Source organism: Buteo buteo, chromosome 17 (genome assembly GCF_964188355.1).
Source record: "Buteo buteo chromosome 17, bButBut1.hap1.1, whole genome shotgun sequence".
NCBI lineage: Eukaryota > Metazoa > Chordata > Aves > Accipitriformes > Accipitridae > Buteo > Buteo buteo.
This window is the reverse complement of record NC_134187.1, coordinates 15,906,749-15,978,837: the sequence shown is the minus strand read 5'-3', so window position 1 is coordinate 15,978,837 and position 72,089 is coordinate 15,906,749. Positions and strand designations below refer to the sequence as shown.

Below are 72,089 nucleotides of genomic sequence, written 5' to 3'. Positions count from 1 at the left end.
CTGGATGCTAGGTGCCCACCAAAGCTGCTCTATCACTCCTCTCCTCAGCTGGACAGGGTAGAGAAAATACAATGAAAGGCTTGTGGGTCAAGATAAGGACAGGGAGAGATCACTCAACCAATTACCGTCACGGGCAAAACAGACTTGACTTGGGGAAAATTAACTTAATTTAGTGCCAATCAACCAGAATAGGGTAATGAGAATTAAAAACAAATCTCAAAACACCTTCCCCCCACCCCTCCCTTCTTCCTGGGCACAGCTTCACTCCAGGATTCTCTACCTACCCCCTGCCCAGTGGCGCAGGGGGACAGGGATGGGGGTTATGACCAGTTCATCACACATTGTCTCTGCCACTCCTTCTTCCTCAGGGGCAGGACTCCTCACTCTTCCCCTGCTCCAGCGTGGGGTCCCTCCCATGGGAAACAGTCCTGCACGAACTGCTCCAGCGTGGGTCCCTTGCATGGGCTGCAGTCCTTCAGGCACAGACTGCTCCGGTGTGGGTCCCTGCGGGGTCACAAGTCCTGCCAGCAAACCTGCTCCAGTGTGGGCTCCTCTCTCCACAGGACCACAGGTCCTGCCAGGAGCCTGCTCCAGCGCGGGCTTCCCACGGGGTCACAGCCTCCTTTAGGCATCCCCCTGCTCCGGTGTGGGGTCCTCCCCAGGCTGCAGGTGGAGATCTGCTCCCCCGTGGACCTCCCTGGGCTGCAGGGGGACAGCCTGCCTCACCATGGTCTTCCCCACCATGGGCTGCAGGGGAATCTCTGCTCCGGCGCCTGGAGCACCTCCTCCCCCTCCTTCTGCATTGACCTGGGGGTCTGCAGGGCTGGGGCTCTCACATGTTCTCACTCCTCTCTCCAGCTGCCATTTCTGTGCTGCAGCAACTTTTCCCCCTTCTTAAATCTGTTCTCCCAGAGGCACTACCACCGTCACTAATGGGCTCAGCTTTGGCCGGCGGCGGGTCCGTCTTAGAGCTGGCTGGTATTGGCTCTGTCGGACATAGAGGAAGCTTCTAACAGCTTCTTACAGAAGCCACCCCTGTAACCTCCCTGCCCCCTCGCTACCAAAACCTTGCCACACAAAGCCAATACACCCCAGTCACAGGCTGCAGGCCACTTTCTGATGGAGACAGGATCTTCTGTGGCTGTAGAGCTCCAGCTGAGATTTTTGCCCTTAAAGATGACCAAGGTTATCCCTATGACAACATCTGAAGAAGTCAACATCAGACTGAATGGCTCACAGTCTGTTACTGGGTGCAGCTCCATCCTCTGTTCCCTCTCCAAAACCATCTGGGTGGATCTTACCTCACCCAGCCTTGGTTAGCTATCAGTGTACACCAATCATGCTGGATATGTTGGTGGAGAGAAGCAGGCATCTCCAGAGGTTGACTCATCCCAAGGCACAGGGCTGGATCTCCCTTTGGAGATGCTGTTTCTCTCCATTGACTAGAGAGGAGCTGGAGTTTCAACATTCACAAAATCCCTGGGGTTTGGGTGGATGTATTAAGGGATGCCCTTCTTTTGCATGGCCCACATCTGTGAGGGGACATCACCCCAAAAGGTACTTCCGAAGAACTAGATAGTTTCGGAGATCTGACTTATAGTGTGATCACACAAATGTTGAGTTGGTGTAACCGAGGGGGCAGCCTCTGACAGAGACGGTGGATGGGATGCTGCAGTTGGGATTTGGGCAGGACTTGCCTGAACTGAAGGACTCATCACATGGCACTGCACCCTCGAGGGAGAAGTCCCAATACAGCAAATCCTTAAGCATCTGTGCAACTTTAAGCATATGATTCAGGTATGTAACTCTTGTCCTCTGCATTGACCACAGCTGGTGCCAGTCAGCAGCACTGGTGGTGGCCGGGCACAGAAATGACACTGGGGTGCCTCTGACAGCTCTGGTGACAAAGCACTTCACTTCTCCCTGCTGCCTGCAATCTTTCGGGGACTCCAGCAAACTTCCGTTACGCTTCAGGAAAAAATAAAAAGACAAAAAGTTGCAGCTGTGATTTATCAAACATCCTCTTCTGAGGAGATGACACAGGAACATAATGTTCACAATCCCTAAAAATCTGTAACCAGAAACTTTGCAAAGTGTCTTGAGGAGATTTCAATACCACTTTATTAAAGGGAAACACCTGCTATGATTTAAGTCACCTATGAGAGAGGAACACATAGTATAAAGCACACATTAAAAATAACAAAATAAATGATCCTCAAGGCCCCAAAACAAGGACAAAAGATAATTGTCAGGTTTCCCAAGTTGTTAGCTGGCTGTATCATAAATTCTATATTTGGTTCATTAGATCTCATTCTTCTTCCGTTGTAATAAATGTCCAAGGCAGTTCCTTAGTGCCACATGACTGCGGCAAGCACAGCTCTGGAGAGACACTGGCCCTGTGGAGCAGGGAGGGGTGGTCCTTATGTTGGCGATCAGTGTTGCAGATGGAGCAGGTCACCTCTGCGAGGCTGCTTTGGGGCGAGACCGTGCCCCACATCCCCATGACAGAGAAGAAGAGGATGCCCTACACAAGCACTGTTGCCAGCCCCACAGTGGGGGCCACTGCCCCACAGTGCAGCAGAGGCAGCGGAGCTGCCTCCATGTGCCGTGCTGAGAGGGACTTATGTCACCCAGCCCTCCTTTGGCCCTGGGTGTTGTCAAGTCCTGCCTTTTATTCCTGGTGAGAGTTACCAGAGGTACCTGGAGACGTGAGCTGCTTTTTCTCCTATTGCTGCTGAACTCTTTCTGGAATTAACTGTTCCAGTGGAGAAGCTACAGCGGGAGGTTTTGGGGAGCTTGAGTCCCTACAAAACATCAGGGTTTATTAATCACATGCCCTTTACTGTTGTACCAAAACCTGTAGGATCATTCACCCAGTGTGCAAGCCAATAACACACAGAGTCAAGGTGCTAGCTATTTATTGCTGGTTCTGCGCAGAAAAGGGTGCTAGGAGGTATCCCCGCAAAGCTAGCACACCCAGCACTAAAAAGGTAATTCATTTATACATTGTAAATTAGCGTAATTACTATACTTATTGTTTATCAACCTTTTACTGGTGCCCATAATTCCGTATCTTAAAGCTGATTGGTGTATAGTGCCTTGTCTTCATTTAAAGGTGCAGTGTCTTATAATTTTACTGCGCAAGCTCAGTGGGTGAAGGTCTTCAGGTGGAGGTGGGAATCCTAACTTCCAGACATGTGGTCTTCATATTATAATTAGTTAGTTCACCCAGAGGGAATGTTTTCATGCGGTATAGCCAAGCTTCTTGGGCAACCAGCCCACTAAAGTTTCTGGTTTCTAGTTTTAGGTCGATTTGTTCCTTCTTTTCCATTGCCTTGTCAGGAGTTACTTATCCAAATGATTTACATCAATTACTTATCTTTTTCTCCCTAAGTTTATAAAAAAATTACAACCATAAAGATTTGGATATCATTACCACTGTTGTCAAGCTTTTATGTGACAATGGCAAGAAAATTTACGGCTGCATTTCTCTATCAATGAACACAGTATCTTCATACAAAAGCAAATGGGGATTATCACTCCTTCCTAGCCATCCACTCCTCTGCTTCACCAGACCCAGCTTCTCCCTTCACTTTATGCAGCCCCATAGCTCTGGTTTCCTCCCATAGATGTAGAGAGGCAGGATTTCCCTTAACCTCCTGCCCCCTTCCACCTACTCTTCCTCCCAGTTACAGACATGGCTCATTTCTTTTGCATGCACCCTGTGAGTCACCAGTGACTGCATGCCCTTCACAGGGGGAAGCAACTGGAGATAGCTAGCTTGAGGCTCTTGCAGCCCTTCCACTTCTGACACCAGCAAATTACACTATGTGTTAAAGCAACATCTTTTTTTCCCTCGCTCCAGGCTGGGTTTGAGGAGAACGTAGTTCAGTTCCTGATTTTATTCTGTTGTTTAATAAACTGTTTTCTTTAAAAAGTATAAAATAGGATGCTTTTCCCAAGATCTCATGAAATATTTATTTACTGTTTAGAACTCTTCAGTAGAGGCTCAATTTGGGAAAACACAAAAGTTTCTGTAAAACCAATCTGAGCTTGCTAGCTGAATATTAAAATGCAGGATGGGTGAATTAGTAACTAATTAATGCATAATAAAAGGCATATGCTTCTAAAAGTAATTAGCCTATTGTTTTGATTTAGGGAACATTTGCTTAATAGCCTCAATAACTGCTCACTTTCCTAACCAGATCAAAATTAATATGCAGGGAAGTGACATTCAGATAAAATCAATCATTTCAATAATAAGGTATTCAGATTTTGTTGATGTTTCTGTGGATGGCCTGAAATCACTGAATTTTAGCTTTTCTGCGTCTGGGAAATCTGCAGTTATTTGATTAGGGCTAAATAAGCTCCTTAGCTCACTTAAAACAGAAAGATGGTATTAAAACATTTGGCAGTGGCAAGAAATAAACACTGAAGACATCTGCTTATTTTAGTAAGGCAAAACTTTGCTGAAATGTTTAAGTGGATGAAATTTCTGAGAGACAGGTGAGGGGTGAAGTATTGGCCCACTGAGTGTACCTCCTATGTCCTTGCATGCCAGCCAGAGCCCATGCTTCGCCCCAGCTTGCCCCTTGCACCCACACATCCACTGGACTTGAGGAGAGGAGGGGTCGTCCAGGTACAAGCAAGGGGCCCTCTGCAGTACGGGTATGTGGGACATGCTGGACCTTGTCTAACACCATTTGTGTGACAATGTCAGGTGTTGGATGGGCAAGCTGGCTGCTGGTCCCAGCATCGTGTGCTGAGCCGCAGTGGGAATTTCTAGGGAATCAAAGCTTGCATTGCCTCAAACCACCTATCAAACACTATTGCCAGGCTTTCCTTAGCCCTTCTGCAATGAAAGCTGAGAGCCCCGTACCTCTGTTTCTCCAAAAATGCACACAAATAGTACCTCTGTTTCTGCTCAGCAACTGCCACCATTTCAGTGGCTGCAGAGTTCCTCATGTAAACCCCTCATAACCTGCAGGGCAGGTCATGGACCCTGTGGTTTAGTTCTTCACTAAGCTGTGGCACATGTCATGCTATGTCCCAGCAGACAGTAGGGTCAATATGATGTAATGTGGCATAGCAGGGTATAATACAGTGGTCCACAATGGTTTTGCCAAGGTAGACCCTGCTTTGAGAGGAGTAAATCTAGATTCAATAATAAGCTAGATGCAGGAGCATTTAACATTGAATTGCCTGGCCCGGGGAATGCCACAGAGAACCCAAAATGGGATTAGTAAGAAATCTGCATAGCATATGGGGTCTTTAGCCAATCCCACCTTCAGTAATTAGTAACATGTGTCAGGGAATCACCTAAGCTAATAACTACCTAAGCTGCAGCCCTGTCTACTCTAAACTTGCATCTAGAAAACACACCATTTCAATTCAGTTTTCTGAAGTTCCTCATTTGATCATAAGAAGAGGTAAAAGAGCTGAAACTAAACTAAATTTGTGTTTCCTTTAAAAACTCTCAACAGTAGACTTTTATTTTTATATCAGTGCCAGAAATGTAAGTTACTCAGGTGTGGAGTAGTCAATAATAATAATTTACTTAGAAGTGAACAGAGATGGGATGGGTTTCAGATCAAGGCTGAGATAACTACGTTAATGTCTCTGCATATCGGTAGCTACAGGAGTCTGAAGTGCCTGAGCAGCCTTTATAGTTGAAGTAGATCTAGAGGGGGTTCAGTTATCTAAACCTATGGGAATTTGAAGCTTCCTAGGACAGCTAAGACTCTTGCACAGTAACAGCTGTGGACATACAATACAGGATAAAAACTTCACTCATTTCCCTAGATATAGGTGTCTGCTGACCAGTTTGATGCCTGCAGATCCAAAATTCCCAGTGGACACTAGGAATAAGTCCACTCATCATAAAAAACTCCATCACAGCTGTCACTGTGGTTCCAGTGGGTCTGAACAGCCTTTTGGAAGCAGAAGTTGTCTTTTGACCCCAGGGCCAATATATGCTTCTCTAGAATGAGCTATCTCCATGTCACTGTGAGGGTGACCCAGCACTGGCACAGGTTGCCCAGGGCAGCTGTAGAGTCTCCATCCTTGGAGATAATCAAAAGGCGTCTGGACATGGTCCTGGGCATTTGTGTCTGGGTGATCCTGCTTGAGCAGAGGGGCTGAACCAGGTGACCACCCACGGTCCCTTTCAACCTCAGCCATGCAGTGATTCTGTGATATAGTGCTCATCTTGAACCGGTCATGTGGATAACAAGAGGACTTCTTTTTCTAACATTGCTATGCTCTGGAATTAAATCTAGTCAATATTATGTATAATTATATATAATTACATCTATTAAGTTACTTTCTCTAGGCCTGGGTATGAAAGCCTTTTCGTCATGTTTGTTTACAGAGTTACAGCATAGGTGCTGGAAAAGTGATGGGGTGTGAAGAAAAAAGAACAGAAAGAATAAATGAGATTTAACTGGCAAGATAGTGCATTTCCTGCATCTTTTTTAGGGCTGTGAGCAGTTGCTCCATGCTGGAGAAGATAGGACAAAAACTGTACAAATATGAACTTGCCACAAAACCCCCACTTCATCCCTAGCCTGCAGGCCAAGTTTGTGTTCTGAAGTATCTCCTTGGTAAATCCTGAGCCTATAAAAAATTATGTAGGTGGGTATTCTGCTTGAATGCTTAAAAGCACTCGGTCTCATAGCTATTCTTATGGAAAAGCAAAATGTTCTTTGACATCAAGATAGCTACGTTAACACGCAGCCTTTGCAGAAACAAGGCACTGCGGTTTTTCTCTCACTGTAACTTGTGAGATAAAGATATAAAGCTTGCCTTGACTAGCTGTACCAGGGACCTGTGCCTTGTCTCCACTAAGATTTTGTGCTGTGACAGATCCTTTGAAATGCCTCTCAGTCACAAAACCTTCTTTTTTCTTGCAGTGAAGACACAGAAAATTTACTTGTCATTCAAACAAAATATCACAGTTCCCTTCTTTTCATTTTTCCCTCATTCTGTGTTGTATTCCTCCCTCTCTCCTCATTGCCTAACATCTTTCTTTTTTTAAAACTTCTGAAACAGGCTACTTATCAGTGGCAAATGTATTTGGATGATATGCCAACTTGTGCCAAAAACTTATGAAATGGCAATGCCCTGTTAGAAGTATGACATTTGCTACATTCTTTGCTCCTGAGAGAAGAGGGTCTTTCTCCCACAGAGTCCAAGTATAAATGCATGTTTTCCCATTGGTAAATTCACTTTAAGCCCCCTTTGAATGTTGTCAGGGGCTTCTGTGGAAGAAGGGAGGGCTTTGGGAGGGCAGGTTCAAAAAAGCCCTCCCAAAACATAAAAATCATCCAAACCGTGTATGCAATTCCTTTGGCTTCAATGGAACTAGTCCTTCTTTAGAGCAAGGGAGAAAGGATCAGAGTTAAGCTCACAAATATTAATTTAATCATAGCAGATTTACATGTGAAAGCCCATTTGTACAATAGAGCGGGATGATGATCCTACACTGTTTGAAGTAGTCCTGACACTAAGTACTTTTTTATCTCCCAGGGGCTCTCTTCACTGCGATGTGATTTCATGCTTTGCATAATACCAAGGTGATAGCTTGCCTTTGGTTTGCCTTTGATTTGGGGATATACTCTGTTTCCAAAATCAGAGCTAAGTTAGAAGAAAACCCCATATTGTCTAAAAGTCAGAGCGAGTTTTTCTTCTCTCAGGTTAACATAACCTGCTAGATTTAAAAATTGATAGACTTGAAAAATGCTGAACACTCTCATTACAGCTGCAGATCAACATTAAAAACAAGGGGTTATTTTTAGCAGCAAGGCGCCCTTGTCTTTATTCATATGTCGCTTCACTGGAATATTAAACAGTCATTCACAATTCATGCATTTTGACATCTTGCTACTTTTATCTTCATTTTCTTGTCAAAGAAAATGTCTTAAAATCTCAACATTAATACTGTGCTGGTATCTTTGAAAGTCACTCCCAGTCTTAAATGGATTGGTCAGTTTGACTAAATGGTAACTGGCAGTACATTATTTACTCATTTTCTATCCCTTGGGCACCACAAATGTATGTTGACTGGAGTGAGGCTTTTGAGTATGAAAAGTTCCTGCATGTAAAGCAGACCATTTGAGAAGGAGTCCAAATTGTGTTGAACATCTCAAAATGCAGAGGTGACGGGCAGTAACAAAAAGCTTTAGAAGTCACATATGTGGCAATCACTCGCGCTGCTATGTTCTAAACGCTATGCAAACTCATCTAATGCTATTTCCACATCAGAAGAAGAGCTGCTTGTTAACAAAACATGGCTATTAGGTTAAATTCTGACCTTGTATAGATATGTGTGAAATACTGCCAAGCTGCAGTTTTCACATAGTTTTAAAAGATTGTCTCTTAGCTGAACACATCACTGCACTCTTTAGCCAAAATGCTGCTCTGTGAAATTTTTCAGGAAAGGAGGAATACAACATGGGATTGGTTTTCTGTATTTTCACAAACTAGATGTTGACTTCATGTCGGCCTTACGTTGCATGGTAAAAATTCAATTTCTCAGAAACACTTTAACACTGGTGTAAACCTCACTCTGTGTCAGACAACACTTCTGGGCAATTAATCAAGATTTTTGTGTTTTTTCTTAATTCTGGTAATATAAAACAGTTAATGAAGCTGAAAGTTGTTATTAAACCTCTTCATAATTTAGGAATAAAGTATTTTAGAAGGAGGTTTAAATGAGATAATTAGATATTTGAAAACCTTCTCCAGGGCTAGACCTTACCAGTAGGTTTCAAGCAGTTCTTTGCACAGAATCATGGTGTAAACAAGCTTGCAAACAGGGATGAGGTACTGGCTGTAGGTTTTGACTACCTATTCTTAGTCTGCAGGTTAGTCTGCAGCCCAAGCAATGCCCCAGGTGAGGGAAGAGAGGGAGATTTGTTTTCCCAGGTGTAGCTTTGCACGAGGACTGTGTGGAGGAGTACCACAGTGTTGTGGTGCATGCTGGAGGGGGTCTGACTGCTCATGCCCCCATCTGGTCCAAGAGCTACAGCCATCAAAAAGCTCAGCAGGAAGGAGATGAAAACAGCTGTACTAAGGTGTCAGCTTCAAAGGGAGCAGGCTTTGTTGTCCAGGACTTTCTGTCCAGTCAGCTGTCCTGCCATAGCTAAATGCAGCATGTAACACAAACCCTTGGATTACTACTTTTAGCACACGTTATCACATCTGCATATTTGCCAGGGAGGAAGAACATGAATATATGAGTGTTTAACAAAAAGCCAATGCTACTGACAAGCAGATGCTATGAATATTGTATTTGCATGCCCATGATTTACAAGCGTCAAAAATCACACCTGTGGCTCCAAAATCAAGAGATTTTATTTTAAAAAGCATGAGATCATTTTTAGATAGTCCATGCTATTTGTTTTGTTTAACTTATAGGTTTCTACTTCTATGCTTAAACTTTATTTGTATTTTTAAAGTTCTTTTCCAACCTTTTCTTTATAAGTGCAAGCTGACACTCCTATGTAGTCTCTCTATTTCATCAGCTGGGTCCTTCTGAGAGACACTAAATTACAAGGTACATGACAGACTCATAAGAGTCATCATGGAGTGATGACTTTTTTCCCTGAATTGATCAAACAGTTCATCTGGAAAGAAAACAATGTATTTCTTTCCTCAAGATTTAGCTGGGTAGATGAAGCTGATTTTATAAGAAAAATAGCATGAAATAACCAGAAAATGCACTGTAAATCTTGCCGTCTCTTGCAATTTGAAAGAAACGTCCTCCATATCCTAGGACTGCTGGTAAGAGGAGTCCTTTATATACCTTCTCGCTACACACCCAGACTTTGAGCTGACCTTGGGCCCACCTCCTTCACCGCGTAACCCAAACTGCCTGCAGCCTGGATGTGCCACTGTCAGCTTATCGGCATTTCTGTGGTGGTAGCCAAGCAATCCAAGTCACAGAAGGGTTTGGGGGGAAGGCACAGACCTGCAGGGGTGGCATCTGCAGAGATCATCATTATTTTTCACTAATCACAACAAAGAAAGAAACTCAGCTCTGCGTTAGGAGGAGCATTTAATTTTGAATGCAATGGTTCTGTCACTCATGGAGCTACTTTTAGCTTTAGGGCTCAGTACTATGCCAATGAAACTAATGGGAATTTTGTCACTGCCAGAAAAGAGAGCAGGATTTGGCCTTTCAGAGCAACACACTTAATTCTAGTGTGCAGCCTGGCTTCAATTTTTAATGAGAAAATGGGAATAAACAGAACAAAAAGTGTTCCACAAGTCCCGGCTCCTCAATAAATGCAGCATAAGGGTAGAGCTAAAATTAATACTATTTTTTAAAGTCTGGATAGGGGGGGTGATATAGACTGAGGAGCATTTGCTACATCATGCACTACAGCCCAACTAATTTCTTCCTCCTGGTGCTTTGGACTTACTGGATATCTGAGTTTTCCACTGGTGAAGCACTGTTACTCCAAGATGAAGATGGACAGATGTTGGATAGGCATGCTGGGCTGATGTTGGTCTGCTAGAAATGCCGTGACCTGCATGTCTGGTTCAATGCAGCTTCGAAGATGCCTTGTTCACCCTGAGACCTCATCCACCTTTTGTGCCTGGCAGAGCAGATACACCAGGCTCTCTGTGGAAAATGGGGCTGCTAAACTGCCAAATTTCCACTGGGTAGCACCTAAGCAGGAGGATGAACTGTGACACCAGCTGCACCCAAAATCACATCTCAGTACTGTAGTTAAAGGTCTAGCTTCAGCTATAACATGAACTCCAGATCTGCCACACCCTGGAGGAAGAGAAGGAGATTCAACTTAGCCACCTGAAGACCTGCAAATTAACAAAGAACCTCCAAGTCAAAGATTAAGTTAACCTGCATCAGGGAAAAGCGTTAGATCACACTATATTTGACATTCAGCCACCACTGCACATGGAAACCAAAACAACCCACTACTGTTTTTAGAACTGCTTTATATCTAGTACCTTTAAGGTGTCCTAAGACTTTGAGGGAAAACTCAGCTCTTGATTGTTGTGAGTGAGGAATACAGGGCTAGGCTGCCTGCAGACAAGTGCCTGGCCCTGGAATGTGCCTCCTAAATGTAGTGGCTGAGGCTTGTTCCTGCTTGGCAGCAGACTTAGTCCTTGGCCTAATTATGAAAAGGATTTCTAGAGGGTTTAACCTATATCACAAAAAGCGATGAAGGTTTTTCCACCTCTGATGGTTATAGTCTTGGCCACTGCTTCTGCTGGTGATCAGGGATGGTGCCTATATCCTGTAGGGTTGCCCAGAAAAGAGGAGTGAGGGCTGCCCATGGCTGGGGCTTCTGTTGTATGCAGAAGTGAAAAGGGAAATTACTAAAGGTTGGGGCACTTTGGGTGTAATTCACAGCAGCAGCAAAACTCTCAGCAGAGCATTGCCTATTTGTTGCCCTTTTGGGCTCCCTGTCCCATCACCTCTGAAAGTGTAATTTTCTCAATCCTGCGGAGATCTGCAATGTAACACCTCCTGGAGGCAACTGGAGAAAAACAGGGACTTTCAGGGTAAGATTCAGCTGAACTTATTGACCTCCCATGCAAGTGTGCTGACTGGAGGGGTGTTACCCTGAGGCAGCCAGCAGTGCTGTTGCCGAGTGCCTCCATGCCGTAGGCACGGGGAGACACCAAGCGTGCGGCTCTGAATCAGTAGGACCAGGCAGGAATTTGCATGTCTTGGACCTGGTTCACGTATCCCCTGGCTCCCTCCTTCACTGTCAGCTTGGCAGCAGCTTGTTTGGCTCCTTCTGAGCTCTTTCATCAGGCAACCCCCCTGTCCTGTTTCCACCACCACACTGGAGCCAGGTATCTGTGTTAAGACACCAAAATTAGTCAGCCCAAAGTAGTTAGCCTGATTCGTGGTTTTAGTCACAAGAGGGAATTTGCTTCTGATTTTTTCCTGGTGGTTTGGTTTTAATCAGATTAAGGATCTGCTGCCTTCATCACTGTGGTAACTGCAGTAGTAAAAGCCACGGCTTGATCCCATTGAAAACATCAGTGGTGACAGCTTGTGGTGACGGGTTTGGGGCAAGGAGGGGCATTCACAGCATCCAAGCACAGAAGCAACAGGAAGATGTCTCTTGTGGAGATCGGCAGAAATGTTCCTGCTGAGGGCTTCCCCAGCACCCCCAGCTTCTCCTGCGATGCTGAGGGAGAGATGGCAGCTGGAGAAAAGACCAAAAAGGGCATTGTCAGAGGAGGGAGACAAAATCTGAGTGTGGCATGATGGAAGGGCTACAGACAACCTGTGTCATGGGGACGGCGTGAGCTGGTCCCTGGGCTGTGGCACAGCATCATGGCACAGAGAAGCCACTGGGAGAGCAGATGCAGCTGTCTGTCCCACTGTGACTTTTTTTTCTTCTTTTTTTAAATGACCTCAGTGTGTGCTGGGCACAGTGGCCTTAGACACCTCCCCAGCTGAGCCCAGCGGCCCCGCTTACCCCTGCTGAGCTCCAATGGACTCCTCTAAATTCCTAGAGCTGCCTCAGGAGTGCAGCAAGCAGCAGCGTTACAGCATTTCAAGAGCCAGGAGCGTTGGCTCTGGGAAATTGGAGTGGCTCTTGAGTATTAAGCTGAGGCTGGGATCATGTATGTGTAACAGAGAAGCCCTAAAGGTGATTCCAATAATTTATTACTTTCTCCTCTAGAGGATAAATTATGAGATGCTTTCCATTTGCTTATAAATTCTTCTTAATGGGCTTAAACTGCAGCAAGGGAGATACAGGCTAAACACTAGGAAAGACTTCCCAGGGATAAGAAGAGCTAAGCGAGGTAGCAGTTTGGCTAGGGAGGTTGCAGTTTCCCCTCACTGGAGCTTAGAAACCTGTTGGACTAGCATCTGTCAGAAAGCATTTGGGGATATCTGCTGCTCCTGCAGACAGGGACTTGGATTTGATGCTCTCAAGAGCTCTTCCAGCACTGTTTTGTAGCAATGTACTAAGATGGTGCAGTTGCTGCAATCACCAGTTACCTGAGCTGCTCTAAGATTTTGTGTCCTCAGCACATGGCCTCCAGGAGAGAGAAGGTTGGGAATGACTGGAAGATCCTAATGATGGGAACAAGGATGCCAGGAAGGGGGGGCAGAACCTATGTAAACATTAAAACAAGTGAAATTGGCTTTCTCTGAAGTTCCATCAAATAGTGCAAGCGCAGTTTCCAAACTACTGCTGGTATTCTGTTCCAGTAAATTTGTATTAAATATTTCCACTCTCTTATAGCATCCCCATGAAACTTAGTGGAAAATATTTAGCATTTAAAGCAGTAGCCCTGCTTTAAACAGGCATCCTGATGGATAAAGTTAGGCAAATGTTTATGTGACTTATAATGGGGCTTTCATATTGAGGCTGTCCGTCTGACAGCAGACATGAAGAACGACAGTTATTAATCAATAAACATGGGAAAGCTGCTTTTGGAAACCAGCAAGTATATTGGAATTTAGAAAAACCCCAAGCAGACAATGATATTTAAAAGGTATTTTATCCTAAGATTTTAGTTCACCTTCTAAAAGGTGCATTTTCATGTTTACTACTTTTATCATCCATCCCTGAATGGGTAATGACACCTACATCTGTGTAATGTGCAAAGAAGAGACAGGAAAACCATGTAGGAAAAGCTTCTCTGGCTTTAGGGCACCCCCCTTCCAGGGCTGTTTCTCAGCAGTAACACCCTGATGCTGTAGGTGGGCTCTTTATGGTGCCCAAATACAGTGGGTTTCCCGACCCTCCACTCTGTCACATAGAAATGTCACGTTGATAAAAGTGAATGACCCTCACGCTGGCTGGAAACATTTTTCCAAGGTATTTGTTAATTGCAGCAGAGCACAGATACTTGTCTTATCTCTGAGAAAATTCCTTTCTTATCTGTAGATTCAATGTTTTTCAAGGAACACTGAAATTTCCTGAGATCACTGGCTTAGATATCTAAAGAGGCAGCTGTGAAAGAAGTTGGAAGCATAGGATGACTTTATGGTTTGTGTGCTTATCAGTACCAATTCTACAGGAATAAGAGAAATATTTAGGGTAAAACAAGCTGGTAGTAATGCAGAATTTATTGCCAGAGAAAACCAAGGTTTATATAATCCCTTTCCTGCTTTATAACTGACTCACATGGTGGGTCTGAACCCATTATTTTCAGTGTAAAGTGCATTGCTGCTAGCACACACCTGAATCTGAAACGTAAGTCTTGTCAGTGGAGGCAATTGTACGTGTACAGCACAGTCTGGAGGAGAAAGGATAAATTAAGTCTCTAAGGGATCTCTTTCTTCCACTTACTGAAGCTTTGCAGTTTATGTTATGTGTACAGCATCCTCCTGATTCTCTCCTGACGTGGTGTATGCTGTTTATAAATTACTGTAAATCATGTGCCCGTGCTCCTCTATTTTAGGGAGTTGCAAGGAACAGTTAAACTCTGGTAGCTCCCACCCTGACCCCAGGGGTCTGGCACTGCGGACACAAAGCCACGGGCAGGCAGGGGCTGGTTTTATGATTTGCACATGCTGGGGCGGGGAGAGGCAGAACAGACCAGAGGAGACAGCCAAGCCGCTCCAGACCGCAGCACAGGCTGTTGGGGAGAGAGCCCTTGAGAAAAATCCTGGAGTGCTTTTCAGACTGAGCACTGGCTGAAGGGCACTTAAAAGGAGGAGCAGGCAGTTGCCGTATGGTCGCTGCTGTGCCTAGGAAAGAGGAGCCCACACGTTCCTTAAATGCAAGCAGGAGGCAAAGAAACACTAGACATCATCAGCTGTTTCTCCTCCTAACAGCCACAAATTTTTTACCAACTGCTTGTCTTAAAGGGGAGGACTTATTGGTAGAAAACAATTTTGGTAGTGGGTGTCAGCCCCTCTTTTCCTGAAGAACTGATCCCCACAGTTATTCCTTGGAGATGTTTCCCTTCTGCAGCCAGTACCCAGCACTTAATACATTCACAAAAATCGGGCTCCTCTTCCCAGAATGAAAAGGTCCTGATTTTTACCGTGATGCTTTTGGGTCATCATGGCAACAACAGCCTGGTTTGTAGCTTTTAAAGTTTTCTGCGTTTTCACTCCATAACTCTCCGCTTGGATGGGATGCTGGAGCTGCACTGCTCCCCAGCCCCAAACTCCAGCGGTGGTCATGCTCACCCAGGGACATTGCACTGGTAGTGGGCCAGGCAATGGGAGCTTAAGATTTATCATCTGGCACTTGCCAATTTTCTGTCCTTCCCAAGAGCTTCCGCTCAGGCTTGGACGGCCTCCAGGAGTGACTCCGTAATGGCGAACAGACAAAATTGACCACACAGCATGAGTTCAGCCCCCTCTTTCATGGTCTATAAAACAAATCTGACTCACCTTGACTCTGTCAAATATTTCACACATAGCCCTCTCACATGTGCTCCATGTATCTGCTGTGCTACATGCTTCAGAAATAGCTTTGGTCAAAGATAGTACAAAATGTTAATAGCAATAGGGTGCCCTGAAGCCTGCAGGCTTTAAAAGAAACATTCCCATGTACTTTTCCAAGCATTAGAAGAGATGTTTTCTGTGCCATTATGATATTATTGTATCAGAAGAAAAGGCTAATATTATTGTATCAGAAGAAATGGCAAGAAAACAAGGGCTGGGAAAACTGGCTGTGGACAGATGGGCAGGGGCCAGATGCTCCCAGCAGCTCTCAGTTTGTCTCTGTTAATGGGGGGCACTGATGCCACATCCCTGGCAGCTCAGAGCCAGGGAGTGCCAGGTTGACTGGCACGAGCCATACGTGGACAAACTAAGATGTGTATTAATAACTCTTTGCGATAAGCACAAATATCACTCCAGACTTGAATTGTGTAGTGCCTAAGGAGTATAAAAAACAGATGCTGGGCTCGTAGAAAAGTACTTCTGTGATGCTCCTTATCATAACACCCTTATCCATGATGAACTCAGATTTATTTCAGAAGCCATTTCAGTATGGTGTTGAGATGATTTCTGGCATGACTAGACAAGTAGGATTATCAGCACTGAGTGCTTGTCACACGTTCATCTCCCCTTGCTGAGCTAGCTGTCCCTGGAGGGGCTTCCTCACAATGGGCAGAGAGGGACCAGCAGCACCAGGTGGTCCAAGTTGCTGAAATCAGTGCTGTCCCCAGGGCACCCACCTCCTTCCACTGACCACAGAGGCACCAGAGGTTACCGTGCTCCTCACTGAAGTACCTGGGCTTAGCACCTATGTCCAGGGAGGATGAATCTGACCCTGAATATGTGAGAAGCACTCCATGAGACTGAACAAAACCCATGGGACAAAGCTGCAGCAAGTCCTGAATGTCTTGTGTCCCTCTTTTCTGCAGAGTGGAATTTGCCACTTGCTGCCTGAGGCAGATTTGCAGGGCTTCCCAGCAAAGCCCTTCCAACAGCTGCTGAATTTGTCAGAGATGGCAAAGCCCCACCAATGTGACCTTGCTATAAAAACAGAGGGCTTATTTATGATCCTGTTTGGATGATCATCATTCCAGGTAGGACTAAATATACAGCGCTGGCGAATAACCTCTTGCACATGAGATATTGCATCGGGCACAAGGACAGCAGTAAAATAATTGGGTCCTCTTCTCTTTTCTCATATCTATCTTGTCCAAAACCCCAAGTTATTGCTCAGAAATTATGTTGAAGGTGAATGATTTAATTGCTGCTAAGATACCCCTAAGCCAGCTAGGTTTCTGACGTCCAGTCCTTCATGTGATGGTCAGGGAGAGGACTCCCTAAGCCAGCAAATGCTTATGGATTAGTCAGATTCCACATTAACATGGGAATACACAAGTGGAGGGATTTCCTTAAGTCATTAAATCACATCACCAACCACTGCAGACACTGCAGCATGTCAGCCCATCTCTGCATAAAATGAGCATGCTCCACCTTGGCATGAGACAGAGTCACTCCAGATGTGTGAGACACTGCTAGGTGCCACCTCAACATTCTGCACTGCCTGAGGGCCTGGGGCCCCTCTGAGAGCTGATGTGGAGGCACAGGAGAGAAAAAACCATCACAGCAGCAGGAATGCATGTACCCTGTCATGCGGCCATGTGCCTTCATCAGCTGTGGGGCAGATGATCTGCAGAGGTGGTAGAGAAGTATCTGTGAAGAAACTCCCCAGCAGCATCTCAACACCTGGTATGTACAAACATGTATGTGTATGCATGTATATAAATGTATTTCCAAATTGTCAAGAAAGGTGATTGATAACTGGGAAGCGCATGGGATAATACAAAATAAAGTCTTTGTAAAAGTGACATGAATGCAGAACAGTACCTTGGATGATGCCTGCGGTCAGGCAGGGAGTGCACAGTGGTCTGTGGCTGTACTGTGTCAGCCTGTGTGTCACCTGAGCAGGTATGGGCCACCTCTACCAAGCAGACAGCTGCTTTTCAGCCAGTGAGATGCTGGCAGGGGCAGCCACCAGGATCAGAGCCCAAGGAAGGCACAGAGGGTACCACTGCAGTGAGTGGCTTGAAACCCAGGAGTTACCTGTACCAGCAACTAAAGGCAAGCAGCTGTGCCCAAACATGAACCACACCCACCACAGTGCAGCAAAACCAAAGCCTCTACTAGACCACACATCTATAACATTATAGGCTGCAAGCAGCAATCTGCTGCATAGTCTGTTCTCGTTTTCTTCCCCATAAACTTTCCGCCCATGTCTGGACGCTGCAAGAACACAGTGGTGGTGGTGGGGATGGACTTCTGCACTCGTCCCAAACTGCCCAGCAATTATCAGCTGAGCTGAGTATCTTCAGGACTTTACACATGAAGAGATGCATACATATATGTGTGTGTGCATATCTGAAGGCCAGAGCTTCCCAAACCATAATACCAGTAACGCCTGAAAACGGGGTGCTGCGAAGTTGAGAGGAAGGCGCAGCTTTTCCTGCTTATCCCTATTGTCTCAGATGGCAGAAATTCAATGTACCAGCTATTCTTCTCTCCCTCCCTCCCAGTCTGGCAGCTGGGAACACGTGCTATCAGCACGGATAAGGAGACATACAGGAGCTGTTGCTGGCTCAAGAATGTACAAGAAAAATGTTGTGCATTGCTCACTAGCAGGCTTCGTCTTATGCTGTTTCTGATGGGGCAGCCTATATTCCTCCCTTCATTCCTCCCCTCTGGACGTTTCCTATAGTACATTCTTCACTGGTTCAAAGCATCTGAAAGTACCTTTCATCTGCTACCTAATAACAGAAGGGTGAATATTTCAGCCTCAACAGCAAAAAGCAAACAGTCTTCAGATTTCCTGAAGGGTGTCAAAATATCTCTGTGACCACATAAACTAATAAAGTTGTAAGGGCTAACCAGTTTAGTGCAGAACCACACAGCTTTATTTAGCAGGAGACGTGGAGGCTGTGCATGAAGGAAGGCATGTTTTTGAAAAGGGTAGGAAGATCCAATTTTATGATCAAGTAGTACCTGCCATGGCATAGTGTTACTGTCTAGACACCACAGAAAATAAAAATCCTGTTTATTCTTACAGAAATATGTCAAAATCTGACACCCTAATTTGAAGACACCGCTGCAATCCAGAAAAAGGTGGATGCAAAGCCATGGAAAATAGAAAGGAGCCTGCACAGTAATAGAGGCTGGAAAAGCACATTTAGTCACTTGATGTCTTTAGGGAAAGGAGATGGGCAGCAAAAAATAGAATAAGTTATTACCCAGCTAAGGGAAATAGGAAAACTCGTACTTACAAATGTACTGAAAATAAAAATTATACATGGACAGTCCCCTCCAACTGTGAAGCAGATGATAAAATTTGAGGCCTTAAAATTCTTAATTCCACCATTAGTTTAAAAATGAAAGAGAATGCCTGGGAAGCTACAAAGATAAAGCTAGCTGATCCCTACGTTGCAATTTATAAGACATTTGCTAATGAGGTTGCTGACGACTGATAAATAGTTTTGAAAGTCAGAACAGAAAAAGAGAAATCCAAAAGATCAGAAATGAAATTCACCTGGAATTTTCAAAGACAGAAGAAAGAGATGCATATCTGTGATTTAGTGCCCTAAACTGCATTAAAAAAAAACACCACAAATTGTTTTGATCAACCTGATTGCTATGCTGTAAGTACAAAGGCAGAGACATACACAATTAGCAGTTCATGACAGCCCCGATAAAATGCATTCAGAAATGTTACTAGAAAATATAACCCATATTGGCACATATTACTCCTGGGCAAAGCTATGAATGCTTAACCACTGAAGCCAGTAGGAGCGGCTTTGCTCTGAATATACTCCACTGAATATGCTCTGCTCTGCATCTTCATTTCACTACGCCTTTCTGTGCTTTTAAAAGATCATATAGTGATTCTTCAAACTGGTTTTGTGCATTTTTTACAGGGCCATTAACTTCGCTGTGATTTTTTTTGTAATCCTGGAGACTTTCTTTTTCCCCAGCTAGTTTTTTTTTTAATGTCTCCAGCTTTGAGGAAATGTTTTCAAGGCAAATCTGCCACATTGCTGCACAGCAGCTCAGGCAGCAAACTACCTGACACATGCGAAGTGATGGCAAACTCTTTCTCCAAACTTCATCTCTAGCTTCTGAACCTTTCAGGCAGTTCCAAACTGCCTTTCCTTTTATTAGGAAGGCTGTAATTACTATCTGAGGGCCACCTTTGTTACAACATGAAAAGAAGCACTAAACTACTGTGCTAAACATTAGATGTTCGGCTGACTGATAAAACACTATAATCAAGCCCCACATGTGACTATCTCCTTCAACCAACCTTCGCATGCATAAGTGCTAAAATTTCAAATCACACAGCATTTATTAAGGCAAAGAATAGGCTTGTGAAATGACTGTCTTATTTCGCACATGTTTAGAAAAAGAGAAAGCTGAATAACCACTGTTGTCCGCTGTGTTTCTCCTGACCTGGCCTGCTCTCCCATTAAAAAAAATAGTGGTGGTAATGGCACTCCAGAAACTGAGTGTTTCTCTGTGTGTGATGGGCAGGTGCAAATGTTTAAGCAATATTTTTGTTTTTAAGCAAAAGTAAAAAAAATCACATGTTAATATTGCACAAAGGTGCAGCATTTACCTGGTCTCACTGTTTGTGTAAACTCCGAGAATATTTTTATTTTCTAGTGAAATTGGAGTTGGGATTCCTCCAACCCAGCTTTGTCCTTCTAAAACATAGGGGTCTAGCCCAGGTAGCTACTGAGCAGTTTGTAAAGTTAGTGGACATACTTTTAGGAGGAGATCTCATCTGTCTACCTTGGACAATTATTTTAGGATGGATCAATAGCTCTCCAGAGCTGCTTTGGCATGGCTACTGCTTTTCCATGTGACCCTCAGAAGTGGCATTTTTCAATCCTGGTTTCAGGAGCTAGGGGATTGTGAGAGCTGTTTGCTTTTATATGAAATAAAGAGGGGGAGGAAGTTGATTTCAGAGAAAAGTTCAAAATATGAGTCCTAAGGGCCAAAATACTGTAAAACCCATAAAAAGACCCATCATCCTTAAATCAGTCTCAGTAGTTTTTGGTACATTCCACTATAGTCCCTGGCTATATTTCACAATGTCACCGGTCAATATTTCCTTCATGCCTTTGGAGGGATCATTCCCATCAGGGTTGTTTTGACCAAAACTCTGTTGTGGGAAATTTTCCTTCCCCTGGGTGCATGGGTGAGCCAGCACACTGAGGAGCAGTGGGCAGGACAGTGCAATGCTGCTGGGTGGGGATCCACAGCAGGTCCGAGAAGAAACATGGACGTGGGAGTTTGCCTTGGGACTGGGAGGGTGGTCACTGATTTTAGCCCTATCTCTGCACAGCTATTTCACGGAAGCTCCCTTACCAGCACCCTCCTTTTTCCATCAGACTGATACTGGCATGACAGTAGAGAAGACTATGACTGAAACCCACTCTCTGGTGGTCCCACAGGCTGAGATCGGGAGGGGTCTGATCTGTGAATTATGGTGTCATCCCATTAAGTGATTTAATAAAAGTCAAACTGTTTTCCTCATTTGTTAATTCCAGGAAATCATGTCTTCCCCATGTCTTTGTGTCTTTGTGTCAGATGTTGTAATCTTTCTGGAACAGAACTATGTCTTTGTTGTAGTTTGTGTAGCTGAAACACATCTTCAGCGATAGCAAAGCAAATCATAATAATAATATGGTAACTGTGGGAAGCTGCACCGTTGCTGTTTGACTCATTTAAAAAGAGAAGAGTTCAGGCTCATGGAATTCTAGTTCCATATATTTCATTCACATTTTCAGATTAACTGATATATTTTTGTATCCTAAAGATTAGGCTACTGTCTCCAGTGCTGAACTTTTTGTTATAATTCAAAATATATCATTCTCTGTATTGATTTGCTAAACAAATGGACAAATTAATTGATTCAGAGATCTAAATACAGAAATATTGATTGCTGTGAGGTAGATAATTTTGATAGTCTTAGTTTGCTTGCAGAAGCCTTTCCTAGCATCACTGCTAAAGAAGAGAGTTTTTTCTCTAGGTTGTGTTATAGTGTGCATTTGGTTGTCACAGTCTGTGTAACATGTATGTATGATGCATCCAATACATGGCAGTCATTGGCTCAGATATGTGCTAGCAGTGGGTCAATGCTTATTTGGGACTAGTTTAATCATACAGAATATGGAAATAAAAACAACTAATTTTAAAAACTTTTTTAAACTTAAAATTTCTTAGGACATGGTGTTCATATTTTTTAGTAAACTTACATTGCATTTTTTTTGCTATCTATCAGCATTGTTTTCATGCAGAATATGATATAAAATGCAACTCCATATTTTAGTGTTGTATATTAATTACACATTTACTCTGTGTGTTCAGTTCCACCACCTCTTTTCTCCCACCCCCACCCCTCCCCTGAATATGAATCTATCATTCTCTGTCCGATCATCATCCTGGAGATAGGAAAGCATTTTGTACTCACGGGTAATTTGCTCTACATCTGTATCTATATGTGAATGTAAATATATGTCTAAAATTTAGGTAGCTTAGGTCAACTCATAGGCTTGTCCCTCTCAAAAATCTTGTAAATTCTTTTATTCTAGTTTCAAAAGTCTCACAGTTACAATATCCTGAATATATCTGTATTTTTTTCTTGGGGATATTAATGCAATTCCACAACTGGGTTAGTGCAATCAATCATTTTCCAATTGAGATAAAAAGTTACTGACAGCATGTGACACCCAGCATTCATATGTACGTATATTAACCTTTAAGTTATTGGGATAAATTGTTTCCTCTTAATATTTTTGTTGCTTAAACTTGGCTCGTAAAAGTGGAGAGTAGAGGGAGACACTGCACAGTCAGTGTTTCTGACAACGGCAAACCCATCAGGATGAGCTAGATTCAGACTTCAGACGTAGCACAGATCAGGGGCAAAACATCAGATCTATGGCCCTGGAGCTATTGTCATTCCCTTTCATGCATGAAATCATAGTTCCTCCTTGTTACAGGAAGCAGAGGGAATAAATATATTGTACAGAAAATAAATCTGGCTTTTGCTGGTGCATGTCTTAGGGTGAGGAGTCAAAGCATGGATTCAGTGCTCTGTCTGTTCTGTATTGCACCCTCTTTCCTGTTCTGAGAATGGATAAGCAATACGTAACCTTGCAAATTTTTGTGTTTCACTGCCCAGGAGCTTGATCACTGGTACAGAAAATACAGGGGAGTAGCATTTTGGTTTTACTTACTTCCCTATAGAAGTGAGCACAAAATCTAGCCTTCTGTTACATTTTCAGCAAGCAGTCAAGAAAGAAAGTGTTTTCTTTTTTTAATTTCAAAACACATTGTCATTGCCCAGAAAAAGCAACAACCCCATACTAGAAAGTGGATATATAGCAAAGACTTATAACTCCATTAGTATCTGCAGTAATGACGCAAGGAGCAGGAATGTTTTGTACTCTCAGATGAGTTATTCCGTAGTGAAGTGGATGGCTACAGACTCCAGAGAATTGTTTCTAAGTGGGTTTTTCTCTCCTCTTTCTTTGGCATGCCACTGGCTGTTCTGCCAGTGAACAGCAATAACAAGCAAAAACAGGTATTACTTATGCAGTGGTATAAACCATCTCCCATATCAGTCAGCACTAGACATTTGTAAAGATGTCCTTACCGCTTATTCTTCTGTTTGCTGATGAAGCATCTTCTTAATTATTATTGACAATTCTTTTCCTGAATGACATGTAATATTTTACTAAACATATGGATATCTAAACCAAACTAACCCATTTTTTTTAACTGTCTTTTGCAAAGGGTGTCTGCAGGATGTAATCCACTTTCCAAACGGATGGGAAGCCACCTCTATATTGAGGACCAGACATATAATAGAGATACCATGGAAAAAAACATGTAAAGAGCATCTTTCAGCAATTACGTAGAAACTAGAGGAGAAAACAGCTCTAGCCAGTTTTAAATTTTCTGCCTCTCAATTTTTTCACTTTTCTCCTGACTTCATTTTTTTCTGAGTGGAGAGGTCTCCGTAGCTGTCTTTATATGATTTACTTCATTCCTTTCTTTCATGTTCCTTTTCTGTCTTCTCTCTGCTTTCTGGTCATACTGGTATTTTCTAACGACACCTGTTCCTGAAAGCACACAATCTACTCATTATAAGCAAATGAGCCAAATGTCCCTGTAAATGACAGACAAATCTGACTGAGATTTGAGGCTGAGATACTCTAAAGGATGTTGTCAAAATATTTATGACGTGAAAAGAGTGCAGCTGAAGCATCAGAGAAGTATTACTAAAGATTGCGAAGAAAGACTGGAATGATTTTACCAAGATATGTAGGGTATGGAGAATACATGTTGCCACTCAGACTGCTTGTTTGTAAACAACAGATTGCAGAGTCATTGAGGTCCAACTAATTGCAGCTGCCAAACCTTCTGAGAATACAGACTTTCTTGGGCACTCCATCAAGTTTTTAACATCCAGATAAAAATAGTCTTAGTTGGTCAGGTCTATGAGAGAGTGAATGCACTATGTGGGGAGTAATTCAAGTCAAGATGTCAGATAACAGACCTTCCAGGTTTTCCTGATTATCTTCAGTGGTGAAAATCACATGAAGAAGACTACTCTTCTGGAGGTATTTCATAATAACAAAAAGTCTGGTAATAGCTATATTATGATCAAAAGAAAGTTTGATTACACACCTATGTTTTGCCTAGCACAATAGAACCATGATTATTATAGAATAATATCTAGAAAATCAACCTACTACTAACAAATATATTAACGGCATTTGGACACATTTTTTTCCCAGTGTTATCTCTAAACCAAAAATTCAGACTCCTGGTACCAGCAGAGACATGAGGGTTGAATCAAATTCTGGATTTTTGAACCAAGCTTGCTCTGGTACAAGACAATTTTTCCATTATATTTTCACTAGAGTATAACAATGTTATTATTTCTCTTTTCTACATGAAGTGTGCCTGATATAATGGATAGTTATGTTAAACTGGAAAGTATATGGCAAGCTTAGATTGTGGGGTTTGACTACTGTATTGGCTGTTCATGTATCAGGTATCCAGTTTAAGCGAATGAGGTAAGCTTTCTTTGTATTTAGAAGAAAGAAATATGGACTAATTTAACTGACTTCAGATGCATACATGTAGGCATCTTTAATATAGATATCTTCCTATATGCTAGGTGTGTAAGATCCCACTATAATCAGCAGAGATCTACTCAAAACCTTCAAAGGAATCTAGAGGGTGACTCATCCCATCCAAAAGTGGCCACGTGCATCTGCTCAGTCAAGCATCACTGACTCTGTTGACTAAGAAACAATATTCATTTGCCTAAACATAGGTTTTGAGAGCTGTTTGAGATGCTTGGGGATACCCTCCTGGCCTCAGCAGCTCTAAACAGAAAGGAGCAGATCTTTCTTAGCTCATTTTTTGTACCTGCTTGGGCCATGGGCATGATGCAGCTATCCTGGATCTCTACTGACTACAGTGTTTAGCCACCTGCCCTCCCTATGAACACCTGCCCTTACGGTGGAGGTGTCTAAATGTGGAGCTGAATCCCAGCCTCTGGGCCAAATTCATTCCTCAGATAGCCAAGTGAGGGCACTGAGCTGAGTTTGTTGTGTTACCTAATATTGCTTTTAAGTCTTGTATGCAGCAATATGGATCATTGAAATTTTTTTACTTCAGAAGCACCACTTACAAAAAGCACCTGCTAAAATCTATTGCCTTGTGTCTACCTGTTAGCAGTAATTTTTGTGCTTCAATTACTTTGATTAATATAACATGTATCAAAAAGCTCCTGTTTCATGTACAAGGTTGTTATCGACAGAATATTTGCTATTAAAATGGAAAACAGCCCTCAGCTAGTGCAGCATATTTGTTCAAATGGGAATCTGGATAAAACAGAGAGCTGGCTTTGCCTTGACAGCTATATAAAGAGGAAAACTATGTAGTCCATTTCAGAGCTTTTCATTTTGGGGAGAGATATAAGCCCAATCTTCATCTCTACTTCATATTCCTGCGAAAGCATTACTCCTTACACTTTTTATGGGATAGAACAAAAATGCATTTAAGCAGAAATGGCTCTTCACCAGGCCCTTGGTTTGATGGAAACTTCACAAAATGAGACAACAGGCATAGCAAAATATATCTGAGTTTGGACTAAAACTTTCATATTCATATCTTCGTAGTTTTATTGGTGCTGTGGCTGTAATTCTAAGTGAGAAATCCAACTGAGTGGTTATAACATAGCAAACTTTAGTTTTTTTAAAAAAGTCTCCATTTTTTATCTTTTTAATGTGAAAATAGTGTAAAAGGTAAGTGTGAAATAATATAATATTTTCCAAGAAAGTATAAAGATTCTCTGAAGTTCTGCAGCTGAGTGGTGATGCATATAAGATCTTTTCTGGGATAGCAAGGAGTCTCTGACCCTGGCACCCGAAGCCCATTGTGCGAGATGAACATATGCAGGTTTCCAGATGCTATGCTTTAATATGTCCATATTTTCAATAGACTGCAGTTTCTAAGTTCAGGGTATGTTAATTGCAAGCTGCTCTGAACATATGGAGACTGTTCACTTTTACAGCAAGTCAAAGAATAACAGGAACTTGTAATTGGGGGTCATAAAATAGACCATTTAGAAGATAAGATGGAAAGAAGATAGGTGGAATGGCATTTATCACTGATAGTTGTACTTTATGTATCAGAAAAACTAAGTTTTTGTATGTTTTGGCTGAAAAAGAATGAAAAGCACAGGGACAACGTTTTCCTTGCTGATATGGTCAAGTGTTTCTTTGCTGTTCCTTGGGCTGGGCTTATTACTGGAAGGGACTCAGTTCCCCTGACTGCGGTTGCAGTATCCATTTTTCACACCAGGCCGTGCATTCAACAGCTACAGGCAGAAAAGCTAGAACTACAGCACTGACAGTCAATGCAAATACATGCCTTGGTTTGTAAAACTCAATCATATTTGCCCATTTCTCACAAAAAGGACATAGTCTGGTAAAGATAGGAGCAGAGCTGCTGCTTAGAAACAAATCAGTCAGCAACAGGACACTAGTGCTGCTTACTTGTAGCCTAAGAATATTCTTAGTTATGCAATTTCTGGGTTTTCCGGTTTTTTCGCATGGACAGTAAGCTATTCTTTAGCCTCATTCCCATCCAGAAAAGGATTTGATTAGGATCTGTTGCCATTTCAACTGTTTTTAGCCACAGGAGAGCCTACACTCAGTACTTCTGCCATGCTTAGTTCTCCCTCAGTCCCAGCTATGGAGCATCACCCATCTCCCCCACCTTCCACACACAGAGGTGGGTACAGCATGTAGCAGCTGTAGGAACATGGTCAGCCCTTCTCTTCTATTCAGAATATTCCTCTGTAGTGTGTACCTGAAGAACAGAAAAATGCAAAACTCACGCATGAAAAAGCTTAAGCAGAATATCCCTAGTTCTCCTTTTATTTAGATGTGTTTAACATAGGAGCAACTTGGGGGCAAAATTGGGCCAGTGTAATTAGACTGAAGAATTTAAAAAGATCTATGGGAAAGTTGTAAAGCAAGGTCCTGAAGGGCTTTGATTATGCCCTTTGTTCTCCCGTTCAGCTGATGCCTCATCTGAAATGCCTGTCGCTGACACCGATGCAGAAAGAGGGCAAAATTGCTCCCAGCAGTCCTGGGAGCTCAGAGAGCTATCGTGTGGTGATGGAGGGAGCTTCTCTGATGACTGAGAAGCCTTTGCATAAACTAATCCCATCCAAGGGCTCTTCAGGTGGAATTCCCTTTTCTGTCAGTGTGATGCTAAATACCAGCTTATCTTTTGATCCAGACAGGTTCAAAGTTGCCTTTAGTCTTCTGAAGTTGTTCCAGCCCCCTTAAGATTTCTTTCTTTTTATTTCTTTTCAACTTTATTTTTCTCCCTTTTTACACAGCATAAAATCAAGTCTGTGAGCATTAAGATTCAGAGTTTCTAAAGCAGTGTTCACTGAGAAAAAATAAGATGCAGAAATTTCGCATCTGAGCTCCCATTACAGTCGATGGAGAGACGTAGACAATTCTGAAATGTGATTCATCTTCACCTAAAATTAGGCCTCCTAAATAGGACAGCTGAATTGCACCCTAGATTACCTATGGCTCTTCTTTGAGTACAAAGTGAGCCAAAGGCGATGGGCTCAGATGTAGCTGTCGAGATTGCAAATGTCTAAAGCTACATGAGATGAATCCCTCTCACAAATTTTGAAGAGTAGTGTATTTGCATAGGCTGAACAACCACTTTTAATATGAGAACGGAAATTAAAATGTCCAAATCTTTCATCTATATTTACTGCAGTGTTGGTGAACATTTTGGTGAGGTAGTATTGCTTAGACTTTAGTCTTTTTTGAACTTTCAAGTACAGTTAGGAGACCAGTTCACACTGGGAAATTTATTTGTTGAATTCCATCTCGTTTCTGTATGTTCCAGGAAGAAGATCATGGTTCTCTCAGATGTATTTGTTATTTGGTCTAACTCACTGAATCATTTCTGCTGCACTTAGTCTGCTTTTTGCTCATGAACAGATCATTTTACACACTGAAAATTTCATGTTGCTTCCATCAGACAGAGACATATCTAATTTTTCTGAATTAGGATGATAGAAGAAAAAAAATTAATTATTTTGGTGAACACAGATGGTACTTTTGAATTACAGTAGTAGTTTGCAGTTAATAGCTCACTGTCTATCTTAAGATGTGTCTTTTTCCTAAACATTGGTTTATCTTGCAATTAAATCATGTGAATATTATATCAGTTAAACAGATGATGTAACTTAATGTCAACAGCTTCAATGGTCTGCCATAAATTCCACTCCCTGCCCTTTTTCCTATAATCTGGGTATCTGCACAGCCAAAAGATTGCATTTTCTCAAGTGGACATTTGGACATACAGCTTCCATAGTTAGGTACATCCTGCTCGGAAACGCATGTACAAGTTAACCACAAAGTCTGTGCATCTTGTTTTTTAAAAACTTAAATTATACAGTTCATATCCACGTACCAAAACTATGAAATCCAGTCTATCTAACTGCAGACATCTAATGTGCTACATTTTAAATACCAAAGCAAACCAGTCATCCTAAAAAAAGATCTGATATTTCCTATAGAGTCAGTGGTGAGATGTCTTCAAAGGAAGATCCTGTCTGCCTGGATTTCTGGAGGACTGATTCACTAGGCATCTAAAATGCAGGCCCAGATAAGGTATGTAAATTAGGCTGGCTGAATCCCATAATAGGCACCTCTTCTTCTTTAAGAATCAATGTTCCCACAGAAGTTAATAGAAACTGAGTGTCTTTATAGGAATTAGCTTAGGAGTTTAACCCAAGTGCCGGAGGAAATTTGTAGCGGAGCTGGAAGAAGTATCTGCCAGGTCCATTCTTAGGGCTGCACTCCGTTGCCAGACATTGGCATTGAGTGCCCTTTGAGGTGCCTGGGGATGTCTGAGACCTACACATGGGCTGTAGGTGTGACAGAGACTCAAGACCTAGGTCCTTCTGGACTGAACCAAGAGGAGTACCCTTGGTCATCTCAAAGATCACTAGATGCCTTTATGCAAGAAACTGCACTAAGCTCCTAGTTTTAACTGCAGAATTTGAGAAGCTACGTAAAAGCTGTTACTAGGCTGAGGTGTCTAATGGCTTTATTAGCTGAAAAATACTGCAGGGCATTTTCCTTTCCCTCTTGACCAAGTTCTATTCACAGTTAATATTTTTACTCCGTGCCCCCACTTCCTCAGACCTGTGGTATTCTCATTTTAATAATGCAATACAGGAAACTATTTTTACCTGTTTGATAATTCTTTTGTCATAAAACACCAACAAAGGCAATTTCTTTCATACCAGCCTTACTGGCAAATTTGTGATTTCTTCACTCTTCACTAATACATCTGATAACTAGGTGTCTTCTATATCTTTATTAATGAATAGTAATAAGAACATGTTAGAAATAGGGCTACCTCTTGGTTAAGCCAGAGGCCCAGGGGATTGGGATCTAGTTCTTCTCATTACTTTCTTTTATGATCGTGACTACTGTCCTTTGTGATCATGGGTGAACCACTTCTATCTGTATTTCCATTACTGGCAGTAGATCAATGTGAGAGGAGAATGTCACAGAGAACCACAAACCGAAAGGTGAGTCCATGCTGCGTTGGGCCGTGCGGATGTACTAGCTCATGCAAAAGCTGCTCAGTGCTCAGGCTGACGTAGCTGGGCTGGTCTCAGTCCATGCAACCAGCTGAGTTGCTCCGTACCTGCCCTTGCGGAGATGTGGATCTGTGGGGAGAGCCATCTCCAACCTGTCTGCACCCAGCGTGTTTCCCTTACTTTCCTTGTATAGATAAAGCCTAGGTTTCTGAGACTGCTAACCCAGGGCCATTCCCTAGACTTGTTGCAGCCAGCCATGTCTTAGTGATCAGGTACCAGTAATTGAAATTTATGCTCATTTACCACAGCCAGTCTAGGCTGCAAGGTGCTGAGCTCTTTCCACTACTGAAAAAGGGCTGGGATAGCTCAGTGCATTACAGGATTAGGCTCAGTTGCCTAAACCAGAACCATTTTTCTTCCACCTTCCCAGCCCTCTCTAGCTCTGTAGGTAACAGCTATTATCTTTTGATAGCTTTAATCGCACTATTGTTGTTCTTTTTTAGCTAGGTAAGAAAATTCGTAATCCAAGCTGTCTGAAATTTGCCTGATGAAATGTTTGGAGAAAATTGCCACCCACATGCTGTATTCCTCTGCAATGTATGGGAGCATTTCCAGCACTTCTACAAGATGAGAGAACATGTGTATTTACAAATGCAGATACTTAAGTTTAAACATAAATATACTAATGCAGACAGGAAAACTGGATGGGGAAGTGTTTATATGTGATTTTAAAAAGCCATCAGGATAGACATGCTAGTCATCTAGCTCTTTAAACATGAGTTTTGCGCCTTTATTTTCCTTGTACCTCTTAATACTTACATAAAGTTACAAAAAGAGGTAAAGCTATTTACTTGCATAGAAAGAAATCAGACTTGCAGAAGCCAAAGTCTTGATACCCAAGTATGTGAAACTGCACATTTAACTTTGTATTTTGGCAGTCTGCTAAAAGCAGACTGATGTCCTAATTAGTATAGGAACTGTCAATGGCAGACTACTTGGAATTGGATTGTTGCTCTGTCTGTCTAGATAGGGATTTTAGATATCTGCTTTTAAGTACATGTATTTGAAAACACTAGCTGCCATGTTTGTGTCCAACACAATGGTGCTACACCATACAGTTAAGGGTCACTACTATGCAAATGGATGTGAGTTCACATGCCCATTCTAGTACTAGTATGGGTGATAATAGATAGCCAGATGCTAGTAATTGCTAGAACAATTCATAGCTCTGGCCAATAGGACTGACTTGTAACATTAGTTCAGATAAAAATAGTTATTATTGCAGAATTACCGACTTTCAAAAGAAAACATTAACTCCACAAAAATCACACTTCAAAAAGCACAGCTTTTTTTAGTTCTAACTACCACTAAAAACCAGTCTCTAATAAATAACCCAAACAATTTTAGCCTGTGTCCCAAGGACCCTGTCTCTGATACATCCCAAGGCAGCAGCTGAGATGAAGAAAATGTCATTTACTTAATTCTTCAGATGGGGAGAAAGCAGCCTGTGAAAAATGTATTATGTGCTGTCAAATATTGTTCCGAAATGATGGGTACATATCCCCTGTATGAAGTGGGTCTCTTGAGTTCCAGTCCTGCCCTTCATCCCTGCCTGGTTGCTTAAATTATAACTAAATTGTCAATGGACAGCAACAATCCATTCTGCATTCATTTCAGTTACTGCGTGTATTCCAAATCTTGCTTATATCCATTATCACTTGGTTACCACAAATACAGATCCAAAATTTCAGTGCGTGGGGAATTCTCTTCTTCATTACAAGTTTGAGGATCTTAGCAGTAGTCTTCCCCACCAGGCCAAATCTTGCACCTTGTAGGGCAATAGCATCCTTGAAAGAAGGAAATACACCACTCGATTTTTTTTTTTCACAGACCACTGAGACATGACCTGTGATTCTGTTCCTCTTCTACACTTTTCTTTCTGAGTACTCTTCTTTCCAAGGCATCAGGAAATGAATGACTCACTCTGCTTGTAAACTGCTCCTAAATAGGTTCATTTCATAGAGTTTTTATGAATTTGAAATAATCTAATAAATACTTTGGGCAAATCCATTTATACTTTAGCTCCTGAGCTTTCAACAGTGGGTTAGCTTGAATGCTGTTTAATGCTTCTAATATCTAGAATTTGGAACTGCAGCTTTATAAAAGATCACTTAAGTTACTCAGTAGGGTTTCTGACCTCTTACGGAATACCTAAACTTTCTAAACTGGGGGCCACTTCTACTGCCAGCATAGAGGAGCCCAAGGATATCTGAGATACTGGCACGGGGTTGGCTAGGATGACACAGGGCCATTGGGAGATCTGTGCCTTTCTGACAACTGGAAGTCAAGCAGAATACAACGGAGAATCTAAAATGGCTCCAGGTGCCTATGTGTGGACAAGTGAACCAAGTCCTTCTGCCTGAAACTCAATACAAGTGAGAGATGGTCAGTTGAGTTGGCAATGCTTTACCCAACTTCCACTCAGAGTGTGACATCAGATTTGGAAAAGAAGGCCACTGTGCTTTGCTGTGGACATAAATCAACACAGAATCCATCCCCTCATCCTGCCAGCAGAGAAACAGGGTATGAATATTGCTTTCCCAGTCTACTTTGGGATCATGAGGCCTCTATGCCATCTTCTCAAGGCAGCATGAGAAGGCCCTGCCTAGCCCCAAATGAATTTCATTTTGTGAAGGAGGCCTGGTTCCACCCATGGCTGAGGGCTCATTCAGTTCTGCCATCCTATTGACACCTGCATGAATGACACTGGAAGAAGGCAACTCTTCCCGCTGGTCTAGGTTCGCACAGGAGCTGAATGGATAAGCCATCACACATGCAAACATCCCAGGAAACGGGATCAAAAGTCACGTTATCAAAGGTAAAAGGGTAAAGTTCCTGAGTTGAGTAGTTGCTTTCAGTAGTTACCCAACTCTATCTCATGGTAGACTTAGCCAAAGACTGCTCATGAATAGATATTTCATTTCAGTTAGCATACTGTAGGTAACATTTGCTTTACATTTTCCAAGAGATCCTCCTTCTAACACCTACTTATGGCAGTTGTTAGAAGTTTTGTTTGTTCAGTTGAGTTTTCTGATGGTAACACTCGTAGCTGTTCTTCACAGTCAGCTGTGCCTCACACGGTTCTCTGGCTTCTGTGCTTTGGGATGTAAATATTCCCCCCAGTCCCTGGCCAATTGCACAGGAAAGTTCTGCAGTCCCTCTTGACACTAACAAAGGTGGTGGGATTCAGTCTGAGACAAAACATCCCAAACTGAGATGTCTACATGTCTTGGATCTAGCAGGGTCATTGCTATAATCCTGGGGCAGGATCTTTCCCAGCTGCAACACAGTCAAATGGAGAATACTTCCTAAGGCAGGTACTTCCAGCTTTTATGCCACAGGGACATCAGGCACCAGATAAACAGTAACTTGCTGAATTTGTTACTCTGACAAGCTAGCTCTGAATTAACCATCTACTCCTGCTGTATCGTCATAAAGATCGGTCCTGCATGTAATAGCATAGGTTGTTCTAAATTAACAGCAAGAATTTAGGTAACCTGCCAGTGAATGCTTTGATATAAATGTAGGGGAACAGTTATCTCCAGAAGGTTTTTTTTTTTTAATTTATCTTCCATTTACAGGTCTTTAACTTTTCGTGTTTACTCTCTCATTGTAATTACAATGTCTGCTGGGATTTACCTTTAATTAAACTGGACAGAGCCTAGAGAATTTATACCAGTTACATATAGTTCTAAATAATTCAATAGCTTTTGTGTAGTACCTTTACTGAAATGAGAAATTTGGAATGAAAGTTCTCATACAGACCAAAGGAGTGTTAAGATTGGAGAATAAGGTTTTTATAGAGGCATTTGTGTAAATGTAAATAACAGAAAATGGCAATATGCCTGGGAACCCAAAAAGTCTAGCAAAAAAAATCTATACTGTAACTGAAGCCCAGGAGGTAAAGCATAGGTATTACAACTGAGGCAGTCTGAGAGCCATCTGGGAGGACAAACAAAACAACTTTTCATTTTAATGGAAATACCTGTTTCAAATACTCCTTGTCTTTGGTGTTCAGCCAGCCCACAATATCACAGTGACTGATGCCCTATAAACACACAGGCACAAAACACAGCTATAAGAGACAGCTGAATAAAATAGGTCCAGCAGTTTGGGTGATCATCTCAAATGGTTTCATCAAATGTTGTTGTCCATAACTTGACTGTGAAGCTGAGTTGACTATGTCCGCTTGCCATTTTGGTTAGAATCAAAGTTTTTAGAGTACAGGGGAGATGAGGAAGGTTCATTAAGGGACTGGTTTAAAGACTTGAGATAGTTTTTATTTTTTCTGCTCATTCTTGCTTGGGACCTCATCTCTTTATCACAAATGTAGCCAGATGCTTTGGACACACGTAACCAACAATTTTCTCTGGCTAAGGTTTTCTTTTAGTTATTAGCAGTTTCCTCCTGATGTAGGACTGATGGAAATTTGCTGTGTACTTGCCCCTAAAGAGAACCAAATGAACAGAGCATAGGCGTGAATTCATTGGCTTTTGGATACTGCTTTACCATAAACTTCTTAAAACTACTGGTATTTCTACACAGTAACTTCAACATCCAGGCTCCAAGTGGTGTTTACAAACACACAATTCATCATGCATTGGCTACTAGCTTTAGAAGGTACTTTATGTCCTTAAAAGCTTATTTGTTTTCTTTACACATGTAATTCGTGCTAATAAATGACATCACCTCTCTTTACAAGCCTACATGCAGAATAAATTTCTTTTAGCCAGTTATGTCTGGGTCACCAGGGTGGACTTTGCCAGTGGAAACTGGAAGTCTGCTATGAAGCAAGCAGTATTTCTGCTATTTAAACCATAAGTCCTGTAAAGGGCTAGCTTGCCTTCTCTTACTTTATGATTTCAGACCTGTATGAAATCATCTGCTGCCAAAATATAGACATTTGTTGGTGGATTAAAACAAAATCTCAGTTGTCATCAAACGTCTATTGATCCCTTCCTCTGGCTTCTAGAGACTATAAAGCTGGGGCTGGCAGATAAGACAAAATGAATGGGTGCTTTTTCGTATGCTAATGGCATGGTGAGGTTGCAGACAGCTGGCAGCTCCTCACTCTTCTTGTTCCTTCCATCCTCTGTCCCCAACTATTGTCTTTGGAGACTTTGCTATCACTTGCAATGTTTGGTCCTCAAGCCAAAGCATGCAAATTTGGCACCTTCACACAATATGGAGTAGCATGCTGAAGCCAGAGTTGCAGGCCTGCCTAGGTAATTCATGTCCTTGGCATGCAGGAGGGCAGTGACAGCACGCCTGAGTGCAGAACTGGTACATCCACCTCTATTTGCGTCCACCTGGAATGAGAGCTAGGAAAGTACCAAAAGGAGATTCTGCCATGAGTGAGCCAGAAAAACTCAGTGTATTTAACCCATGTGCTACTTTCAGTAGCTTTTACTGTGCTTGACTCTGAGCAAGTGCTGTGGTGGTAGGGAGGGTGATCTGGCAGATGCTCTACCCAAGTGCTGAGTTTGCGATCTAAGTAGCTGCACTTACGAGCAAATCCCAATTCATGTCAAAAAATAAGGTGCCATCATATTAGTTTTTCTTTATTACAGAGAGATTTAATAACTGGTCATCAAGCAGCATTTTCCAAGATTAAAATTGATACTACCAATTACCCTGCTGCTCGCCTTCTGCAGTTGTATTAGTATAAAAGAATATTTGCTGTGTGAGAAGGTCAAGTCATCCTGGTAATAAGCAGCTTTATATTGGAGTATCTCTGCTCAAACTTGGAGTGGTGGTAGTATATCAATGTGGCTAAAAATTCCTAACTGCAGTTGATAGTGGTAAAACTATGTCGTGTAGTCCAGCCCATTATCTGGATTCTTCTGCAGTGCATCCTCTCAGCTTTAAATCAGTGTAAGTTCATTCAACAAGGGGAAGCAGGTCGAGGGGGCCAAAACTAGAGACCATGAAACAGGAAAAGGGAAATATTTTCACTACTCAGTTCCTACTTTGGCAGGATTTTGAGTCCCTGCAGAAAGATAGATGGGTGTGAAACTCTGTGGTGCTCTTGGGGCATTTATAATGCCATAGAAATGCTGAGACTATAACACCTGAATTTTCAGAGAGGATTTAGGAAATAAAGCTACATTATTATGCTAATGTCTGCATACCACCAGATTTCCTTCCAAAATACTGCTATAATTAGAGCATATAACTTGAGAAAAATAAATAAAGCAATTACCAAATAAATGGATTTCTATTTTTAGGGGAGAAAAACTTTTCAAGCTTAATCTGGAAAAATAAATCTCTTCTAACTAACTTTTATTTTCTATCTTTCTACACCAGAGACCACACACACAATAGGAAATGCTGTGCTAATTCCAGATAGGATAAAGTTGTTCACCTAATGTTAAGAAGTGTACATATTTGGGGAAGGATAAGCTTCATGTTTTTCACTTAATCGGCAAGGTAATTTATAAAGCCCCAAGAAAAACCCTATTTTGTTCAACTGAAACATCCCACAGCTGATAGTAAATATCAAGCCTTACATTTTAAATAGTAAAAAACTTTCCAAATACAACAAAAGAAGAATCCTTTCCCTAGTGCGCACTGCACGTGGGAAGACAGATGAGAGAAGTGTGGGAGCAGTGTTTGTTTTGCTGATTTTTCCTTCCCCAGGCAGCTGTGATGACTTTTGCTGAGAACCTTCAGGGAAGGTTGGGGAGAAAGGAGATGCTCACCTGAGTGATGGATAGGGAGGGGAATGGTGAGTTCAGCAGCAGACCTGGTTTGGGCTCTAGGTGGGGTCAAAGGACCTGCACAATATTGGGCTGAGTCTCCTTTCTGCTTCCAGCCTTCCTATTTATAAGAGGAAAACAGTGATTTCTGTTTCCTTCTGGGGCAGAGGCGGACTTGTTCCATGAGTGTGCAGAGCAGCTGTGGCAATCTGAGACAGAGCATCATTGTGCCACAGAATATATGCCGTGATGCTAATTTCTGCCCATCATAGTGACATGAGACATCTCTTTTAAATGGGGAACAGTAGTAAAACACGAGTCCTTGCAGAGCTGGACCCTGCAGAACTGGATCATGAGCCCAGCAACAAGTGAGAGGCAGGCTGCATCCTCAAGGGTACTGTGCTGTCCCAGGGGCAACATCAGATGGGTGTTTTCACATTCATCCTCATGACCTGGAATTTCTAATGACTCAACAACTCTAAAGTATGTAGTGTCAGTGCTGGGCTTAGGGATATTTATTCATCCACATTTATTTGACTCCAAAGAGCCACTGGAATCACCCATACATCTCCCCTTTGCTTTACTACTTGCAGACACACACTCACATGGGTTTTGTTTACAAGATGAAGAAATGGTTGTAATTAATTCATGCAAAAAATATTACAGGTAACAATGTGGATAAAAGGTATCAGCATATGAATGCTCTGTCCCTGCTCTTGATCACTATTCATTCTTGGCCGCTTCTTGCTCATTGTTGGAATAATTTCCCAACTACCTGAAAAAAAGGATTCAGTGGTACCTGTGTGCATAATAGTAATACCGAGAGATAATAAGTAGAGATAGTGAATATATTTGAAGAAGACCAGGATCAGCTTGCAAGCAATTTGTAAGCAGGAAAAAGAACAAAATGACTACAATGATTTTCTGCATTTAAATTAAGTTGAGAAAAGTCTTTGTAATGAGTTTATGGTAAGCATACAAGGGAAAATCACTTTCTCAGTTATTTGAAATATGCAGCAAGTCAAGGTGAATCACTGTCCACACCCATTTGTGTTTATATTCTGCACTCACAGTCTACAGAATGTTTACCTGCTTTTTGAAATGCCGATTTGGAAGCTTTGGCATCCTTTGAAAACCAACTTACTATCATCAGCGAGTAATCCAATACAGAATTCTTGTGGAATAGAGCAAGATTGTTGCTAGCTTAAAAAATAACTCAGTTAAAGAACAAAATTTTCCACTATGTGTCTGCAACAATTACATATTTTATAAGTTTATCAAAAATCATCCATTTTGATGGAATATTGGATTTTAGTCCAAAAACAAGCAAGTGCCAATTTCTTCACAGTCAAATTTGGAAAAGAAAAAACCTGAGGAATTAACAGCAGTATTCAAATTGCTAATAGTCAAAGTGTGCATTGAGGAATGAATGCAGAGGGAGTTTTAAATACAATCCAAGCCTGATACACATTATTAAACTGATATGCAGGGGTGGTGGACCATTCTGCTATGGTGCTGCAGAAGGAATCGGTTTCCAGAAGATGAAATTCAGATGTTCCCATAAAAAATAAATTAATGTACAAGGTGTTTTAACATATAGAGATGTGTCATGTGCAAGGTATCTCATTTTTTGTTCTGGGCTTACAATTGTATCATTTGCATACTGTAAATATTAGGTATTGATATTGCAGTGCTGCAGTGAGAAACTAGTTTTGGTTGGAACAGCGAAAGATTTTTTTATACGTTCCTAATTCTGCTTTTCATTACATTCATATACTGACACGAAATAAATTCTTTTCATCAGTGTTTTACAGACTTTCGGCTGCTTTTGAGATCTGAGTCCCTGCGTGGTGGATGGATCAGCTTTGTTACTGTTTGATTAATGTAAAGAGCACTTTCATCACACCCCTGGGCTTCCCAAAGGTTTTATTAAGGATATTCTTTCCTTTTGAAAAATGCACGCATGGAGAGCAATTGAAGAGGATTCAGGCTTAATAAGATGAAAGAGGCTACAGAGAAAACAAAGGCAATAGCTAGTAAAAATCCATGCAGAGGATGTTGACTTTTTCTCTTGCCCTTGGGCTGTATGTACAGAAAGTATCCTTTTCTCTCACAAATCCCATCTGTCATTTCTAATTTCTAAGAAAGGGTCTGGCAAAGAAATGTGAAGAATCTCGTGAGTGTTAGAATTGCTGGTGTTGTACACTGGAAATAGAACCAATAATTTTTTTTGACAGAAGAGATTGATGTCAGATAAATGCAGTTCAGTTATATTTAAAGTTGCCAAAATGTGAAATAAAAACACTTAACTGAGATATATCCTCATGTTGAAACAAACTGTTTTCATAGTGTCAAAATATATTTATCTGTGTAGCTAAAGTGTTTAATTGTGGTTTGTCATTTTAATCCTTTTTATTTTGGCTTTTTATTGCACTAACAGCATTGTATTTATAACACAATATTAGGATGTAATATTTAGTATACAGTGTATAAACGTTTACACAATGTAAAATTTCAGTGTTGCTAAACTAAAGATTTGGATGTCCTATATTTAGATTTGTTTGACATGCTGTTGCAAGCAAAATTTTAAAATACAGATTACTTTTTTCTTCCTCCTGCACCTCAACAAAATGTTGGGATATCAGAAGTTCCTAGAAAATATTCTGTATTCTGTACAGGTCTAGTTAAAATTAATTAATATTAATCAATCCTATCAAGAAAAAAGTAGACTTCAAGAGATGAGTGAAGAACAAACAGTAAATGGTTGATTAGTAAATGATTTGTCACAAGCTCTGAAACAGAAATCTCAAGCAGACCATGAAGCTGGGGAGCAGGGTTGTAGCTCCCCAGTTATGCAGTGTGATCATTTATTTCTTCATGCATATATATTAGGAATTTATTGCAAAATATACAAAACATGCAGTACCTGATTTTGCCTTTGGTGTACTACCAGTTTAAGACCAATATGAGGGAAGAATTTAGTCATGTATTGTTTATTGATAGATTATTTAGAATATTCATGGTGCTACTGTTCCTGTACCCAGCTCTGTTCTCAAATAAGCCAAAGGTAAACCTCCTATGATAAGACATTGTCAGCTGCTTTTAAAACCTCACCCATAAGCTGCAAAGCCCATTCCCAAATATAGGTAATTAATTCCCCTACCATTTGGATGCATATGAACTGATAACTATGTATCCTGGTCACATTTATGGGGATGTTTGCAACTAGCACCTGACTCCAAATGTATGATAGTATCTATGCTTGCTGCAAACTAAAGGAAATCTGGAGAAATTGCTTAGAGATTTCAGCTCTTTTTTATAAGACTAGCTATTTTTCATAAGACTAGCTAAATCCTAGAGTATTTAGCATAACTGGGCAAGATTTTAGATTTTAAGAGCAGGAGGTACCGTGGTTTCTACCCTGACCTTTAGTGTACTCACAAACTTTTGGTCAGGATAGGAGTTTTTATGCTCATTCGTGGCACATGTCCCAGTGATTTGTGACAAAACGTCACTGTGGATATCCTGACCAGGTGGGTGGTTAGTCTTTCAGCTGTACGCTCTGCTACTGCACAGCCTCACTAACTGTGCACAGAAGCCTAAAGAAAAGATTAGAGAGGATTGATGAGTTAGAAGTGGGGCTAGCGCACGTGAGAGATGTTTTCCATCAAGGGTAGTTCTAACATTATTGCTGGCATAGGCAGGGACGCCTTTCTCAAGGTCACCCAAGAGAATCCCTTGTAACTACAGAGGATGGTTGAAATCCTCCCATTGCAGAACTGGGAGCCCCTGCCTGTCCTGGGATTAACCTGTGTTCATCACAGCAGCGATTTGCAGTGAAGCTTAGCAAAAGCGATGAAGTCCTCATTACTCATTAGGACAGAACAATTGCAAATGCCACAGAATGGTAACAAAGAAAGATCTCAGCAGCGGCATTTCCCATTCATCATTGAACTTCCTTTCATCTTCTTAGCCTTTTTCTTTGCTGAATGGGATATCTTGGATTCTGTAATCTCATTTCAAGGACACTACTAGTACATACAATGAATCTGTGTTTTACATATTGTGTTGTTTGAATGGGCTTACGACTCTACCCTGAGCAAAGTAAATTAGTATGCAAAATGTCAACACAATGTTAAATTAAACAGCACATAGTAATGAAAGGCATTCAATTTGGTAAAGTAAAATGAAATCTTGACTGAGCAGAACCTATTATTGTATAAAACAGAATGAATAAAAGGCTTGACTCACCCATTGTCTAGACAAATCACTTAGAAATGTGTGGGTTAGCTTTAGAGCCATTTAGATGATGTAAAAGCTTATTTGTAATCTGTTTGCCAAATTAAAAATGTTTTTTGATTTGACTTGTTTGTAATCTGTTAAGAAATATGATGTGTTGCCAGACAGCTTAAGAAAAATAGCAAGAAGGTAAACAACTTGCCCAATGGTGGACAACAGAACCAGAGTAGGGCCAGGAAATTATTTCTGACACATCATTTGTCCTCCAGAGAATGTAGTTTTGATTGACTTAAAACTCTTCGTCAATGCCACTTGAATTCAGCAAACATTTTTGCTAAGCAAAGCTAAAGAACACAGGAAAAAATGGAGGTACTGAAATCAGTTTTTCAAGGTAGGATCACGCAGAGATTTGGACTTCTTTTTCAAAGGCAGCAAGGGTAAGAATATGGTCCTCATCACTTCTCAAAGCCGTGACTAGGGCACTGCAGGAAAGCAAGTCTGATTTTCCTGTCTGCCTGATCTACAATACAAAGGTTCCCTGATAAAAAATTACTTTCATCACCCCAAATTTGTATGCCTTAATGCTTCGACTCAATGCTGGCTGTGCAAGCAGGATGCTGGCCAGCGAACACCACCTCCTCCAGCCCCTAACTGCCTTCCTGGCCAGAGGCAGGACTGCGACCATCACCTCTCCACAGGGGATGGAGGGAGAAAGCCCCAAGAGCCCGCAGGCTGTGGGAGGCAGGCGTCAGTGAGGTGCCCGGGGCATCATCCCACAACCCTCAGTCCTGCAGGATTTAATGAAGTCAAGTGTCCACAGGACTCCTCTGTGGGTACGGCATGGGTAATTTCATATTTGTGAAGATATGAACTCTGCCTCTGCTACACACCTTCCTTTCTTTTGTCCTGTACTACTCACTGAAAGAAGAAAAATTATATTTACAAGAGCCTGTGAGAATTGCAGGCTCTGCTGAAGCCTGTATTTTCCTCAGTGTTACAATATTTTCTAGGATCAATGAAAGCATTTTATTTTTTATTACTGTTTCAGCACACTGATGAAATGTTTTCTGTGGTTTTTTTCAGCTGGTTTTCTTTACAGCTTTTTCGCATTAGAAAATACTTCATACTTTCTCAGCTTCTTTCAGCACCCATATAGGAGTGCTTTTGACCATGTTTACTGTGAATTATTTGATTATATTCCTTATTTTGATTGCCCACAGTAAAAATATTAGTTCATATAGAAATCTCTTCTATTGTGAAATGGTACATGCTAAATTGCTACACATGCTCTCCTTTCAAAGAACTAGGAACAATAGTTTGTACAGAGTATTATTAAGCATTATTCCAACTCCAAACACAGTAGAGGGCTGCAGTGTTGGGGTTTTTTTAAAGGAAACACATTAAGACACATTATAACACATTAAAAATCTCTCCCCAAGCAGGCTTAGAAAGTGTCTTCATGTCTTGGCTGCCAAAACTTAGCAAACAGTCTGCTCATTGCCATCTCCCTCTCTGCTGGTGTCGTCTTGGTCTTTCCTTCAAGTTAATTATTGGGAAAGATACAATTCAGTAGCGATGGGAATGTCCACCCTTAGGAAGGCCAGCCCGATCACTTCACCAGTGCCACTACCAGGACCCCTCTTGCACTCACCCTAGTACCATCTACATCTCTTTGTCAATGTCCGGGACTCCCTCGCTCGACTTGGCGAGGCTGCTCTAGGGATGTTACTGGGCAGCAGCATCAGTGCGACAGGGGTCCTGAGAGAAAGTATATAGGGCAAGTCATGATAAAAGTCACCAGTGGGTTTGCAGAGCCAGACACTCAGAAGCTGAGAAATGCCAGAGCTGAGGTCACCCATGCAAACTGCATTCAATCACCTTGTGCATATTCATCATGATACAGCCCCTAATTACATGCACACATGCAATTTTTTGGACTGTTGCCATACTCAATGCCAGCAAAAGATTAGCTGTGCAATTCTTAATTTTTAAGTCATTGTCTGAACTTTTGTCACCAAGTTTTTCTCTTTTCTTTGTACGTGCAAAAATATTCAAAGGTAGAAATATTAACTGAAAGCTTTTGATGACAGTGTTTAAGAGCAGGAAGCAGACTTCCAGTCCTTCCTCAAAACACAGTGACTGTAAACAAGACAAGGTCCTTAAAACTTTCACAGCATCTCCAACTCCCGTCTTCTTCATGACTCACTGATATGCTTAATTTGAACTCAGCTGTTAGCTGCTTGCAGTGGAGGGTGCGTCTTATTTATTTAAAACCATTTACATTAAATCAGAGATTTGGCTGGTCCCCTGAGTGGTCACTTAAGGCAGGCTTAATTGTATGGGAAAATAGACTCATTAATGTCAAATGGAAAGTAAGGCCTATTAAAATTTACAGCAAGCTATTACCAGTCTCTTAATAAGGAATTAATTAAAAGATCTGCTAAAATAAAGTGTCTGAGTATGTATAAATTTTGAACTTGAAAAAGGAACCGAAGTAACTAAGAGAGGGGAAAATAAACTGGGAAAGGACTTGTTTGATCTGAAATAATAGTCATGGAGAAATACATAAATATGCTGGAGATAGAGACACATAAAACCAGATTCACAAGGTGAAGTTATCTGGTACAGTCCAGATACCCATCTCAGTTCAGATAACTTCTTGCTTTTGACATAGCAATCCGAAGCCTAACATATTGAGAAAATATCACACAGAACATGAAGATGTATTAAAAAATGTAGAGATTTTGTTTCACTCACTTTGCATTTGATGAACCCTTCTTTTCCCACATCAAAGGATTTGAAAGACTCACCCATTGCCAGAAATAAGCTGTGAGCGATGAACATGTTTCATGCTGAGGCTCATACTCTCTCCATTAGCTCATGGCTACATACACAAGACATACATCAGTGCTGAGACCATGAGCTGCTACCATGCGCATCTGGAAGGTTTCCTTTTGACAGTGAGTGCCCACAACACACACCTCCCCCCCACACCCTCGTGCTACAGTCCACGAGAGCAAGTCAACATGCACTGTTCGCCTTCAGATGCACTGGGGAGGTGCGTTAGGTTGGTGCTGGTGCTACAGCAGTGGCCCCACATCCATGCTGGGAGTGTCAAAACAGCCAGCTTTATTGCAGAGCAAGTTATAGGGATAAAAGAAGGTATGATTTGAAAATGGATTTGCAATATTGAGCTACAAAGGGTAAAACAGCACAGTAGCTGGATTAATTTGCCAAAGCGAGTGTGCTGGATCTTCCAGTGGGATTGTGAGGTTGTCTCGCTAAATACTAGAAGCTGCCTTAGATTTGGAAACCCTGAAGGATTCTTACAGCAAAGTCTTTCCTGCTCCTTTTACTAAATCTGGCTGTGGTAAAGTAATCAGAGTAGCTGCTCTGGATGACGTGCTCTTTCTGAAGCCCACAATGTCATCATTCATTGCTTCTCTTTCTTCCAGATTATCTGCCTCCCATTTCTTGTGATCGGCATGAAGTAATTATATGGCATTTCTTCCACACAGAACCTTGTGCTATCAGCTGCTGATGCAGTCCCCATGCAGCTGGCTGCAAGCTTTATCCCCACAATGCCCCGAGGAAAGGAGGAGGAATAAGATATTTCCATTCCCCATCCTCCTTTAGGTCTCTGATTGACTTTTCTACAGTGCATTTTCATCACATGTTCTTGTCTTGAGTGGCTCTCCATAGTCTGCATCTACCTGAAAATAAGTTGTGTGTTAGATGCTGAGATCTCTTGCTGGATCCATCACAGTTCCGGTCTTGCGAGAGTCATTTAAAAAACAGATACAACATAGCAGAAGAAGTGTGTGAGGGGGTTACACTGAGTCGGAACCACCATCCCTCCAAGCCTGCTGTTAGTTCTGAGGGCCACACAACAGTGTACAACAGAGAAATCATAGTATCTAAAAAGCAGGTGCCCCGTGGCAGCAGGTGACACAGCACAACTCAGTACAGCCTAGACCAGTTTTACATGTGTCCCAGGATGTTTCTGGGCACTGAGGCCAACTGGCAACTGGTCTCCAAGGTCTAGGAAGTCCTTTTAGTCTCCAGTACAGGTGGCTGCCTGCAAACTGGTTGTTGGGAATGGTCTCTGATGGCCACGTGATGGCTGGGAAATGTCCGTGTTAGCTGGTCAGTGTGGGCCGGATCTGTGCCAGACATACTCTAACTGTTTCTTGCTTGGACAGTCATAGTCAGGTCCCTAAACTTTCTTGGGCTTGCACATGTAGACACAGCACTAACCACTTTGTAGGGCCCAGGAGGAGAGAGAGGCCAAAGGTGCCTCCATGGTACCCGGCACTGAGAGCAAGGCTGTGCTCAGCGCAGGGGGCTGACTACACCGCAGCCTGGTTACGGAGAGGCTGCCTGCCTCCTGCCTCTGCATTAAACACCCCTCTCCACATGGAGTCCAATCTTATCTCCCTAGGGCTGGCTCCTAACCCATTCATGCCCCTTCACGCACCACTACTGCCCACAGCTCTGTGGGGAGCAGCTGGGTGCATTAGCCAGGAGGGCAGAGGTGCTGGCTGGGCTTCGGGAGTGCAGTATGATCCAGACTACAGCTCGAGAGGAGCAATCTCTCTTCCCAGACTGGCACAAAGCCACCCAGTGGTGAAGGTCCTTTCCCAAAACCTGGCAAACAAGGGAGCCAAACCTACAGCTCCAGCATCCTCCAAGCACTGCTGTCACTGCAGGTGCCCAGGCAGTGAGCTGTGGGCGCTCTGTGCCACCCACATCCCTCATGTGGGGCCTGATGCCACTGGGGGGCCATGTTCAAACTCCACTTATACCTTGTGGACCAAGCCCCATGGGGTCCTGAGCCCCATCGGGAGATCCTGGGCATCCGTGTGGGGACTGGGGCTGCCCTTGGCAGGCGGGTGCCCAGCAACCCGGGAGTCCTTCCCTCCGGCTGTGGGGCATGAGGTCTGGCTGAGCATCCTCCTCCTCCCCGAAGGAGCCAGTCTGAACCACAAACCAAAATTTAACACACCTGTCAGCTCAAATCCACATGTAGTTCTCTGAGCCAAGGCACTGGCACAGAAAGAAACCCCCTCCCTCTTTCTTGTTTGGTCTGTAGGAATTCAGTTGCCAGCACGCATCACTTCCAGCAGACACAGAGCACGGCTTGACCTGTTTGCCCAGTCCAGATAAATCAACAGAAGCTGAATTTAGAAGGCCTATAATTGCAGCAAACTACTCATAAATGAGTTACAGGGCAACAATTATCTATTGAAATTTTTAGATTACAGAAGCTTTCTTTTCATGGATGAAAAATTAAATTAGTGAAATAAATTATTTGCTGCAAATTATTCATTCCGCTCCTGTTGTTTGCTGCTCTGCAATATGTCTGATAAAAACCATTCATCAAGTGAGCCTGTCTCACTCTTTTCAGCTAAACCCCAAGGTTTTAATTCATTATGATTTTCCCTGACCCTTCTTTGGATCATTTACATTTGTCAAAGTGGATTTAAAATGCTACCAGATCTCTAACATTTGACAGGCACACTGAAAGGTGTAAAGAACTCTGAAAAGATGCAAGACAAGGGAGCATAAAGCACAAGGATTTTAGCAGCGGCACTAAGTAAAGTCTTTATAAGGACCGATCTGCCATTTCAAAAATAGTTTCTTCCCAACCTTCCGAGAATGTGCTGAGATTTATCATTTGAGAGGAGTTGATTTCACCTTTCAGACTAAACAATGTACATACTAAACCCATGTGCCTATTTTGTAGGTGTTTGTTCTGTAAAATTATGGAGGGAGAAAAGCCTTTTTGGAAATGAAGGTGGTGATGTCTGTATCCATCATGCTGGACCATACATTGATTTCTTATCATTACCTGGAGAAAAGCCAAAAGTTCACTGCAATGAATCATTGATCAAAGAGAGTAGGTGTCTGAGATGGTTAAATCTGAGGATTTAAACCCAAAGAACTCATTTCCCTATGCTGATGCAAGCCTGACAACATGTTAAACCTAACTTTCCCACTTTGTTTTGCAAGAACTGGTAGTCAGTAATCCCATCTCCATTTTCCCCTGTGCAAGCATGTCACTGCTATTGACATCTTAAAATTTATTGTGCTAGAATCAAGTTAAACCATTAATGTTAGTGGGCAAAGAAGTCCCAAGGTGGGTAAATATTTATTGCTGAACCCATGAAACCTAGGGTTTTTCCAGATCTCCAAGGTATGTTGCTTGTCCCAAGAAGTTTGCAAGTCTCAGTAACCTTATATGTGCCTGCAAAAAAATTCAAGGGACATCTTGTATTACACCCACATTGTGCAGTACCCTCGGGAACATGTGAAGGTGACACTGGCCTCCAGAGATTAACAGTGTGACTCAGGTGTAGACTAATAGATATTACTCTTTTCCTGGGACTGTCACTTGAATAAGGCAACCAGCCCCTGCAGTTACTGTTCCTTGCCCTCCATACTGTTCTGCATCGAGGATATGAGTGACACAGCCCAGGCATTTGAAGAAGATTATGAAGCTATGGTTCATGCACAGCTTATTCCTCTCTGTAAGACTAGGTGTTACATTTACTCAGTGACTATAACAGAGGAGCAAGAACCCACTTCCCTTGGCTTCAGCTTTTGCATTACAAATTTGTGCATGGATATATGTGACACACAAAGAGAAAGGACTGTGTTCCTCTGTTTCATGGCTTTCATGCAAGTCTTCCTCTATTACGAATTCACCTCTTTCCTCTCATATTTTCACTCTGCTCAATCATGCAAGAGCTCAGGGACAAGGAAGGTCATTGGAAGGTCTGGGAAGGTGCTGGATCAGTGATTTTAACTCATGGCTTGTGCACCCCCAAGTGTCATGAGCTATCTCCAAGGGGTATTCATAAGGTATGTGAGCCTATGTGCATGCTCCATGTCAAGTTGAGGTCTGGTGCACAACCTTTTACTAATCCCCCATAGGTTTCCATCAAGGGAGTGGAAATGGAGCACAGTGTACTTGCCAGGGTCCCCCTTGCTGGGTGACACAAACACGAGGACAGCGGGCACATCGCAGCTCTCACCTTTCTTCCAGGATGGACACAAGCCTAGAGAAGAAAATTGCCAGTTGGATTTGCCCCTCTCTATTCCCCTCCACTTAGAAGCTTTTCAGAAGCCAGTAAATTGGAAAAGATCAAACCCTGCTGGTATAGATCATTCTGCTGTGGCCAGAAAAAACTAACTTATTAACTGTGGGGTTTGCTGGATCAGAGCCCTCAGGACCCATTAAAATGAACTGTATAGTCAGATTTAAGAATTTAAGAGCACAGTGGTAGGCCTTCCTGCATGTAAGGGTCCAGGGAACAAATGCCCATCACATCCTGGAATTTGAAGAAAACAAAAGTTAAACAGAAATGCTTGTTATTCTACTTGTTAAGTGCTGGATGTAGTACAAAGCACTACTGCTGGTAAGTAGCATTCACTGAGAAATCATCCTAGATGTAAACTACTGAAACTGTCATCAGGGTCAGTTGACTGCAGATCAAGAAAACATGGCTAAAACTGAGGACGCAGAGCTTTGGGAAATGTGCACAGAGTGCAGGGAAAGTTTTGCTCCACAGCTGCAACAAAAAATTCATTGTCTCTGCTTGGTTCTCAATGACACCAGTACAAATCTACAGTAACTCAATGTCGTGAAAGAGAATTACTCTAGACTTACTCCAGTCCCACTGAGAGCATGATTACTGTTGTGCATTTATTCCAAACCACAGTAGTTTTTCCTCTGGCTTCTGACTCAGAGGGATGTTTGGGTGTCTTTCTGCAGCTCTGAATGACTTTATACACGATTATGTTTTGTATTTGATTTAAAAAAAATGTTTTTAAAAATCGTTAAAGTGCATGGCGGTATAAGAAACACGTTACTTTACAGCTAGGCAGGTGTATAAATAGCTGAGCTGTGTTTTCTGCGTAGCTGGTGCTTTGCTGGGTTTCACCAGAAGAGGGTAGAGTTTGGAAAGGACTCCTCGCAGCCTGGGCTCCCTATTGTGTTGGGAAACAGCAAAGGGAAAACAAGCACAAGTTTCTCCTCTGCACGCTTGCACCGACTGACTGTGTGCAAGAGTCAGCAGATAAACTCTGGAAGACCTTAAAGTAAAAAGAAAACGGAAAGAGAAACAAAATTCAAAAGCAGCTTTCTAGGGAAATCTGTGGAATCGAAGAGAGAAACCGCAACAGTTTTCTGTGGGCTCACCCTGCTGATTGTCTCTCTGAGAACTGTCACTCACTGCACATTGCATTAATCAGAGCACAGGATTTATTTCTCTGCCGTGACTTCCAACCTGTGAATAAATATCACTTTTAGAGAGAGAATGGGACCTGAAAAGACTCTCGAGCACTGAAAAGAGGGGTGAGTTTTATTAAATGGTTTCTTCTCTTTCATATCTGCTGGAGCTTTCTAACATCCTGCTTGCAGGCACAGCAGCCCGATGACTTGTCTTTTCCCTGCAGCTTGTTGCATACCTCACGAGGCTTTCCTGACTGCAGGTTTATTTCTGTAACCTTTCCCACCACGACTCTGGTCAGTTTGGTAACATTTGTAATAGAGCTGACTCGGTGCTGATTTGCTTTCATGAGAAATTAAAACCACAAGGCTTTGTAACCAAACAACAGGCTAAAAATCAAATAAAATCCAATACAATTAAAATGGCAGGTGACTCTAGGTTTCCAGATGTGGACACTGACGGATCAGAAAAAAATGAAGAAGCGGAGATTGTAGTCAATGTCGGTGGGGTAAGGCAGGTGTTCTATGGAGGTAACCTGAATCAATACCCAGAAACACGGCTGGCAGAGCTGATCAACTGTTTATCGGGGGGATACGATAGCATATTCTCCCTCTGTGATGACTACGACCCTGGAAAGAGAGAGTTTTACTTTGACAGAGATCCAGATGCTTTCAAATGCATTATTGACGTGTACTACTTTGGAGAAATTCACATGAAGAGAGGAATATGCCCCATATGTTTCAAGAATGAAATGGAATTTTGGAAAGTGGATCTGAAATTTTTGGATGACTGCTGCAAAACTCATCTAAGTGAAAAGAAGGAAGAACTGGAAGAAATAGCCCGAAGGGTGCAACTGATTCTGGATGACTTGGGAGTGGATGCCTCAGAAAGTCGCTGGAAAAAGTGCCAAAAATACATCTGGAAATTCCTGGAGAAGCCAGAGTCGTCTTACCCAGCTCGAGTTATCGCTGTTCTGTCCTTTCTGTTTATTTTGATCTCCTCCATCGTGATGTGTGTGGGGACCATCCCAGACCTGCAGGTTGTAGATGCGGAGGGGAACCGTATGGAGCACCCGACCCTGGACAGCATAGAGACAGCCTGTATAGGCTGGTTTACCGTGGAGTATGTGCTGAGGCTCATCTCCTCTCCCAACAAACTCCACTTTGCTCTGTCTTTCATGAACATTGTCGATGTGCTAGCAATACTTCCTTTCTATGTCAGCCTGACCTTGACCCACTTGGGAGCCAAGCTCATGGAGCTGAGCAATGTCCAGCAGGCTGTCCAGGCGCTGCGCATCATGAGGATCGTGAGGATTTTCAAGCTTGCACGGCACTCCTCGGGGCTCCAGACTCTAACGTATGCCCTGAAACGCAGCTTTAAGGAGCTTGGGCTGCTCCTCATGTACTTAGCTGTTGGAATCTTTGTCTTTTCTGCCCTGGGTTATACCATGGAGCAAAGTCACCCTGAAACTTTATTTAAAAGCATCCCTCAGTCATTTTGGTGGGCAATCATTACCATGACCACGGTTGGATACGGAGACATATACCCTAAAACAACTCTAGGAAAATTGAATGCTGCCATCAGTTTTCTTTGTGGGGTGATAGCAATTGCCCTTCCCATCCATCCCATCATTAACAACTTTGTCAGGTATTATAACAAACAGAGAGTTTTAGAAACAGCTGCCAAGCATGAATTGGAGCTGATGGAGCTAAACTCAGCCGAGGGGAAAGCCGCAAGCTCCAAAAGTGAACTAGAGGATCTTGCGAGGGAAGGCAAGGAGGGTCCTTTTTACAGCAGCCGGCTAAAAGTCTCCCACAGTGACACCTTTATTCATCTCCTGTCAGAAGAGAAACACTATAGGACCAGGCTTCAAAGCTGCAAATAAACTGTGAGCTGTTGTCAGCGCTGAGCTATAGATCAGGACAACCTGACAATCAACTATTGAAAAGACTCATGGGATCTGTCAGAGTTGGGAGGGAGCACTGCTTTGCTTTTCCAGTGTGAATATAAATTAACCCCATGGTATCTCCATCAACAGTTGGTAAGACTTTGCCATTATTACCCAAAATAAAATAGTAGGACTCCAGTGAGATCAGACTGCTTATAATGAGTGCATTCCGACAAAAACCATTTGTAACCATTTTAGAGACTGAAAAGTCTTTCCTGATCGGTAAACGTTCGATAACTTGAATGTGCAGCATTGCCACATCAGAATTCTGTACCTGTGACAATAAAGAGCAGCATCGCACAGATTTGTGTCTTCCAGGCTGTCTTCAATGCCTTTGCAGCTAGGAGAACTGCTCCTTAAAAAAATTAAAGCAGCCTTTCACTCATATTAGATTCAGGTTTATAGCAAAACATTATGAGCAGTTTTAGCCTAGAGATACTGGAAGTATGAGCATATACCATATGCAGAGTATTAAAGTCAATGAATGGTTTTGGTTTTGTAAAATGTAAACTGGGGCCAACTATTTGGATAGGTATCTGTTCCTCTTTCCAGAAAAAATATAATTTTCAATGGGACATGAAGCTATTTTTGGAGCAGAGATATAGAACAGAATTAATGTATTTTAAGGAGCAAATTAAAAAAAAGTATTTCTTCTAGCTTTTAATTACAACATAATAATTTATATATGCAGGAATCTTTCAGGAAGTGTTTATAATCAAGTAATTTTTGAAACTGTAAGTTAACTCATAGCATTTTTAATTCAATATTAAAGCAAGAGAAGTTCATAGGGGAGTTTGATTACTTCTAAATAAGAAACTTTAACTCTTTGAAAGTAAGTGTAGAGAAAGTTTCAGTAAAAATAGTATAATCTCCAATTGATTTATGGTAAAAATATCTATCTGAATGAACATATTACTAGGTTATTTTTTTTTAAAAAAGCACATCCCACCCCTACAATAACTGCTTGGTTTTGTAAATGTCAGTTTACAGAAGTAGTAGGCACTAATCAGCATCTTATTCATTAATCAGCATATTAATCAACACCAGTGTGTAGCTATTATCCTTTCCAAAAGTAAGTGCCGTCTATGTGAGCAGTACTTTGGCTCGCATAATGACTGCAATATGTGGGTCTGGTCTCTACCAGAGAAATCCATTGAAACTAGGAGTTACGCCAGCTCAAAGGGGAGGGGAGAACTGGCACACAGATGTATTTACATATGTTAGAAGTAGGATCCCAAATGATTAAAGGGCTAGAGTAGCTGTCCTTATTTTTTCCCTTTTGTGCTGAGCAGCCCCTTGCCCAGATGAAACACAGCAGCATGGGCCATGATCTGTCCCCAGGCACCTCGTGCCCAAGACCCCCACACAGGTCCTTGGGACTCTTTTCCTGGGACGTGGGCAAGCGATGGGGCTGTGGCTTCCACCCCACAGGAGCAGTGACTGGATAGGCACAGAGCTGAGGGGTGGGCTCTGTGCTCTCTCTTGGCACCTCGTTTGCCCCTGGCAAAAGGGTATGTGTCTGCTGGTAGGAAGAGCCCTGTCCTGCCGGGAGCAGTGGTGGTGTGTAGAGGTGAGACAGGTGTGAGGAGATGGGCAGTGGGTCTCCTGACACAGAAATCAACCCCCAGCTCCCGCAGGCTGAAGCCCTTTCCCAGCACTACCCCTCACACCCCAAGTTGCCCACCCCAGGGACACCTACACTGTATCCCCATGCCGCAGCCCAGTGCCAGACCTACTGTCCTCTTCCACAACCCTGTTACATGTCCTGCCTTACATACCCCCATCAGGTAAGATAATTCAAAGCAACCTCTAAACCTTTCTGTACCAGAATACTTCTGCCAGCCTTTGTCCCATATTCTTTCCTGCCTAAGGCCAACAGCCCATCCAAGTGACCTCCTCAGCCCAAGCATCCCTTCACCCCCATCCTCCCCTCTGCATCCCAGGTCCCAGCTCTCAGCCTCTAGACCTGTTCTGTCAATCCTTCTTGTCTGCTGAGACCTGTTCCTTGCTTGCCACCAGTCTCAGCTCTGGTCCTGCTGGCTGCGTGGCCAGAACCGTAGCTGGCTCTCACCAAAGGTACAGGATCATGCCCCTTGCACTGCTGAGGACTTCCAGAACACAAGTATGGGCTGTGGCCAGCAAAAATCAACTCAGGTGGGATGCTGAGGGTGGGAGAAGAGCAAAAGTAACAAAGCTGTGCCAGTTCCAGCCATATGCCTTACCTATCAGCGGGGATATTAAATGTTCCTGATGTCCCTCATGACATGCAGAGGGTGGCTGAGGGTGAATTAAGTTAGCAAAAGAGCTTTCCTGAATGAGGAAATCACTGTATAAATGCTAAGTAATATGGTTAGCACCGCAAGTACTAAATCCTCACTGCTGCGCTTTGCAATTTATTTAACAAGACATTAAATAAAAATAAGCCTCTTTTATCAGGAATAATTTTATGGGCTAATCTCTCCAATGAGTTATGCTTTTGAGCACAGGGGTCTGTCTATGCTATGTCAGTATGGAAAGAGCTTTGAGACAACCTTGGTGCCACTCCAGCCGAGGCTGGGCTCAAGCCAGGCTCCATGTGGTTTGCTGCACGAGGGACCATATTTGTTGGATTCGTTGCTGTAAGTTGTATGTTCTTAAAAGGCTGTGGATGGGCAGGATGGATCCCTGCCTGTTTGCCTTGCTGGAGGTGTGGGAACCCTGCAGGAGCAAGGGGAGATGTGGGCAGCGATGGAGAGACAGAGCAGCCTGGCAGCCTGCAGCACATGGCGGGACTGGAGAGGAGCAGGGGGGTCTTACACAGCTACAACCCTGATGGTAGAAAGCAAGAGGCTTTCTGGGGCCTCAGGGGAAACACCTTTCACAGACCAAGAAACTACCTTAAACCACTGGCTTTGATATCAGGGCTGGAGGGAAGGCTGTGCCCCTTAAGGGATGGAGTGAGCTAGGGAATGTTTATTTTCAATTTTTTTTTATACTCTGCACAACCCAGAAGAGCTGATTTTCCTTTATTACAAGTTAATCTAAAAAGAGAAGAACACTTAAAAGACTGGAAGGCTGAGGCATGGAAGGGGAGTGTTTAGTGCAGTCTCTTCGCAGAGAAAAAGTGACACCAACCAAAGACTCTGGCTGAGTCGAGGTCCCCCGCTCTTAGACACAGGACTTTCTCAAGTCCAAAGCTAGGACAGGCCCTGAAGTCTTTTCAAGGGGGAAACTGCACCATGTTTGGTGCAAGTCTTACTCCTGTGTTCTGGGTGAGGTGGGCACAGGCTGCACCCCTCCAACCCACCAGTGACTTCCCCACGTCCGGCTCTTCCCGAGCACTTTGTGGACACTTTGGCTGAGTTGGTAGAATTAAATTAATGAATGGGACACATTCCCCGTAAGCCCATCTCCAGACTCACAGAAACAGCATCAGCCACTGCACCGAGCTTCCCCAATAACTGCAGCACATGGGAAGCCCTGTAACACAACTGTCTCTTGGGGGAGCCCTGCCCCTGGTATTTAATACCCTTCACCTGGGAATCAGGACTGGAACAGCCTGAAAATGTCCAAATGCAGAAAAAATCTGCATAAACCTCTTGGATCTCTCCTGATACCCCTGCTACTCAAATACTCCTCTTTGGACTCCCCGTTGTGTGGAGGAAATGGGTCACCCTTCTCATATGAAACTGAAAGCTCTGGGAAGAAAATGTAGTACTCTCTTCTATAGAAACCCCATTAAGCAGAATTATGGAGAAAAAAACAGAGCTACTAAAATTTTAGTTGACAACCCTTCTCATACAGAATCTCCTCAGTTCACTGTGCAGGAAATTTCAGAGCACAGTGAGCATGTCCAACTACCCTCTTCAGAAGTTATCCTGGAGGACATCTGCCCTATGCAGTCAGCCCTGGCTGCTTCTAGAAAACTTTGAATCTTTAATACATCCTGCAATGTACAGAGTTAAAACTTGAAGGGAATGACTTTTAGTTCCTAACATCAACTTCAGCTATAAATTTGGGATTAGTCCAGTTTTGACGTCGAATAGCTGCCAGCAGAATCTGATTCAATAGCCTTAATTTAATAACTCACCCAAGGGTACATTGGTGGCAATTGCTAAGACTGTAGATAAAATGAAGCCTGTTTCTATCTTCTTGGACACCATAAAAGGTAGAACTTAATAGAGTGGAAATTGCTTTTAGAAGTGTGGGAGATCGCTGCAGTAGGTAGTGACACACAGCATTAGTCTCGAGGAAGTGATAGGCATGTAACGTGTCAACTCATGCCACACTCTGGCTGGCATGTCACAGCCACCTTGGCTTTGGAGACAGCTTCAGGTTCAGGCAGAAATAGCCATCTACAGCTAGGTTTTTATTGCTGGACTGCCATACATATATGATTTGAAGACACTTTAAAAAAAATAATTAAAATTGTGGGAATGTGGTGCGCTGACCCTGGCTGGACACCGGGTGCCCACCAAAGCTGCTCTATGACTCCCCTCCTCAGCTGGACAGTGGAGAGAAAATACAATGAAAGGCTCGTGGGTCAAGATAAGGACAGGGAGAGATCACTCAACCAATTACTGTCACAGGCAAAACAGACTCGACTTGGGGAAAATTAACTTAATTTAGTGCCAATCAACCAGAATAGGGTAATGAGAAATAAAAACAAATCTCAAAACACCTTCCCCCCCTCCCCCTTCTTCCTGGGCACAGCTTCACTCCAGGATTCTCTACCTACCCCCTGCCCAGTGGCGCAGAGGGACAGGGATGGGGGTTATGACCAGTTCATCACACATTGTCTCTGCCGCTCCTTCTTCCTCAGGGGCAGGACTCCTCACTCTTCCCCTGCTCCAGCGTGGGGTCCCTCCCATGGGAAACAGTCCTCCACGAACTGCTCCAGCGTGGGTCCCTTGCATGGGCTGCAGTCCTTCAGGCACAAACTGCTCCGGTGTGGGTCCCCGCGGGGTCACCAGTCCTGCCAGAAAACCTGCTCCAGTGTGGGCTCCTCTCTCCACAGGACCTGCCAGGAGCCTGCTCCAGCGCAGGCTTCCCATGGGGTCACAGCCTCCTTTAGGCATCCCCCTGCTCCGGTGTGGGGTCCTCCCCAGGCTGCAGGTGGAGATCTGCTCCCCCGTGGACCTGCCTGGGCTGCAGGGGGACAGCCTGCCTCACCATGGTCTTCCCCACGGGCTGCAGGGGAATCTCTGCTCCACCGCCTGGAGCACCTCCTCCCCCTCCTGCTTCACTGACCTTGCTGTCCGCAGGCTTGTTTCTCTTACATGTTCTCACTCCTCTCTCTGGCTGACATTTCTGTGCCTGCTGCAACTTTTTTTTCCCTTCTTAAATCTGTTCTCCCAGAGGTGCTACCAGTGTCGCTGATGGTCTCAGCCTTGGCCAGCGGCAGGTCCATCTTGGAGCCAGCTGGCATTGGCTCTGTCGGACATAGGGGAAGCTTCTAACGTCTTCTCACAGAAGCCACCCTTGTAACCCTCCTGCTACCAAAACCTTGCCACACAAACCCAATACAGGGAAATACTAGAATACCACTATTGTGTGCTGTGATGTGTGCAGGAGAGTTGCCTCTTGCTGCAGGTATGGCACCTGCCACACAGGGTTAATTGAAATGTCCTCTCTGGTCTGTGCATGGGTTGGGGGAACATGAACATGTGGAGGCAGAGGCAGCAACTTTCAAACAGGAGAAGGGCCGAGGACAGTGCAGCACAGTCCATCTGACCCCGTCTGTGCTAAGGGCACTCATTGCTAAGGTCCTTTTTGCAGCTGAAGCTAGCAGTGATGCTGTTTCAGTAACCCTTTAGGCAGTTTTCTTTTTGCCTAATGTGCTATTTGATTCTACCTAATAAAAGCACTTAAGAGGAGAAACCAAGACCATGTTGTTTTCAGTCTGAGGTATTCCCTCAATCTATACTGATTTTTCAAATAACTACCCCAAACACTCACCTGAGACTTGATGAAAAAGTGACAAACAGGTGTTTGTCGAAACAGAGCATTCAAGTGTCCATAAAAGTAAGGGTTAAGGAATATCAATGAACAATTAACCATACTGAAAGACACACACCCCCCCACAACCCTCTTCCAGACACATCTGCATTGCCAGATGTGCTAAAACAAATAGAACGGTGTCCCCTGTGAATTATGCTAGGCAGAAGTGCTTTCTCCCTCCTCCCTGTCAACACAGGCATTGGTCCTATAACCACTGACAAACGTCACAATTTCTTACTTACACAGGTAGGACCATTACCAGGCACACACACAGGAGATTGCACTTGCTACCCAACCAGGTTTCTGAGGATCTGGCTTGCTGTCCATTCAAATATTACTGCATTTTGCCTAGACTGTCCATTCATGAATATCAACATTTCCTTCCACACCAGCTTTCAGGAGACACTTTCCCTTTGAGACAGATGATGTGAGGAATAAGTTCTGCACTGCCTGGTGTAAATCAACCTTCACCAAGAGTTGCAGCAACATAGCACTAGCGTGAAAGACAACTCAGGGCAATGTATATTAAATTTACTTGCTTCAGCCGGAGATATCCCACTAAAACTGCAATTAGTTTCTCTTCCTGCAGTGAACCATATTAGGCTTCAATTCAGTGGGAGCTCTGCCTGCCTTAGGAGTGTTGGGGGGAATGATGCAGCCGAGTGAGCCAGGCTAATGCACAAGGCAGGCTCACGTAAATCTCTGAGAGGAAAACGAAGATGATAGAAAGGTCTGAGAGCTCCGGAAGAAGCCGTGACATTTAATTGTTTCTTTTCTTGTTGCTTTCATATGTAGATGAGAAAGCTGCCAGCGTCTTAAGGCTGCTTTTTGTCTTCCCATGTAAGGGGACCCTTGAATATCTTTTTAACATGCTGAGAGTCAAGTACTGTTAAATCATCCTGATCAGTTAAAGATATACAATAGAAGCAGAAAGAAAGGGAAATCTTAAAAGGATGTCGCATGTCCTATGTTGTATATGCCTACAAAAATACTGTTATTTTCAGACCATCACTCTACTGATTTCAATGAAAATGAAGCACCCAAAGGCAGACCCTAGTGCTTCGTTTTTGGGTTTAAGCACGGAATGTGATTCCCTATTTTATAAGGAAGTAAGCTGTACACTCTGTAGCAGTTAAATATCTTTAAAAATGAAAATTATCTCTATTCATTAGAGCCTGTGTTAGAGCTCACAAATCCTGTGTTAGAGCTCACAAAGTGGTGGAAACTCAGGTGAGCAATCACTGGACGAAGGCAGCAAATTGCTCTGCACTGCAAAAGGAAGTTTTAGAAAACCTTCTGGCAGCCTCAGCCTGCTTTGCTGTGCAGGAGACAAACTGCAGCTTCAATTACTATAACAGCATTACAGGGAAATTCTTTATCACTACGATGCACTCCACTGATCCCAAATAATGTTTCCACTGCATTACAGTTATCAGCTTTGCAATGTCAGTGTTTTCTAGACTTACTAGCATAGTAAGATATGGCAATTTTACACAATACCCAGAATATGAAGTAGCTGTAGCTAGCTGTTGGTCAATGTTGTTTTTTTTATATATTATTTTTACAGCAAAAATGGTACACCACAAATATTCTTTTCCGTATTCACATAAATGATGTATTCATTGTCATACTTTGATTTTAACTTCTCATATCCCTGATGTCTCAGCTTGTCCATTATCAACCAGTGAAAAATTCACCCTTCTGTCTTAGTCTATGCCAGAATAACCACCATGAAATACTACATGCCATTTTGGTTTCTTCCCTTGTTCCATCAAGATTTACTCCATAATTGGACAGCTCTTGTCACTGGCGTATTTTTCTTTTCATTCAGCCTCATTTTTCATACCTTAACTTCAGTCTATTACACTTCATTATTCTGTTTCAGAAAATGGAAATGATTCATCTCCCTTGCTGGTTACACTCCTGACACACTTGCAGATGACTGGTGCATTCCCACTAGTTGCAGCTCTCTGCACTGTGTCAGTTCACTGGGGCAGGCTTAGAACATGCCTAGGAGAGAAAACACACTGGCTCAAGACTTCATTTGGACATGTCAGCCAACCACCCCCCAAAACCTCTCTATGCATCAAAAGAAAACTCTCTTATATGTGAAACACTCAAAAGAAGCAAGGTCCATGTGCAGCAGCCTGTCTGATTTAGCTGAACATTTTTGCACGTTTAAATTCCCCTCTCTTCGAAAGGACTGAAACACTCTGAAACATTTTTCTGGAGAGAGATTGCTTTAAATGTGTGCTTGCATGCTTTGCTGATCAGAATGTGCTCACATTAAACCTTACATGGCAAGAAATGGATGTTTCTGAACTGCATCCAAGCAGGCACCAGCAATTTTCTGCTCATGGCCACCAGTCAGGCATCAGCACAATGGGACCTTGATTGGTCCCTACAAGGGCTGCTGCAATATAAATGAGAATGATTTTCAGTTCATGAATAACAGATAAAGTGTCATCCTATTGCTTGAGAATTTAAATATCTAGAAGACAGTCTGACCTTTGCATCCCCCTGACTTACTCACTTTGTAGAAACATTACTAAATACAAATGCGTTTTGGTACATTATAAAAAAACCCTAACTCCTTCACTATTTAGCAGGCAAAACTCAAGCAGAGAGGAGATAAAACCTGCATCGTCCCCTGGGCTTTTGCTTGGGAATGGCCACTGGCCAGCTGGACACCTCTTGCTTGTTTGCAGAGGAAGAAATGGTATCCTTGCCTGCCAGCAGGTCCTTCTATTTCTACTGGTTGTCACAGTAATAAATCAGTTGTTGCTGCAAAACACAGCTCCTATCCAACTTATGGGGAATCTGTAAACTCTCTGCAGCACAAATGTCAACCAATTGCTGGCTGGGCTTTCAGGCTGGAGTGGTTGTTTGCCAGTTAGTTAGTTATTTGCATTGGAACAGTAAATTCCATCTGTGAAAGCCTTTACCATTTGGACCCATTTGCCTTAGGAGCAAATTAATTGCTGCTGTACGACATCATCCCTGCTGTGACTCACATAGGGCACATTCATACTGCCTTGGCTGGAGGAGTGAACATCAGTTGCCAGCTGGACTTCATCCTTGCACACTGGAGTGGTTATTGTCCGCCTTGTGCTGGGGCTCAAGACTGTTCACATGAGACCTGAGCAACTCAAAGATGCATTAAAGTGAGCAGCTCCCATATCTGATGTGAATTGTCTGCACAAAGTGACTGCAAAACATTTCTGAGTTGGAAAAAAAAGTGTAAAGAGAGTATAAATGTCCTCAGTGAGCAGCTAGGAGCTGGCTGGGGGGAATGTATGCAGGCTGCCGGAGCAGTTCTTGGCTCAGCCACCTAAGGGTGGCCAGGTGAGGCACCCAAGTCTCTCTTCTTCCCTCCAGTCATCTGGCTGCCTTCTAAGAATTTGTTTGCAGTGAGCAGGTGGATGGCAAAAGGTTGCTGTGTCTGACATTCCCCCAAAGACGTCTGTCCCTTCCTACTCCCTATACAGAAAATCACCATTGCACAAATACGAGGCTCAAAGTACAAGAGACATTGTAATAGGTGAATAGGCCAGCCTAGGAGACAACATCCTTCCCTCCGCTAAATCCAAGGGATGCCAAAGGGGTTTTTGGAGGGGAATACTTTTTTAGTCATAGGGTTGTAGATAGTCCCAGTGTGACAATGTTTGGGTCCAGGACTGAGACTTGCAGGGCATGGTGGTGTTGGGTTGATGTTTGGTCTCTATGATCTTAAAGGTCTTTTCCAACCTAAACAACTCTATGATTCTATAATTCTAGGTGTAACAGTAACACTCGGCCATGCTGGCTAAGCCTGTCATATAATAACGTGTGCCACCCTGAAAAGCTCATAGCTCTCAATTTTCAGGATTTTTAGAAGGAAGACCATAAAGTCTTATTCAACATGACTAAAGAAGTTGCAACTATTTGTAAGTAAACTGGCTGTTTGCTGAAATCCGCACATATGTTAGAGCAGCTCAATAGGTTGCGAGCAGCTCTGTCACATCCACCAAGGGAAATAAAGCAAGCTAACTGGGTTCCTCTACATTTCTTACTGTTCCAGGGTAAATGAGATCATAGTGATGACAAAGAGGTGGGGGAGAGGGAGATAATTTGCTGGTATGCTCCCTTCTGATGTTCCCGGGTTTAGCTTGCTCATTGAAATTGGTACATTTTGTAGACTTAAAAATTGGATTTTGAGTAGCAAGGCAAAGACATTATGGAGCGGTCCAACACTGCTGATTCTTGGGCAGTCTACAATTAGAAGTGCAGTGCAACAAACTAATCTAAAATCCTAGATTTCAACCTAATTCACTGTTATATCAATTCAAGACACATGATGCTCTGTAATCATAGCAGCTGCAACAAAACATAAAGGATGTCTCTGTACATCAGTCCTGTGACGGGAAGAGGCCACTTCCAGCTGCGGTAGGTGCAGCAAAGGACCTTGGCAGTAGGCTGCAGTACTGAAATGTGCCTTATAGCAAGGTTTTACACAAGGATCCACACCTGCAGCCCAGTGCTGCAGTTTCTCTTCTGCTCAGGGAATGTATGAGGGACTTCCCTGTGCTGCACTGTGGGTCTGTTAGAAAATGTTTTGCACAAGAAAATGAGATGGTTTCCCACTGAATAGCCAAATAGGGAGGGTGATGGATATTTGGGATGAGTGTCTCTGGGTACTGCTTCATTTTTAAAGAGACTAAAATGAAAATAGCTCTTTTCATCCTTCATTTGATTCTACTGCTTCGTCTCCTGTTCAGGCAATAGCACTGCTATGATTAAATGCAAAATGGTAGTTACTTCAGTGAAAGATCACCGACATTCAATTGCTGGCTCATCTGCCTCATTCTGATCCATGTAACTGTTGTGGTTTAACCCCAGCCAGCAACTAAGCACCACACAGCTGCTGTATCACTGCCCTCCTCAACTGGACAGGAGAGAGAAAACAACAAAAGGCTAGTGGGTCAAGATAAGGACAGGGAGAGATCACTCAGCAATTACCATCACGGGCAAAACAGACTTGACTTGGGGAAAATTAACTTAATTTATTACCAATCAAACCAGAGCAGGGTAATGAGAAATAAAAACAAATCTTAAAACACCTTCCCCCCACTCCCCTTTCTTCCTGGTCTCAACTTCACTCCTGATTTTCTCTACATCCTCCCCTCAAGTGGCGCAGGGGCATGGGGAATGGGGGTTGCCATCAGCTCATCACACATTGTCTCTGCTGCTCCTTCCTCCTCAGGGGGAGGACTCCTCACTCATCCCCTGCTCCAGCGTGGGGTCCCTCCCATGGGAAACACTCCTTCATGAACTTCTCCAATGTGGGTCCTTGCCACAGGCTGCAGTTCTCCACGAACTGCTCCAGCATGGGTCCCTTGCTTGGGCTGCAGTCCTTCAGGCACAGACTGCTCCAGTGTGGGTCCCCGCAGGGTCACCAGTCCTGCCAGCAAACCTGCTCCAGCGTGGGCTCCTCTCTCCACGGGGCCACAGGTCCTGCCAGGAGCCTGCTCCAGCGCGGGCTTCCCACGGGGTCACAGCGTCCTTCGGGCATCCCCCTGCTCCGGTGTGGGGTCCTCCCCAGGCTGTAGGTGGAGATCTGCTCCCCCGTGGACCTCCCTAGGCTGCAGGAGGACAGCCTGCCTCACCATGGTCTTCCCCACGGGCTGCAGGGGAATCTCTGCTCCACCGCCTGGAGCACCTCCTCCCCCTCCTGCTTCACTGACCTGGGGGTCTGCAGGGCTGGGGCTCTCACATGTTCTCACTCCTCTCTCTGGCTGACATTTCTGTGCCTGCTGCAACTTTTTTCCCCCCTTCTTAAATCTGTTCTCCCAGAGGTGCTACCAGTGTCGCTGATGGTCTCAGCCTTGGCCAGCGGTAGGTCCATCTTGGAGCCGGCTGGCATTGGCTCTGTCGGACATAGGGGAAGCTTCTAACGTCTTCTCACAGAAGCCACCCTTGCAACCCCCCCCCGCTACCACAACCTTGCCACACAAACCCAATACAGTAACAAAAGGCACACACCATCCCAGTAAGCCACATGCTCTGGCATGAGAGGGATCTTCCAAATCTTTAGTACTTAATGAAACGTCCCTTAATGTAACTCAAAGATGAATGAAAAGCAACTCAAACCTGTTCAGGTCTTGGGGGGTTTTTTTGGTCACAAAATGCTACTAAAACACTTTAAGGCTTTTTACTGTCCTGTTTTGCTAATCAGTGTCCACCAATGAGCTGGAAAAAAGCCCCACTGTTGCTGTCAGAGACTGCAACAAAAATGCAAACACAAATCAAAGTAAATTATTTTCTGGTGAAAACTGATAAAGGCAGAACAAGAAACAAATGTGTGGTAAATTGGTCTCATTTAAGCATCATCCATTTGAGGACATTTGAATGCAAGGTTTGCACACTGGCTGTTTATGCTTACAGAATTAGAGCCTGGATATGTGATTGTGAAAGTCACTTAGAGTTGAGATGAGTTACTGGGCAGGACAACTGAAGCAGGAGAATACTCTCACAATGTTGTATGTGATGGCTGGTGCAATGCTACAGTTACTAAGTAGTAGGGTGGAGAGGAGGTGTACCACAATGCATGGTTTTAGAGACTCAACAACTGTTATAGTAAGTGCTGCAGGAATGAATTAAGGTATGAAAAATCTGCCTTAAATGAAAAAAAAAATTAATAGTCTTTTTTTAGTTTGCCCAAGAAATGGTTTAGAGATGACTTGATCAAATACCAGCAGAGCAAGGAAGCTCCAGGTAGCTGAGGGCTTGTTAAAGTAACAGACAAATGCATAAAATGCAGAAGTGTAGCATACTCAAAGTAGATGCATAATATAATAGCAAGGAGTTATCTTACCATGGAAGCAACTCATTTTGGACAGGCAGACTTTGCCATCTGGACTCTTGGCTACATAACATTCCAAAAGACATGACCATTGAGAAATCAGTCACTCAAACGTTAGCATCCAGTGTACCTGAGATGATGAGGGTGTCCCACCTGGCCTGCCACAGAAAGGGTGCATATTTCCCATAAGGGCTGCTCTGTATCTGCCAGTCCCTGGCTGATGTAGGGCATCTCATGGGGTACTAGACTCCTAAGCATCCTCAGGCGAATTGAACTGGAGTCAGCACTGTCATTGGAGCCTACAGGGGTTTCGGCAGAGCAGCAACTTTCAGGTGCCCAATGCACTGGCATCTATTGCCAGCTGAGACCACAGTATCATTTAGGTTGGAAAAGACCTTTTGAATTCACCTAGTCCAATCCCGCTGCTCAGGAAGGGTTAGTTGGAGCAGGTTGTCCAGGACCATATCCAGACAGGTTAAGGTGTTTGAGACATCTGCAAGGGAGGGTAAATACACCCTAGGGGACTCATGAACCTTTCTGAAGTGCATGCAAGAGACCAAGAAAGATGCTTCATAGCACCTGAACCGATACTAGATGTCTCTGTTTGGGCAAGTGAATCCCACCCCTTGTGTCTGCTTGAGCATGTTCCATGCAACTTCAGTTGCATGCTAGGCTCCAGTGTTGGCATTGACTAGATCTCCACTGATTCTAGAGGGAACTGAAACAGCACATATACAGACACTTGGGAGTGTCTGTACTTGGGAGTACTTGGGAGTCTTAACCCTGACCTCAACCTGTACGTCTGCTGTCTGCCTGTCTGCTTTCTGAGTTTGTAAATCCCGTGGTGAGGTGCAGAGGACTTTGCTGAGGGCACAGCTGGTGAATGGTCATCTTCTACAAAAAAAAACCCACAGGTGAATAGTCTTCTTTTGTAAAAGAGTCATAGAATGAGTTTCTCCCTTGCTGCTTTGTTAAAAAAAATCTATTACATATAAATAAAGGTACCTTAAACAGATGGTCCCACAGTCTGTGACACAGGCATGATGTCATGACCTTTCTGGTTTAGATCCAGGGGTACCTGGATCTGACTGCTGGAGTGCCTGTAAATCCTGCCCCAAATCACAAAGCTAATATACCCAACATCTGTTTCTGATCTCACAGATCAAAAGAGGACTTGTGCCAGTTGTGTCAGTTGAAAATGAGATAAAAATCAGAAATGGGCCATGTGTTCTGGCACTGAAACAGAAACAACCGTGGGAGCAGAATGGTGACCATTCTCCAAAATGCAAGTGACACTCAGGCAGTTCCTCCAGCCTTGACTGCAGCCTGTAATCCTGACAAAGCAATTATTCCTCAGTGCAGCTCCCCTTTTTGTTCTGCCACCCTGAAGAGCCTGCAGCTTCGGATCCTCAGTCCCTCATGTGAAAGGAGACAGCATTATAAACTGTGCTGTGACCTCCTATTTTCGAAATGTAAATTCAAGGCTCTTTCCACAATGACTGGGAACAGTGTGGTTAATGCTTTCCAGCTGATGAGACTAGATCGAGCCTTTCAGAAATCATTAACTGACTTCTGAATGGTAAACGGTATTTTCATAAACTAACTCAGCACCCAATTTTGCTGTTACAATGCTTAAAGATTGCTTCTGACTCTGCAAAGTCCTTTTTTCTTAACATTTTAATTAAAGTGTTGTCTTGCCTATCATTCTCCGGACAGCTTCTCATGCATATTTAAATTGAACAAACAAAACTCCTCATAAGAATTCTGATGCTATTGTCCTATGATTTCAATAGGAGTGAAGATCGCTTGGTATAGCTGATGACTGAGTTCAGTATTCTTACTACAGACAAAATAACTAAATCATGTGATTTCACCAAATCATCTGAATAAAAATAAAAGACTAACCACCCACACAATTCAACTAACAACCTATCAAGATGCACTCCCATGTTTATTATTTAAGTAAATCTGTGATTTAAATTCAGTGGCAAAATATTTGCAAACACTTATTCCATTATTGCATGCTCATTTTTTATCATAAGATGAATCAGATGAAGCTCAAGTAATGGTGTAGTTCCATGATGTTTAGTGCCACACATACGCTTAGCATCAAGTTCTCCAGTCCTCTCTGTGCCCCTGCATAGAAGCAGTGTGACTTCATCTCCCGTTATTACAGATGGAGTGACAGACACAGATTTTACTACTGTCAAAACAGCATTAACACTTGGTGCCAGTTGGGTACTAAAATGCCGTGAACTTATCCCTCCATCAGATTGCCTGGTATGGTGTTATATTGCAGAAAAGATACCATCATTGACGTGTCACTGGGAAGAACAGAAACATCAAAGCTGCAGTGCAGTGACTGAAGAATAAAATGAATCTGATTCATCACCCTGAAAAATCCCATCTAAACCAAACCATTTTGAAAAGCCAGCACAGTTGCACCTTTTCAGCTAAGGACAATGAGGAAAGTTAATGTGCATGAGAGAGCGAGCAATTACCACTTGGCCAGGCTCATCGGGAACATGAAAGGATGTATTGCTAGTTGGTATGAAAGCAAAGGAACAGAATAGGTGGGAGTAGCACAGGGTTTAGAAGGGTAATAGGGAGCAGAAGAATGAAAAGCAGTACAGAGAGAAACACTACAGAAGAGAGAGGCAAAAGGGAAGGCGATGAGAGACCTTTTCCATTTTTATACTGTTCTGTCTTCACAAAAAGCTCCTTTTTTAAATTTCCTTTGAGTGACTTTAATTCAATATGATGAAAGTCTCTTTAGTACTTTTAGCACTGCCAGTCATTTGCTAAAGACAAATCCAGTCAAACAGTGATGGTGCATACATGTGTGTGTGTATGGGTATGTCTGTATATACACATGTATATGTATGAATACAGTCAGCCTTGCATAATTAATAAAAAATATGTGTAAGTACTTTCAGAAAAGTTTGCTACAGCTATAACAGAAGAATCTTTTAATACCTAGATTTACTATTGGGTATATGTATAAACTAACACATATTTGCATGTTTCTCCTTTGTGCTTATGTACAAATTATTTATTCTATTAACAGTTACTTTCTGTATGGAGCTGAAAAGATCCATCTGCACAGTGTCACCCATTTACAATCCAGAGGTTGACAACTAGGAAGCTATGAAGTCAACTCAGTAACAAGCTTTAATCTATTCGCATTTCCCTCAGAATTAACTTGTCATTACTTTTTCCACAACCAGCACAGAACTGACTCACTTAACTGGAAAAAATCCAGCACAAAAAGATACTGAATGTTTCTGAAAATTAATGGCTATATGTCTCATCCCTTTAATTTCCAGTTGGTGATTCTTTCTCGTGAGTCCTACAGGAAAAGTCTCAATGAAACTGAATACATGAATAATTTTTAATGAAATAAAATCATTATGTTATTCTCATTGACACACTGTTATTCCTCTGATTGCTTCTGATGGGTACCTGCAGGAAACACAAGGAAACAGCAGCAAGGTTGTGGCTTATGAATCAAAAGAATATTTTTGTACAGGACATGGTGAAATAGTTCTCTTCCATTCTAACATATTCCCTAATTCTTCAGGGACTTAAACACTTGGTTTAATTGCTACCAAGTAATCCAAGGTCAGGGATGGCATTATAAATCACTACAGTAAATATCTCCATTTCAAAAGCTCTGTGAGATAACAACTGACCTCTGGCTTCTGGTCTTACAGTTAAGCAGCTGAGACAAAAGTTTATAGTTTGTTTTTAAAGGTCTGTGAGATAAATGTAGAGGAACTTCTATTCATTTATTTGATCAGTTATAAAAAAAAGCTATCAATGCCAAGTGCCCTGAAATGCACGGATGAAATGCTAAGTAATAGTTAGGTATAAGCATTATTGCTTTCCGTTGAAGAAAAGGGCAACTTCTCCATCTTTGATATGAAGAGACAATGTGCCTGAAGTTTCACAAATGAGCATTGAAAGTGCTTTGGTGTCTGTCCCTCCTGGTGGTGGAAGGGGGATCCAAGCTCTCCGTTCCCTGCCCTGACATGGACATGCATGTGCTGGTGCCTGGCCTTGCACAAGAAAGGAGGTAGCAGGTGGCTGTTTGGCTACATAAGCTGCCATAAAAGCCTTTTATCTCCTCTCCCTAAGCAAAGGCACGTGCCCAGCAGACTCGTCCTAGCCAAATCCAGCCTGCTGACTGGCACCAAGAGAGCTCTGCTCTATAAAGGGGGTTAGCCCCCCATTCAACTCTTGTTCCAGCTGCACTGACACAAATTGCCTTTCAAGCTGGACTTCAGGGATGTCCCAGCTTTCCTGATGCGTAGTTACTTTGGGGCAATTCCAGTGAAGCTAAATATTGAGTCAAAACAAAAACCCAGGGCAGAAGGTGTGTGGGGGGAAATGTCCTGACAAGCTGTCCTAATAATTCGACTCTTGCAGTCATCTGTGAAAAAGAGACTGCCATGAAGGAACTTTCCTCACTTTAGACACAGACAGAAATTAAAAGACAGATTTTCCTGCAAGGAGAGAGCCCTGAGTGCGATACAGGGCCACCCTCAGCAGCACAGGATAATGGAGCTCATCTGCTTCAAACTGTCAAGGGAAGGCCCCAGAGAGAGGGACGCATGTGAGAAACCTTCCTTACATCTAAACAAGCAGAAATACTGGTTTGTGCCTTCAGAGTAGTTTACTTTTTTCTGATGTTTTAGTCCTACTTGATATAGCATTTATAGCACCACAATGAAAGGTGGCGATGCATACTACTAGAACGAGAGAGGGATATTTTGCCTCATACCAGCTCAGCTCTTCGATGCATACATCCATTGCCCACTTCTTCCCTCAGTGGCGAATTTCATTCACCCCATTTTTGAAGGAGACAAACAGGCATTGTAAATCATCAAAAGGCCTTGGCTGGACTCCATGAGGTTCCTGCCCATTTCTCCATCTGGTTGAGGTCTCTATGAACAGCAGCCGTGGCCTCTAGTGTAGGGACTGCTTCTCCCAGTTTGGTGTCACCTGCAATTCCTCCTTCAATGGTGAGGGTAAATTAGACCTCAGAGGTAACTTTTAAGATGCCATTTAGAAATAAAGACAGAGAAGGCACTATCCTTTTCATGCATCTTGCCACGGCTGAGGGCCTGAGAAAGAGACCTCTTTTGCAAATGAGCCTGGAAGTAGCTTTAAACATTCCTGCCTCTGAGGTGTGCTTGTGTCCTGTCCTGAAAAACCTCCAGCTGCTGTTATAGCAGGATACTGAGATGTTCAGCCTCCCACTGAGAGCCGTTATTTGACTTGCTAGAAACAGGAAGCAATTTCAAAGCCTTTTTTCATGCACCTATTGACTTTCACATCAGTTTAAAGGATTATTGGGTCTTCATATAGTGACTAATGATGTTATCACCCAAGAATTCATTAATCCTGAAAAATGTCTGCCATCCATGGAGTTCAGCAAAGAAACTGAAAAGAAGACATTATAGGAAAAGCAAGTATAATGTTCTTAATGAAATTCTAAGAAGATAGTTACTATGAGCAATGCATCTTAGGGAGCGATAATAGATTTTGCTTTCCTAACAGTGCTGAGAGGTTAGCTCAATGAATTGCAAGAGAAAGGAATGGTATAAAAAGAGACAACACAAGTTTAAGACCTTGTTTCTGCAATTATTTCTGCAGAAGCCTGGGCCAAATATATTAAGACATTGACAAACTTGGGGAAGTCCAGTGGAGGCCACCAGGACGGTCAGAACTGGAACACTTGCCCTATGAGCAGAGGTGGAGGTAGCTGGGCTTGTTCAGCCTGGATGAAGGACAGCTTCAGGAGGGTCTCACAGCAGCCTGACCTTGCCTACCTGGAGGGTTATCAAGGAGCTGACCTGGGCTCTTCACAGCAGTGCACGGCAGGAGAACAAGAGGCAGGAGTCATAAATTGAAAGAATAGATTCCAGCTGGATATAAGGAAAGAAATTTCACTGAGAACACTCAGGCACTGCATCAGGCTGCCTGGGGAGCTTGTGCAGTCTCCATCCTTGGAGGGTTCAAAACCCAACGGGGTAAAGCCCTGAGCAACCTGGTCTGATCTCACAGGTGACCCTGCTCGAAGCAGGGGGTTGGACTGGGGGTACCTGAGGTCCATCCTGAAGCAGCTGCTTCTGTGATACTACTTCACTTCGTGTAGCAGTTTGCTAGGACTTCTAAAGGAGATCATTACTCTAAAGATGAACACATTTTATCTTCACTGGTTTAACTATGTATGTCTTTACAATGAAACAAGCTAACTTGCCAGTCCATACTCATATATCCAGATGATAAGAACGTAGAGACAGCCATAAAACCACCAGGGAAAAAAGCAAGGCATGCTACTTACAGTACAAGACTGAATCCTCTTACAGCCTGTCCCCTAGCAGAAAGATAGGGTTTTACATTAAGAGGCGCAACACCCTGGAAAAGGAGTAATGACTACAAACAAAAATTTCTAACAATTCCTGCAAGTGGAATGAAAATCTCCCCCAAGTCTGTCCGATCTCTGCTGTCGAAGCACTCCCATTCATACTAATCTATTCCGAAGATCACATTACTCCTTCACTGCGAGCTCCTACATTCACACAGGCGCTCCTCCAGAATTATGTTGAGAACATATTGCAGAAGTGCTGCATTTCAGAGCTAAAAAACATGTGCTAAGCCAGACAGACATTTTCAAGAAAAGAACACATATATGAAGTTTAAACTGCTCCGTACATGGCTGAAAAATCTATATTCTCTGCAGGACTACATCCCTAATCCTTTTGCAACCATATCTACAGGGTGAAAAGCTTCAGGCCATCAGAAAAGATGGTGCTTCCTCTGCCTACAGCAAAAGCGTATTGTTGTCTGTAAGTAATGCAGGTTGTTAAGAAAAAAAGGTTATTTATTTTTGCACAAATACGGTTATGAAAGTTATTAAAATAACACAGTAATGAGCTTGAGCTGGCTATGTATATTACATTTTCGTGTTCATTATGAAAACTAATGTCAGCTTAAATATACGCATACACTTAAAATGTAGACAACTCTCTGCAAATGAAAAGTATATGGAAAAGAAATTTAGAGATAGAATATTCTGTTATAAATCCACAGAAGAAAGTCTTATCTGAATTACTGACTCAGGTTGCTGAGACAAAGAACCATAGAAGCCAGTAGAATCTTGTCAGTAAGGAGTTTGACCTGGTTTTGCCTCAGAATTGGAAGGCCACCTACACAAATTTTATAGTGGTATGGAGATGCAGTGTATTTCCAAAGGTAGCCTGGCTTGTACAAATAAAGTATGGAGATGCAATGTATTTCTGAAGGCAGAGTGGCTTGTACAAAGGAAGGAATAGCTGTCAATAGAGTAATATAAGATTAGGTGCATTAATGCTGGAGGACTTCGTTTTATCAAATTGATTTATACTGATTTTGGAAGTGCTAAAAAAACATAAATGTACTTGGGATGCTCTAGTTGCTGTCTCTCTCATTCTTCCAGTTTGTGGTCAAGCAGAAAAAAAAAAATCTTTCCTGAAAGCAAGAGTAAATTATTTTATACAGAGTATTATATTCAAACTACCAGAGCAAAAACTAAAACCTAAATGGAAAAAGAATAGCAGAGATTCCATTTCTGGGATGGAATGATCTTCTCATGACTGAGCAATTTAATACGTATGACTTGTAACTTCTGTACAGGGCTCTGCCATCTTTTTAAATGCCATTAAACCTCAGTGACAAAATACCTATTAAGAAAGCGGCTGTTGTTGAGAAAGAGATAATAAAAAACAGGTAGATTAACAAACTGTATGGGAAGCCTCACTCCAGAAATAATGAAGCTCATAAACTGAGCTTTGCCATTTACATCCACATCCTAAATCAACCAAGCACTTTAATACACCCAACTCTGACCAAAAGCAATTTACCAGCCATGGAAAACATCAGTCAAAACTTAATAAAATTTTGCATACGCTCGATCTCCGATATTAGGTCATACATAAATAGAACAACAAAGTTTCAAATGACATTTCTTCTTCCTTCAGAATCATTGAATATCTAGGAAACAGGACACTGGACTTTTTACTTCCTCTAAGTCCATAGAAATCCCTAATGAGGCCCACATCACCCATTTGTACAAAGGATCACGTTCAGATAACAAGTGGGGATGGGATTTTGTGCATGGTAGGAATATACCCTAGACACTAGAGCTGCAGTTATAGGTCATAAACAATCTCATGGATCTATAGTCACTCCAGAGCCTGCCAAAAGCAATTGATTCTGGACTGCTAGAGCTTCCAAACCCACCTACACAATGCTTAAAACTGACAGTTGAGCATCTGGACCAACATTATGGCAATATGAATATAGTACCATCTGTGTCAATAAGTATCCACTAATATCTCTGGCTATTGATTTTTGCTATCATTTTAGAACATAATTTTATTTCAGTTATTGGATTTTGGAAAAGGATTACGGAGATAAGAA

The 72,089-nt window shown here is 42.8% G+C and overlaps 1 protein-coding gene across 1 annotated transcript; it reads left to right on the top strand.

Moving 5' to 3' along the window:
* The first annotated feature begins 48,592 nt into the window (after window positions 1-48,592).
* Window positions 48,593-51,195, top strand: KCNF1 (potassium voltage-gated channel modifier subfamily F member 1). The gene has a single exon (XM_075049858.1). It carries the CDS (start codon window positions 49,277-49,279, stop codon window positions 50,738-50,740), a length of 1,464 nt encoding a protein of 487 aa, XP_074905959.1. The 5' UTR covers window positions 48,593-49,276; the 3' UTR covers window positions 50,741-51,195.
* The last annotated feature ends 20,894 nt before the right edge of the window (window positions 51,196-72,089 follow it).

Bases quoted from the DNA above. Each gene is read 5' to 3' on its own strand.
- KCNF1 (XM_075049858.1), top strand. From the start codon at position 49,277: ATGGCAGGTGACTCTAGGTTTCCAGATGTGGACACTGACGGATCAGAA.